Consider the following 60,948-nt stretch of genomic DNA (forward strand, 5'->3'; position numbering starts at 1 on the left):
GTGCGGCAAATGAAATTTAATGCAACAAATGATTCCCCTCTGCCGGGGGACGGTGCAGTCTGCTTACTCTTGGTCCCTAGGTCGATCGCCTCAGGAGCCTCGAGGGGGTCCGTGAGGCGGGGGGCGTCAACTTCCTAAGGGGTGCTCGACGCGTGGGCTGAGAGTTGGGCCCGGGTTGAGGCAGAGCAGGGCGTTTCTTCGCCACAGGAGGATGCCCTCGGCGAGCAGACGGGCAGCAGTGAGATAGCCTCCGTCTGTTTCCTCGCCATGGAGAACTGCTGGGTGAAGTCCTCGACGGTGTCACCGAAGAGGCTGAACTGGGAGACAGGGTCGTTGAGGAAGTGCACTTTGTCGGCCTCACGCATCTCCACCAAGTTCAGCCACAGATGACGTTCCTGGACCACGAGTGTGGACATCGCCTGCCCGAGTGACTATGCTGTGACCTTCGTGGCTCTGAGGGCAAGGTCCGTCGCTGAGCGCAGATCCTGCAGCATGTCGGGATCAGGGCTACCCCCGTGCAGATCTTTGAGTGCCTTGGCCTGGTGGACTTGCAGGAGGGCCATGGCATGCAGTACGGAAGCGGCGTGTCCGGCGGCGCTGTAGGCTTTGGCCATCAGTGACGATTTTATCCTACAGGCCTTGGAGGGAGTACAGGGTGACCCTGCCAGGTGGTAGGGTTTTCGGGGCATAGGTGGAGCGCAACCGCCCTATCCACCTGAGGAATCGCGTGTACCCATGGGCCACTCCGCCGTCGAGGGTAGCGAGAGCGGATGAGCGAATGGCTTTGTGACGTGTGGAGAGGGGTGCTCTCCATGCAGGTCATCATGCACCTCTGGCTGTGAGCGGCACGGAGCCCCCAGGAACCATTCATCCAACTGCGATGGCTGTGGGGAGGACGGAGGGTTCCAGCCCAGCCCCACGCTGGCAGCGGCCCAGGCAAGCATATCGGACATCTGAGCGTCGGCATCACGCTGGGCATGCAGGCGCGAAGACGGCAGCCCAGGGGACTCCTCAGCGCCAGACGCCGCGCTCTCCGATGCAGCGGCGAGCTCATCCACCTCGAGCTCTAGAGGATAGGTAGGCTGGCCGTGAGGTGAGCCGCTGTTGCCTCGAGCACGGACGGGAGTCAACGAGCATGCCGGGAGACGGGTGATCCGAGGGGGCGTACCCGGCGGAGCTGCACAGTGAGAACATGAACCATCCACAAACGCTGCCTCGGTGTGATCGCAACCCAGACACACAGCGCCTGTGGCCGTCTGAAGCGGAGAGCACTCTACCGCATCCAGGAACTACGCAGGGGCGGAAGGGCATCTTTATAAAGACGCATTCTTTATAAAGACGTGTCCTATATATTCGGAACATAAATTTGCGACAGGTCTGCAATTCTTCAATAATGTGAGATCACCTTTCTTGGGCAGTAATGTTAAAATTGCCCTTAGGAAGAAACCCTACAAGAAACACTTCCTCTAGAACTAGAAGAGAGAGAGAGAGGATGTTAGTGGAGCAGAGTTGTTATTCCACAGTCACTGTTTTTCTTCCTTGTACAGATATGGGGAAAAAGCATTTATTTTCAATACAAATAAGATCACAAATGGGTGTGAATTTTGACGTCAGTTAGGATCAAATTCCAGCCAGGCCACAGTGTTGGCATGTTTTCTAGCTTCTTTGTTTCTCCCAGTGTCCACCAGTGGAACAAGGTAATTAGTCATATGTAGTGAATTCTCTTTTTAGTAATATACCCAACACTGCTACTAAGTAGGCTACCTTAAAATCAACCATGTCTCCAATTTCAATCAAATGATATTATAAGGCATAAATTATTTACAGTATACATATAAAAATAGGCAGAGGCTATTTGCACTAAATGCAAAAAGCAACAAAAACCTTCTCTGCACTAAAATATTATTTGCACTCATTAAATATCAGTGTGTTTATTTAGAGTCCCATAAACACCCTACACCCACCCCTATCCCTAAACCTAACCTTACCTTACAAAAATTAACAATGGATTTATTTCAGTAACCATAGTATCACCATGGAATTTTTTTTGTAAAATCGTAGTTACCACAAAATGAAAACATGGTTACTATATTAACACATTACTGTAGTAACACTATGGTTAATTGCATTAAAACTATGGCTTCCGGCAATATAACTACAGTAAAACCATGGTGAATTTTACCCAGATCAAATCTTTCTCTCAACTCCCGGACCGTCACCATGACCAAACTACTGCAAGGCAATCAAACTTTATATGCATTTTTATTTATTATTATAAGTAGTATTAAAGGAAATATTGAAAGTGGAGACAGGAAACAGGATGGGGGAAACTGGGACAAAAGGAGAAAACTAAACTGGGTCTGGCCACATGGGGGAAAAATACAAAACCAATGTCTTTAATTTCACTGTTGCTCCCAGACCATTTGAGTGCAAATAGCTGCACTGTGTGGGCAGGTGCTATTTACACCTAGTGCAAATAGTCACTCCATATAAGAAAACAAAGTAAGAAATTCAATACTTCAAAACTGCGTTTCAATGCTAATACTATGTGACTAGTTCAGCTAAATTATCAGCACATTGTATGCCATTATGTTGCACCTTGTCCTCAGTGTTCTTCCTGCTACTTGAGGCCTAACTTTAGCAATTACTATCTATACTTTCTTAGCTACCCATAGCCTCTTACAGGATATGCACACATTATTGTAATTTACTTGGCTTCTGCCACGTCATGAATGTAAATGTAAATCCAACTGTTTTGTGAGTGGAGATGGAGACAGAGTGAAATTGCAAATGGAGCTGATTCACCAGACTTTAGAATGTCAAGGATGAGACTGAGGGAAAGGAACAGGATAGAAAGAGAAAACAGATGTTTTCAATTTAAGCATGATAGAGAAATAAATGTTTAGAGATGAAAAACAGTGAGAGGGATACAGAAGTGTAGAATCAAAAACACATTGTGACTATCCCTGCAGAAAGAAAAAAGGCCCACAGCTCAGACCAGTTTGGACCAGCTTAAAGATAAAAAAGCCACTTTTAAAAGACACAATGTCAAGTTGTAACTCTAAAAAGGATACCCCCATTATGTTTCATTCAGCTGCACTGTTTTGAAGGCATTTTGAACTGTTTTGTGCTATGTTCTGTGCTATATTAATTTGTTGATATTTTATGAGCAGGGACTAGATGGACGTCTTTGATTGTTTTGATACATTTCAGGCGATGTGCGCCGCGTTTTAAGAGCGGTACAAGCGCAATTTGTAACAACATGTCTCATCCAGCTGCCTCCACTGTCTAGAAGAAACACAAGCCATTGTGTGTGTAAACAAACATGGAATATGTGATATATCGCTCCTGTGAAGACCAGTGTCTCTGCTTTGGCATGTTGAAGCACCCAACATCAGAGTTGATTGTATTACATTTGCGAATTCAGAGCATTCCAGTGTGGATTGTATGTGTGGCAACACTATGTCTCTAACAGACCCAGACTACGCCACTCCCTTTGTATTTGGGTTAGGAGCAGGGCTGGACTGGACTGGTAATCTGGCATACCGGACATTTTCCCGGTGGGCTGACGCTCTTTGGGGACGATTGGGGGTGGACTGGCCATCGGGAGAACTGAGGAGTCTGGTGGGTCCGCGATAAGCTAAATCGAGCCGCCGCGTTATGCAGAATGGACCAAAATACGGCGCTGCGATATGCAGAAAAGGATAGCGACCAAATACAGATGCAAAATACTACTAAAAAATACTATGAGGAAAACAGTGGTTACACCATACATTGCAGCCAGACTTGGCTGTATGCCACTGCTTGGATTCACCTAAAACACATGTAAATCAGCAGAGTAAAAACACAAGCATGTGTGAGAAACACAGAGCATTGTAGGTGAACAGAGTAAACACAAACGTAACAGAAGAACACAAGCAACAGCGGTAAATTACATTCACATTGAAAATCACCAAATACCTCTCTCAATGTTCTCAACTTATGTCACAGTCAAACATCCAGCCTGCGTGTCCCCTCTCTGTTTAAAACAAAAAGATGGTCAATCAAAATTGCACTACCTCGATAAAGGAATGCTGCTCATCTTTATAGGGGCCTAAGCCAATGGATGCTGCCAAATATGCAGGTGAATAAATCGGAAGTTTTTTATTTTTTATTTAAAATCTTGCGAGCTTTCAGTATACAGGCTACAGTACAAGTCAAACAGGAGCTCCACTCGCGAAATTACTACACTCCTATAATTCTGTATTTTCTTAGTGTCGCTGCCCCTATTGGCTCACATCAGAGTGGATTGCTATTTTGTCACAATATGATTCAAGCTATGCAAAGGAAATGAAAATGTGACATTCACATGAAATGTGTTGAGTGTGCGTTTTTTGTTAACCCTGAAATGTAGTTATGAATGATAATGTGAAGCTTGTTAGTTTTCTTTTGATTCAGTTTCAAATATGGCTGAATTTGAGGGACTGCACAAAGTTAGCCAATCAGAACAGTGGGCATTTACACTGAAGTCTTAAAGGGCCAGCTAGCTTAAAACTGAGTGTTTCAGACAGAAGGCCAGAGACAGGGTGGAAAATGATCATATATCATTCAATTATTTGTTGACTTGCTTTGTTGCAAAACTTCAGGGAAGATTCTAAAAAAAGAATATGTCATGACCCCTTTAAGGTGAACAACATCTGCCATATTTCTGGAATCTGAATTCTTGACTATAAACAAAACCTTAGAGAAACATGTCATTCTACCAAACAAATTATTTCATTTGACAAGAAACTGTACAATAAGCAAAACATTATAAAGTGACAAAGTTATTAATTTTAGACGAAGTCCATGTGAATTTGTCAGCCACAGCTCCTTTTGCATCAGCTAAATGTCTGTATATTATCTATCTGAAAGCCCCCAAATAATCCATCTAATTTGCATAAAACAGTGCTGTTGCTTGCTATTGCAGTCTGCAGTGTGAGGCATGCATAAACACATGAGAGACTTATCTGAACAACAATTTTACAATTTCTATATGAATAACCACCATACAACAACAATCTTAAGACTTGATTCATCTACTCCAGTGCCTCTCCCACATATTGCCTTCTTTCCTGTCTCTATTCTTCTCTCTCTCTCTCACTCTCTCATGGCCGTTGAGAGTTTGTATAAAGATCAAAGCTGTGTTCTGCCATTTCCTGCTGCATTTGGCTGATCTCCAAAAAAAGAGAGAAAGAACAGTAGACATGCAAACATGTGTCCATTATTACACAAGAAACCGAAACTTGTGACCTCAACAAGTTGTGTTTGAATATGTTAAGAGGTAGAAGTGGTGATACACTGAATAATTACATATAATTATGAATTAATCATTATTATTCAAAAACTAAATTAAAAAGTTGTCAGATGTAAATATAAAATCTTGTTACAGTGGTCAAACACAAAGAAGGAAGGTATTGTATATGCAAAGTCCCTTTTAAGGCAAGAAAGTCCATTTTGCAGTCATTTTTGATTACCCCGGGCAGCTATTCAGTCATGGCATCAATTTGTAGGCAAAATGTATAAAGATTTTTTTTGACATTAGGTCTGTGGGTAACACTATTTAAAGAAACGTTTTGTTCTACAACATATAGTAGAGGGCATTAGATTGCACCCCTATTGTATCATAAGTTTACAAACCACTTGCAGAATTTATACAAAGTAATACATGTGAGAAGATACAACAGACATTTACATTTATTTCAAAATACATAATTATGACAGTTTACACAAATCATCCTGCTCCAAAATGTACATTCCTTTGATTCTTAATATGGTCTATTGCAAGGAGGAGGGCGGGCCGGGGCATCATGATGCACACCCTGCCCATAATCAGGCTAATCAAGCCCACCAGAGGGATAAAAGCGGCTGGAGGCGGCAGTTCGCGAGCCACATCTGGCCGCCTTTATCCCTCTCGTAGGCTTGATTAGCCTGATTAGGGGCAGAACGTGCATCATCACGGCCCGGCCCGGCCCGGCCCACCCACGCTGTCACCGTGTGTTCCCATTTTGAGCATCGTGGTTGTGTATGCTGAATTGAACATTTCCAATACTGTACATTCATTAGATGCTTCCATGCTGTAAATTTTTTTTTTTGATGTTACATGTGAGAAAATGATTCAGCTAAAGCTTAATTCATCTTTTTCAAGATAAATGTGCATTTGTGTGAGTGTATCTAGATTGTAAGTTCTTTTCCGTTTAAAACAATGTCACGCTGAGACTCAGGGGACCTTGAAAGAAAAGTCAGAAAGAAAACAAACTTTTGACTGCAGATAAAATACACTGATGTGTAAAAATTGGTCTGCATTGAGCTCTGTGCCTAAGTTCTTTATTATCAGATGATCATTGTAGTTCAGGTCTGATTACCAAAATACCCACCTTTGCCTCTGGATTGCAATGGCTATGTCTTTATGCCCACGGACTTGAAGTTGATTATTAACTAGTCATCTAAATATGCTGCAAGACTTTAAAAATATGCATGACAATAGCATTTAAGACCTTGAAGTGTGTGTTGAGAACGTTAGTGAACTATTCAGCATTCTGTACTCCTACAAAAACATCTTATTGTCAGTCATGCATTTGAATAATAGAGCATGAAACTTAAGAATAATCCAGAATCATATGTCACCTCCAGAAAGCTTTCACAATACTACATAAAGATAAATGATGTGTATTCCTATTGTGTGTTTTGTGCAAGCCTGAAACAGAACTGAATGTTTGTACCTCTCTGCTATTTTGCAAAAATGCAAAGTGATTTGAAACTTTGAGGTAATAGAGGTAAATTCTTAGTATTACATTTGCATAAATATTTGTCCGGAAATAATACATTTCACAAAGGTATATGAAAAGAAAATTTCACCATACACACCTGACAACATCAGGCAAATGTGCTGTGTATCCTATGAATGTATGTTTGTAGTATTTACAACTTTTAAATAAATACCATTTTAAATAAATAAAAACATTTAAATAAATACAAAGATGTAATAATTGTTTGAATTCTAAAACCTGTGGATTTTGTCAGTCCTCGCTTGACCTTCAAGACTGTAATCTAAGACCTGTTCTTGTTGCAAATAATTTGCTTGTTCTCGCTGCATGTTTTTAAAAGATACATAGCAGAAATTGGTATTTCATAACTGACATTTTTTAATGCATGTTAATAATGGCATATATTTGAACTTTTCTGCAGTATAGATTATATTCTATGTCCATTAATTACAAGGCTAAAAGTATGTGGACACCCCCTTCCAATAATCTGGTTTGGCTATTCCAATAATTCCAGTGAAGACAAATCTTAATGATATAGCATTTTTACATTGTAGAAAATTGTGGACATCCAACTTTGTGGTAACAGTTTTGTGAAGGCCCATTTCTGTTCCAGTATGAAAATGTTCATGTGCACAAAGCTAGGTTGTAAAGAAATGAATTGAGTGTGGAAGAACCTGACTGACCCATAGAGTGCCCAAACCTAAACCACCTTGAACACCTTTAGGATGAATTGGATGTCTAATGCCCATGGTTCTACAATCAAATATTCAACAAGCACATGTGGGTGTGGTGTTCAGGTGTCCACACACATTTGGCTATCTCGTGTATCTATTCTAGAGCATAACATTTAACAAATAGTAGTACAAATATATTGCTGTAAACTAAGTAAGGACTAGCCACAAAAACATCTATGGACATCTATTTAAAGGTGCTGCATGTGTAGTGGAGGGGGGAAAAAAGTGTTAAAATGAGTTCTACACCAGCTTAAGAATAATAATTTTCACGGTCCTGTTGTTCGCACTTAGGATCTTCTCAAAAAGAAAATAAGGCCTTTCTCAACCAATATTGGTAGAAAAATTTACTCGCCAACATAACTATTGGAGAACATGTGTAAGAAAAAATTGCTTTATTTCTGAAAAGATTACAGCTAATACAAAAGTTGCAGTAAAATAATAAAGTAGAAAAGATTTTGTTTATATGGCAATATAAATTCTATTCAATAAAGATGTTTTTTTTTACATTCGTTAATTTGACCAAAAAAAATGTTTATATATATATATATATATATATATATATATATATATATATATATATATATATATATATATATATATATATATATATATCGCATTACATGCATGCCTGTATTGTGTCCATATTTATCTCTAAAACAGAATGAAAAGAGAGACGTTACAATAATGTGTGTATTGGGTATACAAAATAAGGGTTAACAAAAGAGAGAATAACAGCTAAAACTTGAAATTTGAAAATAAAACAAGCATAAAAAATAAAAAGACTTCCTGTTTAGAGCTCACCCTTTCTCACTTTCTTTTTTGATCATTACCCAAACTGTTGGAACTCATAGCAAAGCTGATCTCTAACTTTGCATAATTTGTTGGGTGATCACAGTGCCAGAACGAGCACGAATCTTGATTTCTCGAGACATCTGACACCAGGCACATGGATAACAGCAGAAGATAGTGCAAAAGTCATCGCAGCATGAACCCTGAGGGTGAAACAAAGTGAGAGCAACAAAAAGTTGCATTAACAGCACTGAATTTACATTTGTTTTCTTCTTCTACTTAATTACAAAAAGAATATAATGTGTATAAATATTCATTTTTAGGTGATTATCGCACACAATTAAAACAACGGAGGAAAAAAAACAACAACTTGAAGACGTAAGGGCAGTACTGTACATGCAAATGAGGCACGTTATTGTTTTCCTATATCCTGTGTATTTTCAGTACAATCACTCAAGGATCACTACGCCATTATTTATTTATTTAAAAAAAATTGTCATTCACCGTTATTATGGTATAATCTATCTCCAATAAATACAAATGAAATCAATTCCATCTGTACTCTTGATGAACACTTCCTCTCGAGTACAGATGGAATACTACTAGGCAATACTTTCAAATGTATACAGATTAGTTGGATTTGTAAGGGAGTATCAGCCAAAAACAGACAAAATCTGAAATGGCATCAGTTAAGGCAAAAATGTAAGTAGAGTGTAAGACATGCTGTATGAGAGTGCATTCATTCGGTTAAATGAAGAAAATAGCTCTCCACACCCAAAGTAAACATTCATTGTGAAATAAGTCAAAGATCAGATGGATGAGGTTACAGTTGGATGGAGATAACGATCCAAAGGCCAATACTTTTATAGAGCACTTCTGTCATTAAAAAGGTTTTAAAATCTGGAGAGTTTATTATAAATCCTATATATACATAAATGTGACTATGACTAGCATCACATGACATCAATGAATGAGCTTTTAAAGGGAGAGTTCACACAAAGTTTTTTATTCTTTCATCATTTATTCACCCTCTTGCCATCCTAGATGTGTATGACTTCCTTTCTTCAGCAGAACAAAAATTGAGATTTTTGGAAGAATATCTCAAATCTGTACGTCCATAAAATGCAAGTGAATGGCGATCAGAACTTTGATCCAGTCCTAGGTGTGGGTTAGACTTAGATAAATAATGAAGTCCTTTTTTTTATTAAATCTCCACCTTTGATCAGCGCTGACCAGTAGGTGGCGATATGCACAAACAATATGAATTGCCAAAACACAAAGCTGAATGTGAAAGTGAAAGTGGAGATTTATGGTAAAAAGTACTTTAAAAAATGTATCTGTTTCTCACACTTATCATATTGCTTCTGAAGATTTGGATTTAATCACCGGAGTCATGTGGATTATTTTTATACTGCCTTTTTGTGATTTTTTGACATTTAAACATATGGTCACCATTCACTTGCATTGTTTGGACCTACAGATCTGAAATATTCTTCTAAAAATGTAATTGTGTTCAGCAAAAGAAAGAAAGTCATACACATATGGGATGGCATGAGGGCGAGTAAATGATGAGAGAATTGTCTTTTTTGGGTGAACTATTCCTTTTAAGGGTTAAGGGTTTAATGTCTGCTATGTCTATTTCTTTATGAATATCTGTTTTCACTTTCACACTGACTTTTTTATAGAACTGGAAGTGATGAATTTCATCACAAAAAAGAGAAATGAAAACCTTGTTGTGGCTGGCATGTCTAAGTAATTTACAGAAACAAAATGACAAATGCAATCGATTAGCTTGATTCACTATGGTAAGCCTATAATAATGATTTATATTTTAGAGCTTTCGGGATGAATTTAGCAGGAAATTGCAAACCTCTGTCAGCCATCCGTGCGCTTACATCATGTGCGTAAATAAAGAAAATAAGGTCTGGACCAGAGCTACTACTGCGCGTGTATATGTGTGGTGATAGGGGTGTGTGTGTGGGGTAGTATAGTTTGAAGCTGAAAGCTTGTTGCCACAACACATGAGCAGCACTGATCTTTTTGAATTATAAAAGTCAACCCTCTGGGGAATCACCCATTTTTGAAATGAAAGAAACCTTGAAACGAGTCTGCAATGAGGGAAAGTGACAGAGCCCGTAATAATAAAACAGGAAAAAACATCAGCCATGAGATCTGAAAGGATTTCAGAAGAAGTTCAAGGCAAGATATTTTATTGGACTGATAGTTAGCGAGATAGCTCTCTTAGCACGGTACTTCGTTAGATAGCGTTAGCATCTCTAATGGGGCATTTTATTCTGGATTGTGGTACAGGAGTGCTTTCAATGTCATTTTTGAGGAAGGACAATGGAAAAATGTTGGTAACAATGCCAGTCTCTAAACCAGTTTCCACCATTTGACCTTATCTGATATGACTAGCAATCCTTATGTAATGTCATTGTTGCCTAACTTTTTGTAACATAATTTATTTTAAAACAATTGTTTTCAATAAGTCAAAACGATAGTGGAAGATGTGCTACTTGCCTCGTATTATGACATATTTTTCAGATATCTGTCTTTTTCTTCCAATCATTGTTTTTTATTTTTTATTTTATTTTTTTATTTTTTTAGCCATTTCATCTTTTGAAACTTTTTTGTCAGCAAAAACTAGGCAACCCTTACAAAACATCTAGAGGTCTGGCAAACTAGCCGCAAACTTGCCACTCGTTATTTTCACATGCAAATGTTTTCCAGAAGTTTGCGGCTCTTCACAGGTATTGGTGAACCTGCAACAAACCTTTGGCAACAATGGACAATTTGCAAATTAGCAATAATCTTCTTCTTTTTGCAAGGGAAATAGATTTTACTGGGAAGAGGAAAACTCAGTTAATATTGAAAGTGTGCAGAAAACTAAGCTTACATATTAGCCAGTTATAACAGAGATCCCAATAAAAGGAGAAATAATCGGGATTGGTATCGGCCGATCAGGTGACAAAAGTTCGGTATCGGCTGTAAAAATCCTGATCGGAGCATCCCTAATATGAATGGAGGTTTACATGGAGAACAGAAACTTGTGTTATGTAAACACTGTCAATTATGAATAAAACCCAATATTCTGTTCAGGGTTTCCATTTTATTTAATAATTAAATAATTGAATCAGCTTATATAGGCACACATCATATAGGCCTAATGAAAAATATTAAGCCTATTCAGTTAAAAAATTAGCTAGGAATGTAGGCCTTTGAAACTAGAGGTTTAGCTACATTATTACCTGATGCTCCTTGGTGGCTAATGTAAAAATCGTATGAGGCAGGGCGGAGGGCGGGACCGGGTCGTGATTCTTATCAGGCTAATCAAGCCTCCTATCTTTTGTTTAAGTTTCTCATTAAACTATTATTTATATTGTCAAGCCGGTTCTCGCCTCCTCCTCACCCATCTAAATCCCTTTACACTGTAATTGCACAATGCATGATTTGGCAGTTTTGAGGGGTGGAGAAACAGCCATTGTTCCTGATAAAATGTGAGGAACTTCTGGGTGATAGGCTCGCTTCTTTTTAGGTCTGCTTCTCTCTCTCTCTCCCTGCCAGTTCCTCCTAATCCGATGTCATGTTTATTTTAACTGCAAGGCACACACACACTTCCCAGTACATTTCTAGTTAACATTATTTATGCGGCATGTGCACTTGATTTTTTTTCATCCTGCCATGATCTGCTCTTCTCATTACGCTGATGGGTTAAGCCTGCAAAAATAATTATGAATACGGTACTATGAAAAGTCACGTTTAACAATCTGCGACACATCGACCATTACTTTGCCAACTTAAATGCCTGGTGAACAAGCAAGCTAGCTTGCAAATGACATAAAGTTAGGCTAACGTTACTAACATTAAATATTTTCCCAAGGTTGGCAGGTATATGTTAACTCACAGTTTCAACTTTCCTCATCCACCCAAGCCCATATACCTTTGTAAAGGAGTTAAAAGTGCCATCCTCTCTTGAGGAACCAGCCAGACGGCGTGAGGAGGGGGAACGAGAGGGATAAAAACCTATTTTATGTTGCTGTCGATTTGCAGTCTCTTGAAATGATTGACATTATGCATTCGTCAATCATCCCCGCTTGATATTTGGGGGAATGAACCCAGGGTATGATTGGTCAAACTCTTCTTCTTCTTTTGCTTTTTGGCAGACTAGACACAGCTGCCTTTTGCTGTAAGACTTGAGTACTGCACGAGCACAATTGAACACAAAGGCGTCACCAGATTTTGCGTAGTTTAGAGTGACAAATCGTGTGCTTTGATGTCTAAATGTGTACCTGCTACACAAAATGCGTATAGGTTGGCAAGTCTGTATATGTCATTATAAGTTAGTTTTGTTGACTGCTCAGCCAGTTCCCGCCTCCTTCTTGCCCATCCTTACACGTTACATTGGTGCCGAAACCCAGGAAGGAGGAGGGATGCGCTGTCGGAGAGCCCTCGGCGCTTTTAGAGGGTCGTGACGTGAGGAAGTATGGTACGGTGGTACTGGAGCGGTTCGCCAGGAGGCAGAGAAGACACTGCCATCCGCCAGGGGGCAGAGGAGCTCGCTACCAGCCGCCTGGAGGCGGAGGATCCTACTGCCGTCCTCCAGGAGGCGATGCCCTGTGCCATCGCCCGCCGTTGTGGAGGACCGCTGTCCAGGTGACAGTGAGTCCGGGGACCGGCCAAAGAACGAAAGTACCTTTAAGTACAGCTCCTATGTATGTAAATCTCCTAAACTGTCAACATTTTTATAATATGACTATTTTATAAAATGACTATATTTATATTTTATAATGACTATAATATGATTATTAGGAACACCATACTAATACTGTGTTTGACCCCCTTTCGCCTTCAGAACTGCCTTAATTCTACGTGGCATTGATTCAACAAGGTGCTGAAAGCATTCTTTAGAAATGTTGGCCCATATTGATAGGATAGCATCTTGCAGTTGATGGAGATTTGTGGGATGCACATCCAGGGCACGAAGCTCCCGTTCCACCACATCCCAAAGATGCTCTATTGGGTTGAGATCTGGTGACTGTGGGGGCCATTTTAGTACAGTGAACTCATTGTCATGTTCAAGAAACCAATTTGAAATGATTCAAGCTTTGTGACATGGTGCATTATCCTGCTGGATGTAGCCATCAGAGGATGGGTACATGGTGGCCATAAAGGGATGGACACATAGTCAGAAACAATGCTCAGGTAGGCCGTGGCATTTAAACAATGCCCAATTGGCACTAAGGGGCCTAAATTGTGCCAAGAAAACATCCCCAACACCATTACACCACCACCACCAGCCTGCACAGTGGTAACAAGGCATGATGGATCCATGTTCTCATTCTGTTTACGCCAAATTCTGACTCTACCATCTGAATGTCTCAACAGAAATCGAGACTCATTAGACCAGGCAACATTTTTCCAGTCTTCAACTGTCCAATTTTGGTGAGCTCTTGCAAATTGTAGCCTCTTTTTCCTATTTGTAGTGGAGATGAGTGGTACCGGTGGGGTCTTCTGCTGTTGTAGCCCATCCGCCTCAAGGTTGTGCGTGTTGTGGCTTCACAAATGCTTTGCTGCATACCTCGGTTGTAGCGAGTGGTTATTTCAGGCAAAGTTGCTCTTCTATCAGCTTGAATCAGTCGGCCCATTCTCCTCTGACCTCTAGCATCAACAAGGCATTTTCAGCCCACAGGACTGCCACATACTGGATGTTTTTCCCTTTTCACACCATTCTTTGTAAACCCTAGAAATGGTTGTGCGTGAAAATCCCAGTAACTGAGCAGATTGTGAAATACTCAGACCGGCCCGTCTGGCACCAACAACCATGCCACGCTCAAAATTGCTTAAATCACCTTTCTTTCCCATTCTGACATTCAGTTTGGAGTTCAGGAGATTGTCTTGACCAGGACCACACCCCTAAATGCATTGAAGCAACTGCCATGTGATTGGTTGATTAGATAATTGCATTAATGAGAAATTGAACAGGTGTTCCTAATAATTCTTTAGGTGAGTGTATATGCCATATCAGCAATAAAATCTGACAAGAATTGGTATCTTTAACTGTTACTTCTTTAGCACAAATCATTAAAAAAAAATTTAAAAATCAGGTTGGTCCAGCTAATGTGCATGTGGGTTGTGGGATTTTTCAGCCAAGTGAACTGAGCCAATCATCAAACAAGCTCATCTAATGTTTCCTCTCTCTCTCTCTCTCTCTCTCTCTCTCTCTCTCTCTCTCATATGAAGCATTCTCTCTTTCGTTCAGTTCATTTAGTGTATCGATTCGCTGAGAGATTCCATGTAATTAGATCTAAAATCTATCCTATTATGTTTAGTTGGGAGGAAATGCAGCATGCAGCTTATTGTGTGAACTCAACTCACATGGATGTTATATTGCTCTCTCATCTTCTGGCGAAGACAGCAGGATACTACCATACAGCAGTCTAGCAATGGCATACAGAAACACCAGCCAAACTGAGAGACTGTCTGACACTGCAAGCAAGGGAAACACCATAAGGCACAGCAACCTGAAACACACACATACAGTAATGAGATGAAGGAGTGAATGAGCGCGTTTGCATGCATGATAATCTTACACATATTATGCTTAATAATACAACAACATGTGTGGGCATGTAAACGCATTAAACAACATTCTTTTCTCAGTGCAAGTAAAAAAATGGCATTAGAATAACCCAAAGTGATCTCATGAAAAGTCGATCCATAATTTATGAGTTGGCTATTTCATATGGTCTCGCAAGATGCTGTTCGCATAAACTCATACGACTTCATCACATGCAAATTCCCGGATGTCTAATGTGGAAGCGTGAGTTCTGTGCACAAGGTGTTAAGGACATACTTATTAATATTATATCCTAACCCAAACCCCTTTCTAAACTTAACCAACCAGTAGAGTGTGTAAACATGATAGGAAGCTGTTGTTTGTGACAGAAGCAAGTAATTGTTGAGTATTCGATGGAAACGATGTCCAGCAACGTCATTGGCTGTAGTGAAAGTCGTAGGAATTCAAACGAGTGCAGTCACACAATATCATACGAATTAGCCAAATTTTGAAAAATCCTGATCGGAGCATCCCTAATATGAATGGAGGTTTACATGGAGATAAGAAACACTGCATCATCACACTCTTGGTAATGTAAGAAGCAGATTTTATTATTTTCTCTTCAATACAACACAAAGCAACAAGTGAATGATCTACTTACTCTATTACTATCCAACATTAGGATATTTTTCTGCTGTCCATCCTGCGGTTGTGTGATTGTTTATAAGCCCATTTCACAAAAATCTGGTATTATTATCCTTCTATTCATTTACATTGTGGTCAATGACAGCAGAACTTTACTATACTTGACTGAAATGCAACCACTTGCTTACTGTACTTCTGTGTTGCAAAATAAGGTGGATGGGGCAACATGTCTTTTTATTTTGAAGCATGTTCCAGTTATCTTGTTTCCTGTTTTCCATGTTAATAATAGAAGTAGTAGTAGTATTTTTTTGAATCCTGACAATTTTAACCGAGAGAATGTGTTGCAACAAACCAGTCAACACAGGCAGATTTTTGCTCATTACCCTGATATGCAATGCATGTAAACACCTTTACCGGTGTTATTACCGGCTTGTCCAATATAAACAAGTGTTGTGCGCATGCCTCTTCACAGTTTGTACTTCAAATTTAATTTAAGCGCGGTTTTCTAGATGAAAACTAGAAGCTGATGAATGTGGCTTGTTGTAGAGTAGGTATTGCTCCCAATTGGATTTCCAAATCCCTTTTACCATGCAATGGAGTGTATAAAGTATTAAAAGTGTTGTTAGGGATTTCAAATGTTTTTAAAGCCTAATGTTAGACTTCAACCACATGCCCTCTCTCAAAAACCCCACTGTCCAAAGACGTTTCAGCAAAGTGTCTCTGATTGACTAGCTTTCTGATTGCCTTAAGAAGCATGGGGCACTCCCCTGATTCTTTTTGTTCAGGTACACTAAAATATATATATATTAGGGCTGTCGATTTAACGTGTTAATTCGGTGCGATTAATTTGACAAAAAAATTACGCAATTAATCGCACTGCCCCCAGAACATAATAAGGAAGTTTCTGAGAAATGCAAGCTTGTAGTACCACCTGTTTACTCCAGAAGTGACATTTCAGCTGTGTGAGCAACGCACAGTTTATACAGTGAAGAAAACACTTCAGTAGGCAGAATAACACAAACTTGAGTTGCATTCTTGTGTTCAAAACATTTGAAGAAGCGCAAATGCGAACTAAGAGATCTCAAGATGTGTTTAAAGATTGAGTATTAAACTATATTTAACTCGACACAGTGACCTAAACATTTTATTTTTATGACGCGACACACCCGAGATGCTACACAAGCATGTCTGACTCAGGTGTAAATTGACGGCCCTTAAACAAGCCCTCATAATAAATCTCGAACTGATTGACAAATTCACTTGTGAAATGGATTGCTGTGAACTGTATGCCAATGATTGACTTATGTTCAATAATATGGTAGTAAACAATACATTGTATTCTAAAGCCGCTCTTTGTATTGGCTTAATAATTAACTCTTCATCCACAAGAATGTAATGCATTTTATTTATCTGAATATTTTTTTTATTATATATATATATATCATTTTTTTATATTTAAAGATAACTGTGTATAATTATATATTGATATAAATATGTATAATCTTTATATTGAGTTATTGTTATATGAGGGGCTTTCCCAGCAAATATTTGTAAATATTTGCGATTAATTAATCGGGACACCATGTAATTAATTCGATTAAAAATGTTAATTGATTGACAGCCCTAATATATATATATATATATATATGAGATGTGGGTTAGTGCTGTTTGGTGGCATGAGGGCAGGTTGTTTTAATGTTGTGACTGATTGGTGAATACCAATATATATATATATATATATATATATATTGGTATTCACCAATCAGTCACAACATTAAAACAACCTGCCCTCATGCCACCAAAACAGCACCAACCCGCATCTCAGGTGATATTCCTCTCACCAAAATTATACAGAGCGGTTATCCGAGTTAACATAGACCATTCTCTGTTGACCTCTCTCATCAACAAGACATTTCTATCCACAGGACTGCAACTGGATGCATGTGTGGACTTGTAATATGGAATTCCAGCATTGTCCCAGTGGGCCGACGCAATTTGGGGCTGATCAATGAATCGGTCAATTAATCTATAATCTCACACTGGACTGTCAACATATTCTCCTCAATACAACTACTTTATATATATATATATATATCATATACTCTTTACTTTACTGTATTGTATATAGTGTATTCTATATTGTGTGTATTGTTTACTGTACATTGTATATCATTATTGTGTTGTGTAAGTATGTGTAAATTTGATATGTAAATTGTGTTGTGTAAGGATGTTGTTTACTGTAATTGGTATATGTCTCATGACTGCTATGTTGCTCGGAACTGCACACAAGACTTTCACCTACTGTTGCACTTGTGTACATGGTAGTGTGACAATAAAGTGATTTGATTTGATTTGATCAGGTGCGGACTGGCCATCGGGAGAACCGAGTGGGCCGGTGGATCGGACGCAAAATGTGCCGAATGGGCCACGATAAGCTAAAATGAGCCGCCACATTATGCATAACAGACAACAAAACGGCGCCGCAATATGCAGAAAAGGACATGAAGTTTTGGGCCAGTTGCCATGTAAAATCCCGGGCCGATTTATCTTCCCTGTCCAGCCCTGAATGGATGTTTTTTTTTGTTTTTGGCATCATTCAGAGTCAATTCTAGAGACTGTTGTGTGTGTAAATCCCAGGAGATCAGCAGTTACAGAAATATTCAAAACAGCCCGTCTGACACCAACAATCATGCCACGGTCAAAATCATTGAGATCACTGAGTAGTGGCTTTGTCTCAATGACTGGTAAACATCAAATATTACAAGTTTAGGAGGAGAATTGATGACACATTAAAACAAGCTGGATTAAGCAAAGGAAACCAAAAGTTGCTCTGGCCATAAATGTAAAGTGAGAGTTTAAACTGGCTTTGACCGGTGTCAGTTGTTGACTTACAAGTACTCATATCGGAACAGCAGTCACAGATCCCTGTGGTCCAGGTACCCGAGGAAACCTGCTGGGTTGTCACAATGGTTGTAGTTTGTTGATTTACTGCCATAGCTACAAAAGTAAATCTGTGTGTGTGTGAGATTGAGAGAGAGAGAGAGAGAGAGAGAGAGAGAGAGAGAGAGAGAGAGAGAGAGAGATGAGATTCAATATTTCTATATTAGATATAGAAAACAATTGCAACTTTTATAATAATTTAATAAATTAATCCTAATTTCGAACAACAACAAAAACATTTTTGTGTTCCCCATATCTACCCACCGTATTTTCTGTTTAAGTTTTTACTTTGAATTTTGTGCCAGGTGTAAACTTTCTTACAACAAAAGTAGACATTTTGTCCGAAGAGGTCAATTATATAATTTTATCAAAATGTAGTCAGGCTACTCTCTCGGCACAACGTGATCAGATTGCAGTTTCGGGTTTTGCCGTGATTTGCTAGAAAACGTTAATTAAAGTTTGCCTTTGCTTGTATATGGTGGCAAAGAAAATTCTCATACACAAATAAATTCTCGTTTTGCATTTTTGCACTTCATCATGTAAAAAACATACTATTAACTGATAGCCTGCTCTTTTGCAGATAAACACATTTGATTAATCACTAAGAGTTGAGCCATCTATATACTTATAGATTTTGATACTTATGTATTATCTACCTTGCTTTTTAGTCTGGAGGATTGTGGCGTAGCTTTCCTGAGGTGGTCTTCTTCCGTGAAATGAAACTTACGGGAATGCGCGCTCTCTCTCTCTCTCTCTCTCTCTCTCACTCTCACTCACTCACTCACTCACTCACTCTCTCTCTCTCTCTCTCTCTCTCTCTCTCTCTCTCTCTCTCTCTCACTCACTTTCTCTCTCTCTCTCTCTCTCTCACTTTCTCTCTCCCTTTCTCTCTCTCTCTCTTTTTCTCACTCTCTGTCGCACACACTCACAAAGTGATTCATCATACAACACTGATGAACTTCAGAAAAGAATAACGTCAAGTCGTTTCATCATACTGGTTCGAGGTCTATGCAAATCTCAAAGGACTCACTCGCTTGCGTCACATATGCAGAAAGCAATCCTCGCCTGCCTCGTTGTTTTAATCAAATAACTTACATTAAGATATCCACTATCACAAGTTTCAGATCATCACAGCGAACGGTGGGCTTGTCATTAAAAGCAAGCTGGAGTCATAGTCCCACAGGGTCACATTTCACACAATATGGCCGTGTCGCAGTAGGCTACTCGAGATTGAAGGTCTCGTCTCAGAATCTACCACATTTTCACTCGGTCTTGTCTCGGCATCAGACAAAGAGGACTCGGGATTTTATTTCAAGACTTGTCAAGACCACAACTGTGGGAATATCACTTAATGCAAGTTATAATTTGACTAATTTATAATTTGACATTTTTGTGCTGTTATCACAACCCCCTTCACACGCCTAATCGCATGCTTGAGAAACTGATCTGCTATAGGCTATATGCGTTGAGTTAATATGCGTTATTAATAACTTGAAAAAAACTCTATGCTGAAATGAGAACTTTCCTGACCCATGACTTATAAAAAAAATGCATCATTTATGTTCATCGTGTCCCTTATGAGACGTCTGACATGGAAGAGCATTTTCTGCAACTTCATTATCCCAGCCAGACTTATCCCCGGGTTTTCAATGTAATCTCTGTCTCCCTCCCTCGTTTCGCAGGAGTTCCACAGACCAGCTTCTACTGGCACCCTCCGAGATATACCGGAATTCACAATGAAGATGCTCGGCCGCCGGTCTCCCCAATCGTACCCGAAATGGTCAACCTAACCCAAATCCTCAAACAAGCTCAACTCTCCATCAGCCAGAAGTTCTCATGCATATCTGGCGGTGGTTGGTGGCTCTCTCCCAGCACATCCGATTCAATTCAAGCATGCCCACTGTTTGCAAGGATTGTGCATAACCATGTCTACCCCCCTTGCCAGGGTTAATATAATCTCAAGCATGGTTCTTTGCATGGTATTGCACAAGCCAGCCGCCCTCGCTGAAAAGCTGGCACCATAATGGGATATCCTTCAACAGGGTATTGCACGACAACATTGCCATTTTAAAATAAATAAATAAAATTAAAAAAATTCCACTTCCCTCATCGGAGGGTTTTCATAGTCAAACGTTTTCTTTCAGCAAAGGGATTGCATGCAACGTCGCCATTATCGTATGGGGTTGGGCTTTACGCACGTCGCCCACCTTCGGCTAAGATACCCAAACAATTCTTCCCTCGCGGAAGGTTTCCACAATCAAATGTCATCTTTCAACGAAGGGACTGCACGCAACGTGCCATTATCGTATGGCTTTACACACGTTGTCTACCTTCGGCAAAGAAACCTCAAACAACTCTTCCCTCGTCGGAGGTTTTTCATAATCAAATGGTGTTTATCTTTCAACAAAATACTGCACAGCAACATAACGTAGGGACACATATCACACTGCTCATCTTAAGCAAAGATTCTGCATAATCAGGGGCCTCGACGGAGAGCCCAAAATCACACTCTTTAAAAAAAAAATTAATAAAGAAAATGCTTTCCTATTGCAAAGGCTTCACACAACCATGCAGGATATGACGGTTCCGAGTACAACTCCCTTGGACCGCCGGACAGGGCCTACGCCAAAGAGAGACATTACTTTTCTGTTTTACATTCATCAAATAAATGTCATCTTAAACCTCAAGCCTGCGTGTCTTCCCGATAGAAATGGAAGCGCAGCGTAGTTGTAGCGGGAAGACTAGCAGCTGTACATCATCATATCATTAGCTGGGTAACTCCTAGCCAATCGCATGTAAGCCATTGCTTTATAAGTCTGCTCACAATCTATCACATTGCTGTTTCAGTGTTAACCGGCAGAGAGTGGAGACTAATGTGCCTCCATTTATATAAAAAAATTACATTTTAAATTGGCTGCTTTGCTTATGTTTGGCATTCTTTGTTCTATTTTGTAGATTTAGCTATGTGGTTAGCAAATTGCACACATTTATACAAGGTTTGTTGTTGGTTCACAAACGACAACAAAAATTATTTTATTGTTTAAGAAAAGACAGAGAAAAGTGAAGGCTTAAGTATTGAATAATTGTTTGATATATTCTGTACTTAATGATGGTTTCTAGGGGAAGAGTTATCCAGAAAACCTGAATGATGCTAGCACGACATTTTTATTTTTTAGGTGGATGGTTAAGCTTGAAAAAGTTATATTGAATAAAGATGGTAAGCTGATTTAAGCTCCTTAGCAGGCACGTGCACACATAGACATCAAAAGGGGCTTGAGCACCTGCCCTTTTTATTCCTGGAGAGAAATTGCCCTTTTTTCTGGGGTGCTTTTTTTTTTTTTTTTTTTTTAAATAATATATATTCCTGTTTGCACAGAATGCGCACAGCTTCCCTGTCAAGCAAATATATTTATTGAATAGTGTATATACAGGTGAAACTCGAAAAATTAGAATATCGTGCAAAAGTTCATTAATTTCAGTAATTCAACTTAAAAGGTGAAACTAATATATTATATAGACTCATTACAAGCAAAGTAAGATATTTCAAGCCTTTATTTGATATAATTTTGATGATTATGGCTTACAGCTTATGAAAACCCCAAATTCAGAATCTCAGAAAATTAGAATATTGTGAAAAGGTTCAGTATTGTAGGCTCAAAGTGTCACACTCTAATCAGCTAAACACCTGCAAAGGGTTCCTGAGCCTATAAATGGTCTCTCAGTCTGGTTCAGTTGAATTCACAATCATGGGGAAGACTGCTGACCTGACAGTTGTGCAGAAAACCATCATTGACACCCTCCACAAGGAGGGAAAGCCTCAAAAGGTAATTGCAAAAGAAGTTGGATGTTCTCAAAGTGCTGTATCAAAGCACATTAATAGAAAGTTAAGTGGAAGGGAAAAGTGTGGAAGAAAAAGATGCACAAGCAGCAGGGATGACCGTAGCCTGGAGAGGATTGTCAGGAAAAGGCCATTCAAATGTGTGGGGAGCTTCACAAGGAGTGGACTGAGGCTGGAGTTACTGCATCAAGAGCCACCACACACAGACGGGTCCTGGACATGGGCTTCAAATGTCAAACGCCTTACCTGGGCTAAAGAAAAAAAGAACTGGTCTGTTGCTCAGTGGTCCAAAGTCCTCTTTTCTGATGAGAGCAAATTTTGCATCTAATTTGGAAACCAAGGTCCCAGAGTCTGGAGGAAGAATGGAGAGGCACACAATCCAAGATGCTTGAAGTCCAGTGTGAAGTTTCCACAGTCTGTGTTGGTTTGGGGAGCCATGTCATCGGCTGGTGTTGGTCCACTGTGCTTTATTAAGTCCAGAGTCAACGCAGCCGTCTACCGGGACATTTAAGAGCACTTCATGCTTCCTTCAGCAGACAAGCTTTATGGAGATGCTGACTTCATTTTCCAGCAGGACTTGGCACCTGCCCACACTGCCAAAAGTACCAAAACCTGGTTCAATGACCATGGTATTACTGTGCTTGATTGGCCAGCAAACTCGCCTGAGAATCTATGGGACATTGCCAAGAGAAAGATGAGAGACATGAGACCAAACAATGCAGAAGAGCTGAAGGCCGCTTTTGAAGCATCTTGGTCTTCCATAACACCTCAGCAGTGCCACAGGCTGATAGCATCCATGCCACGCCGCATTGAGGCAGTAATTAATGCAAAAGGGGCCCAAACCAAGTACTGAGTACATATGCATGATTATACTTTTCAGAGGGCCGACATTTCTGTTTTTAAAATCCTTTTTTTTTATTGATTTCATGTAATATTCTAATTTTCTGAGATTCTGAATTTGGGGTTTTCATAAGCTGTAAGCCATAATCATCAAAATTATATCAAATAAAGGCTTGAAATATCTTACTTTGCTTGTAATGAGTCTATATAATATATTAGTTTCACCTTTTAAGTTGAATTACTGAAATTAATGAACTTTTGCACGATATTCTAATTTTTCGAGTTTCACCTGTAAATATCGGGTCAGGAGTATTTTTGTATAATATATTATGTACATATTATATATTTGATTAAAACATTCAGGCAATTCAGTATTCTGATGCTTGGTTTCAAATTATTAGTAAAACACGCCCGTCTGCTTGATGCAGTTATTTAGGTTATTCTAAATATATACTTGAAACTAGTAGCATAGAAAACATGCACATTGTGGGCATGGTTTCCTTTGCTGCTCTATACACCTAGTGAATACTAAGGAGACCATGGTTTCTGTGTGAACTGATTATTTTGTAGACATCTTTTGAAAATGAAACAATTGCGTGAGTTTGAGGAAGATAACATTAACTTTTTTAATACATTTTTTAAAAAGGAAGTCAGAGTTGTGTTAATATATATACTTTTTTGTTTAAAAAAAGTTAAAAAAAAATACGTAACCATGAGAAGTGCCCTTTTATTCACTTGAGCCCCTGCCCCTCAACGTGTCTGTGCATGTGCATGTCCCTGCTCCTTAGTGTTTGTTTGTATTTGCTTGCTCATTGAAAACAAAGGAAAATTCACCTCTGCAATGCCTTTTGATTAATTTATCAAGACATTTGTCATAGTACACTGATACACACACACACACACAAACATATATATATATATATATATATATATATATATATATATATATATATATATATATATATAGTAACAGAATACGTGTAACTGGATTATTTAAAATACAAAATATTAGTAACTGTTTTTCACTAGAGTTTCAATTTAAATCATTAATATTTAGAACACAGTTACATCATTAATATTTAGAACACAGTTACATCATTAATATTTAGAACAGTTACATCATTAATATTTAGAATACAGTTACATCATTAATATTTAGAACACAGTGACATCATTAATATTTAGAATACAGTTACATCATTAATATTTAGAATACAGTTACATTCAAAAAGTATTTTGTCATTTGTTTCATTTAATATTCAGATGGAAAACATTTATACATATAAATGTAAATAATGTGATCCAAAGTGCATTTGAACAGTGGTGAAACACTTTCTCATGATGTGTTACATTCATACAAGGAGACAGAGAAGTAAATTTGAAGTTTGGAGCAGAAGAAATAGAAGTAAATTGTCAGCTTTACGCTAAGCTAAAATGCTATTTCTAGACATTTTACATGCACGTGACCAGGCACGATCGTATTTTTTATCAAGCAAATTCACGTTGGATCATAATGTCTTTTTTCTAGTAAGACCTTTGTTATGAGGGCAAAATTCATATTCTTGATAATTTTTGTATTGTTTTCCAGTAAATATATCAAAAACTCCTTAAAACAAGATACATTTGATTTATCTTGTTTTTGAAAAACCTAAAGATCTTATGCAGTGTTGTTTCTGAGAATTTATTTTTTAAATGTGTATTTTGTCTTACTGTACTGTAAGAGTTTTTATAGACAGAAAAAGTGAAAAAAATCGACCAGTGCTGAAGAAGTAATCCAAAGTATTTAGAATACGTTGCAATCTTTGAGTAATCTAACAAAATATGTTACAAATTACATTTTACAGTGTGTATTCTGTAATCTGTAGTGGATTACATTTCAAAAGTAACCCTCCCAACCCTGTGTGTGTGTATATGTGTGTATATATATATATATATATGGCAATAAAAGAGTTGAATGAAGAGGAATGTTCATTTGTTTTATGTGGGTGTTTTTTAAAGGAATGTGGCACTTTCAGATAAATTTGAGGAGTGCCTATGGTTTACATGTTCCACATTTTATCATAAGTATGTCATGCAGTGTGGGACTTGCACTGGTCTGGTTTTGGTCTTGACTCAGTCTCGCCCTGCCTTAGTCTTGGTCTTGACCTGGTCTGAACCCCTCAAAGTCTTGTCTCGGTCTCCATGCACTCTGGTCTTGGTCTTGTCTTGGTCTCGGTTTAGGTGGTCTTGACTATAACACTGCCATAGGGCCTATCTTCAGGAACACATCATTCAATATTTTTTTTCTTCTTAATAGAAAGAAATTGGTATTTTTGAAAAATAAATAACAAAGAAATAAATGCAGGGCCTAAGCCTAAACTGACGCTTTCACTCGCGAAATAAATGTATAATGGCTGACTGCGAATATGTTATTGACAATGATAAATAGCTAAAACTGAATAATTTCGGATTTGCTTGATGCTGCATCTATGCAACTTTAATGTCAGCGAAAATATTAGGCTGCAAGCAGATATTACTGAGTGCACCTGCAACATGAATAATACACTTAATACCCTGGTCTTATTGTGCATCATTTATCAGTGCACAATATTTTAAAGAGAGACAAAACAATGTTCTTTCTCATAATGTAATAGCTTGCTCTTCCAGTAAAACAACTTTTCATTTTGGCTGACATAACTTTGGAAGAACATGAAGGTGATACAATGGTTGGCTAACAGAATTTTCATTTTTGTGTGACCTTCGACCAATAGCCAAATAGATATTTACACATTGTTTTAGGTTTCTGGCAAAGGAAGGCCTAATGCTGCCTTTCAAAAATCTTGCTAACAGTAGTAACACAGTTAAAAGGCTAATGCCTCCGGTTAATGTTAATGTAAGAATGGTTAGGCAATAGTAACAGATAATCATTGTTTTCAAGTGTAAACATGCCCTTCTGCCACCACGTCTCAGAAAAAAAAAACGTTCTTAAAAGGTGCGATAGTGTGGTGATGGTTCATTTGTGGAAATTCTTGGTCGGCTTGAAAGTAAAATCAGTATGAGTAGAGTTTTATACTAGAGTGTCAGCTGCTCACAAAATAATTACATATCTAAAAAATATTTTCTTCGTTATTATTAGATGCTACTAACTCATGCAATGAAACAAATTCACAAATTTGTGTGATTAGCATGCATGATTCATTTTTTATTAGTATTTTATTTCATAAATCTGCTAGTTTTAAATGATACATTCAGTAGTTACAGGAAATGTGATGTAATTCTGTAATTGTTGTAATCTTGCAACATTGGTGAATTTATATCGTCAAGCCGGTTCTCGCCTCCTCCTTTCCATTGATCACTTTACAGTGAAAAAAAAACATTGTCATATACCAGAATAATATCTGTTTATAATGGGTGGAGTCATTTTCAGCACCTGTCTAGCTTCCTACTCCCTCATTCTTCAGGCTGGATGCTCAGATAGTCATAAAAAATAGGTGAATTAACACTTTTGACATAAATAGCCTAATTATTCAGGGGGTAATCACTGGGTGGGATCATTTTAACACACCTGCCTGGATTATACCTCCCTCATTCTTCTGTCTGGATGATCAGATAGTCATAAATATATGGTTGGAAAATTAACTCAAGCAACAATTCATGTCCCATTCTGCATTTAATTCTTTTGACAAAGAAAGTCTTATAATTCAGGGGGAAAATAACTGGGCGGAGTAATTTTTTTTTTTCTGGATGCTCAGATAAACATATATTTGGTGTATTCATAAATGCTACACTGTATGTCCTATAGAGAATTTGACTCTTTTGACATACACTGCATGCCCAATTATTAGGCATATTGTATTCCTCAGGATTCATTTTATTGTTGAATAAACACAATGCTCTCAGTCAATCCAAAATGTTATTGAACCACAAATCTGAATGTTTAACAAAGAAAACGTGAGTTTTGTCTTTCTCAGGGGAATATATATCTATATATATATAAGTGTGCACAATTACTAGGCAACTAAATTACAAAAATAATTTCTCAATTGTTTATTCTCAATTTTTAGAGTAGAAGCAACAAATAAGTAATACAAAATTACAATTAAATAACATTTTTGGCCTTTCAAAAATATTCAGTGACCAATATAGCACCCTTCTTTTCAATAACTGCCATGAGCCTTCCATCCATGAAGTCTGTCAGTTTCTTGATCTGTTCACGGTCAACTTTCACTGAAGCAGCAACCCCAGCCTCCCAAATTCTGTTCAAATAGGTGTATTGTCTTCCCTCACTGAAAATCTCACATTAAGAAGGGCCCACAATTCCTCAGTAGGATTTAAGTCAGGTGAGAAAGGGGCCAAATCGTTATTTGGGCACCTTTGAGGCCCTTGCTAGCTAGCCATGCAGCGGAGTACTTGGATGCATGTGATGGAGCATTGTCCTGCATAAAGATCATAACCTTCTTGAATGCTGAGGACTTCTTCCTGTACCACTGCTTGAAGAAATTACTTTCCAGAAACTGGCAGTAGGTTTGAGAGTTCAGTTTTAGTCCATCTTCAACTCGAAAAGGTCCAACTACCTCATCCTTAATGATAGCAGCCCATACCAGAACCCCTGTCTCAAAGTGGTGCCCTGTGTCCATTAGTGATCCAGCCAAGGGCCCACCATCTGGTCCATCAAGAGTCACTCATTTCATCTGTCCATAAATCCTTTGAAAAATCTGTTTTCATGTATTTGTTTGACCAATCTTGATGCTTCAACTTGTGAATATATTCAGTGGTGGTCGTGTTTCAGCTCTCTTGATCTTGGCCATGTCTCTGAGCACTTGACACCTTGTACTTCAGGACACTCCAGGTAGGTTGCAGTTCTGGAATATGGTTGCATTGGAGGATAATGGGTTTCTGGTAGTTTCACATTTAATAATTCTCAAGTCTTTTGCAGTTAAGTTGACTATTCGCAACAAAACGTTTGATTGTCCGGTGGTCACGTCTCAATAGTTTAGCTATTTCAAGAGCGTTGCATCCATCTGAAAGGCATTTAGCCAATATTTGAATTTTCTGTGTCAGTTAAAACTCTTTTTTTGACCCATTTTACCTGAGGTAATGAAGCTGCCTAATAATTATGCACACCTTGATATAAGGTGTTACTCACTTTCGCCATACCCTCCCTCATTACACAAATACATATCACCTGAAAATGATTGAATTCAATAAGCATTCAAGTTTATATGGTTTGGAGTTGGAAAGCGTGCATAGAAATTATGATAAGACTAGAATACTCTCTTGTCTAATAATTGGGGACGCAGTGTAGAGAGCAGAGTTTGTGAGCGGAGTGAAGTGGGAGCGGAGTGGGAGCAGAGCGAGGAGTGGAGCAGCATGATTTTGCCTGTTTTCTCTCGCTCCAAGAGCACTCCACAAATGCTCTATCATGAGCAAAACATCTGTTAAGGGACCTTAATGTAATAATTCACCACATGTTAAGCAGTGTTAAACACTATTGGCATGAAGGAAAGATGGCCTTTCTGATATAACCAGAAAGAAAATAATAATAATAAAAATGTATTTTTGTTTTTTGCATGGAGACCGAGACAAGACTTTGAGGGGTTCAGACCAAGTCAAGACCAAGACTAAGGCAGGGCGAGACTGAGTCAAGATCAAAACCAGACCAGTGCAAGTCCCACACTGCATGACATACTTATGATAAAATGTGGAACATGCAAACCATAGGCACTCCTCAAATTTATCTGAAAGTCCCACATTCCTTTGAAAAAGACCCACATAAAACAAAAAATTTAAAATCTAGCAGTAATGTTCGGGGATACAAATTTTTACCCACCTGCCTGGATTCTACCTCCCTCATTCTTATGGCTGTTGGCTCAAATAGTCATAGAATTAGGTTTGGGTGATTAAAACATGCAACGCTGTATATCCCATAAAGCATTTTACTCCTTTGACATTGTCTTATTATTCTGTCTTATTGTCTTATTATTCTTATTTTCCCCTCCTGCCTGGATTCTACCTCCCTCATTCAGGACTCGACATTAAGCTTTGTCATGTGCTTGTCCTGCGGACAAGTAAATTGGTCATTTCTCTTATCTGAGGTACACTTTTTAAAATATCACTTAAGAAAAATAATATTTTTGTCTGATGTTGACAGTCACTATTCACTGCATCGTAGAGTCACGTGTATCAGCGAAGGCCACATGTCTGAGGGTGATACAAGTTCCATGGCCACACATTCCCACAGTGAAGTTTCTCTCACAGAGATAATGACATCTGTTGAATTGTTTCTGTCCCATTGAACTACTATTCATTTTAAGCAGGTTTCGGTTCCTTAGCATTTATGTTCGGTTTCAGATGGTTTATTGAGGCTAAAGCTCCAGCCAAAGAGTGATTTCTCTCTTTTTCTTATAAATATTATTGCTTGATTCCCTTCAACTAATTGTGTGTATTTGTGATGTAACCTCTGGTTAATGAAATTAGTAAATTCTGTGTTTTTCCTTTTGTTCAGAGTAAAATTAGCACCCACAAACCTCCCAAATGTGAATATTTCAGTGGTGGGTTATGTCTGTGGTGGATGAGGAAGTGAAATTTGACAAGAAATGCTTTCAGATACAAAAACGTGCGTTTAAAGAAACACACTTGATTATATTGAGAAAAACAGACATAAGAATAAAGCAGTTCTCATGGAACACACGTATGCAGAGTGTTCACTGTTTCTGCTGTTTCAATCATCTGAAAACAGTTTGCAACTGTAATAACAGTTTCGTCCTTAAGAATGTTGCAAATGATTTCAGACCATCTCAGGAGGTGTTCTAAGTTGAGTTTGATTGATTTCCATGGAGTAGTTCACGTAATGAATTGTAATGTGTGTCGTCATAATTCACTACTGCTTTAGAAGTGGTGTTTTATATACCTTTATGAATAACTAAAGGAGTTGTTAAAAAAAAAATCAAAGTGGCTGATGCAATTGGGCATTCACAGCCATTGTGGCTGGTGGGCCAATTTTTTTTTTATCCTTTTACACCTGTTAGCTATTAAAACAGCATCTTTCTATTTTCCTGCTCCAATTTTCCTTTGCTCCACTGCTGATCTACCAGCATCACTAAAGAAATTATATTTAACTAAGTTAGGAGATTGCAGTCTGAATTGAACGTGGTGACGTAAAAAAGCGTGCACCGTGAAATAACACCAAGACAGCACGCCTTTCTATTGCGTTGTGTCCGCTGGCTGTACTCAACAAACACGTGACTGGTTTAGTCCATTTCATGACTAAATTATTTCTATGAGCCGGTACTTTTAAAACAGTGATTCACCAGCTCACAACTTATCGTTTTGAATCAGTTTGACGAATCCTGATTTACTCGGAGGTGCTGAATGAATATGGGATTTTCTGCAAGTTGTCAATGTTTTGTGTACAAAGCAGATAAAAAAATTATAATATATTATCACATTTTGTTAAAGATAATTCAGATAACATACACACACACAGTATATATAATTTACAAATATAAACTTGGCCCCCAAGCAATGTCGCTTGGTCCAATCAGGGCCACGACCCGAAATAAGTTTGACACACCTAATATAGATCATTAAGCCATTTTGAATGTGTCCTTCATGTCTGCATAATTGTAACAGGCAGGACAAAGAAAATGCACTTTTGATGTCCCTGAACACAAGATTGTTGGTAACACCGATTGCAGCTGTCATTTGCGTAGGTGTGGCGCGGCCAGGCTGTATAGCCTCAGTCTGCTTCTTCACCACAGAGAACTGCTGGGCAAAGTCCTCAACGGTGTCGCCAAATAGGCCGGTCTGGAAGATGAGTGCATTGAGAAAGCTAACTTTGTCAGCGTCCCTCATCTCGACCAGATTCAGCCACAGGTGGCGCTCCTGGACCACCAAGGTGGACATCGCCTGCCCGAGTGCTCGCGCCATGACCTTCATCGCCCAGAGGGAGAGGTCGGTCGCCGATCGCAGCTCCTGCAGCACATCGGGATCAGGACTACCTATGTGCAGCTCTTACAGTGCCTTGGCCTTGTGTACTTGCAGGAGGGCCATGGCATGCAGGGTGGAGGCAGCCTGTCCAGCAGCACTGTTGGCTTTGGTCTACAGAGACGATATAGTCCTACAGGCCCTAGAGGGTAGTGCTAGATGATCCCGCCAGGTGCATCCTGGGCATCCCGCAGGCATAGGTGCAAAGCGACCACCTTATCCACCTGAGTGGACCTCTGTGTACCTTTGGGCTGCCCCGCCGTCAAGGGTAGTGAGAGCAAGAGAGAGATTTCGGGCTGCAAAAGATGCCCTCCACGACTTCGTCAGTTCGTCGTGCACTTCCGGGAAGAAAGGGACCGGGATGGGGGTGCATGGCCATGAGCGGGAACCAATCATCTAGCCAAGAGGGCTCAGGGGAGGACAGGTGTTCCAGTCCAACCCAATACTCACAGCGACCCGGGCAAGCATAGCGGTCAGCTTTGTGTCGGCCTCAGACTGGGTGGGCAGATCCGAAGGTGGCAGCCCAGTCGAGTCCTCTGTATCTGACATCGCCAGTGCGCTCTCCGATGCAGTGATCGAGAACTCATCCTGCTCACAAGCCCCGAAAGAGACATTAAGCTGGCCATGAGGCGAGCTGGTCTCATCTCAGAACTCAACGGGGGCAAATGAGCGTGCTGGGGAACGGGAGGTCCGCGGGGATTACCCGGCAAGACCGTGCCCATTCAACTCCGCAAATCACCTCCAGCGTCAGCTAGGCCGGCCTTGTACCCGTAGGTAGAAGGCGCCAGCATTGGGGGCAGCTGGAGTGGCTTTCCCCGTAAGAAGGTAGGAAAGCCCCGACCGCAACGTTGCCATGTTCATGTTCTCGCAATGAGAACATGAACCATCCACAAAGGCTGCCTCAGTGTGATTGCTGCCCAGACATGTGAAGCAGCACCCGTGGCAGTCGGAGATGGAGAGATAACGACTGCATCCAGGAATCACACAAAGACAGAAAGGTATCTTTATAAAGACGTGTCTTTAAAAATACGTTCACGTTAATTTGTTTGCTCTTAGATATGCTCTTAATATAGGAAATATACTCTTTTAGCAGAAATATACTCTATTAGTAGGGCTGTCGAAGCACCCAGGGGCGTAATCTGCACTAAGCGTGCAAAAGGAGAGAACGCCACTGGAATGCGCTGTATTTCCAACAGCATACGCCTCTTCGATGCATCCCCACCTCCCTTGTGAAGACCTGTTTACCTGCCTTAGCACCACTGATAACCTCCATTATCAAATCATCTTTGTCAACTGCCATAGTCCCTGCATCACTAAAAGCTGCGATAGTTAGACCCACATTGAAAAAACCAGGACTGGACTGTAATAATCTTAATAATTATCGTCCTATATCAAACCTGCCCTTCATCTCCAAAATAGAGAGAGAGCGGTTGCAATCCAACTCCAGACTTACCTTCATGAGAATAATCTTCTGGAACAGTTTCAATCTGGGTTTCGTTCACGTCACAGTACCGAGACAGCCCTTGTCAAGATCACTAATGATCTTCTCCGTGCAGCTGATGCTGGCCTACTATCCATTCTTATTCTCCTAGACCTCAGTGCCGCCTTCGACACAATATCCCACCAACTGTTGCTTGAGCGGCTTGAAAGTATAGGAGTTTGTGGTACTGCCCTTAAGTGGTTTTGCGACTACCTGACAGCCCGGACATATTGTGTCAAAATTGAAGATCATCAGTCAGAGAGCTCAGTACTCCAACATGGAGTTCCACAGGGGTCAGTATTGGGGCCACTTTTGTTTATCATCTATCTTCTTCCATTAGGAAATATTTTCAGACATCATGGCATTCACTTTCACTCATATGCAGATGACACACAGCTTTATGTATCTACTGAGCCCACTGCCACACTTTCTCTAAACACCCTCAATACCTGTATCCACGATATCCAGGCATGGATGACTACAAATTATCTACAACTTAATAATAAAAAAACTGAGCTATTGCTCATTGGCACTCCAACCACACTCTTAAAATCCAACCTCTCATTAGTTTCCATCGGGGAGGATGTCATACCAGTTTCAAAACAGGTAAAGAGCCTTGGAGTTATTTTGGACAGTACCCTTTCATTTTCCAACCACATCAATAATGTCTGTCGGACGGCTTATTTTCATCTCAGAAACATCTCCAGACTGCGTCCCTCACTTTCGCAACACTCCACTGAAGTTCTTGTCAATACCTTGGTGACCTCTCGGATCGACTATTGCAATGCGATCCTGCAAGGAATCCCCAATAAATTACTTCACCGGCTCCAACTTCTCCAAAACTCAGCTGCACGCATTATTACCCGTACCAAATCTATTGATCATGTCACACCCCTGTTGATTCAACTGCACTGGCTCCCCATATCACAACGAATCAACTTTAAAGTCTTGTTAATGACATTCAAGGCTCTGCACAACCTCGCCCCCTCATATATCACAGAACCACTTCAGATTTACATACCCACGCGCCCACTCCGTTCATCATCAGCAGGATTATTGGTAACCCCAGACATCAGACTGTCCACAATGGTAAGGATGGCTGGCGCGAAACAGACGTTCCAAAGCTTTGCGAGATCCCGAAGCAAAGATGATTCGAAACACTGATCCGAAGCGTGATTCAAAACACCCACGTCACGTGACAACGGCTAAATGAAGCATCTAAGTGTTTCATCAGGTGGAGTGCTCCACTGAATCAGGGTTTCATTGATTGGTCGGTTCGGGAACAAATCACACAATCACACAGTATAAAAGTTTTGTCAACGCATTTTCATATCGTGGGTTTTTGTGAGAGGAGTTTGGTTTTGAGATAGTGGATTTTTGGTGATATAGTGACATTTATAGTGCGATTTGTTTAGTTATATTTAGGATTTAATTTACATTTACACATTGACTTAGAGACACACAGAGTACATATAGTGACACATGAATAGATGCATTGATAGAAATATATATATATATATATATATATATAGATTAATAGATAGATACATATATTACAGATACATATAGATTATTAGATAGATAGGCTACATATAAGATAGATAGATAGATAGATAGATAGATAGATAGATAGATAGATAGATAGATAGATAGATAGATAGATAGATAGATAGATAGAAAGAAAGAAAGAAAGAAAGAAAGAAAGAAAGAAAGAAAGAAATGGAGGCTCCACAGAAGAGATGCCGTACATCTGTGGTGTGGGAGCATTTCCATTTGGAAACCCCAAATAAAGTGAGATGTGTGTATTGTGATCGGCAGCTCGCCTACTGCAACAATACATCATCCATGATGCACCATTTGAGGAGCATTCATCCTGCCATTCTGCAGGGTGCAGAGGATGGTAGTGTTCCCCCTGTACCAAGGCCTGCTACTGACACTGCTGGGCCATCTAAGCAAGGTATGCATTGTTTGAAATATAGGCTAATTATAAGTGAAATATAATAACTAAGTGTTGGGCCATTGTTTAGAAAGGCCATGGACTAAGACATGCCTAACATCCCAATCACAACTGCCAATCACTTTAAAAACAAATGTTGTCAATATAATATTATACTTTGTGAATATACATTTTATATGTCTACATATGAGTACCCAATCTACAGCCAAGACATCATTTTGTTTTTTTGTAATTGTTGTATTTCTATAATGCACTTTATCTTTCTCTGCACACTGAGCATAAATATTCATAACATAACTTTGTTTAGGAAGGTTTCCAAATGAACCAGTAGACTACTTTCACGGTAGGCTACTATTTTTCCAATATATTTGTCTGAAAGTATGTTTTATCTTCTCTTTTAAAAGGCAGACAGAGGGAATTGGATGAGGCTCTTCTGAACATGGTGGTGAAGGATCTGCAGCCCTTCACCATTGTGGAGGATGAGGGTTTCAGGGCCTTTGTGAACAAGCTTGATCCAAGCTATGTCCTCCCATCCCGAAGGTGCTTAAAACAATGGTCAGCTGAAAGGTACAACACAACCAAGGAGAAGACAATGGAGGACCTACAAAAGGCGGAATTTGTTAGCCTTACGGCTGACATGTGGTCTTCCATTAATATGGATGGATATCTTGGTGTAACATGCCATTACATAACACCAGAGGCAACAATGGCAACTGTTTTACTGGGTGTAAGGAGGTTTTACCAAACCCACACAGCCCAGCATCTCATGGAGGCTAAAGCCTTGCTAATGGCTGAGTGGGGAATAACCTCCAAAGTTCACTGCATGGTGACTGACAATGCATCCAACATGATCCTAAGTGCCCAGCTACTCAACCTTCGCCATGTCCCATGTTTTGCTCATAATTTGAATTTGATAGTGAAAAAGGCCCTGGATCAAACCCCAGTCATCAATGAAATTCGCCAGAAAGCCAGAAAGATAGTGGGGTTGTTCAGATCCAGCTGCAAAGCAAAGGACAAGCTTGTGGAGATGCAGAGCTTGATGGGCAGACCAAGTCTGAAAATGATACAGGAGGTTGAAACGAGATGGAACAGCACATTCGACATGCTACAACGCTTGTATGAGCAACGTGAGCCAGTGGCTGCTGCACTTGCCAATTTAAACAGTGATACTGCTCCCTGACAAGTCTTGAGTATGACATTATTCAACAGTCATTGACACTTCTTCAACCATTCAAACTAGCAACAACAGAGATGTCAGAGGAACAGAGAGTGTCTGCTTCAAAGCTCATACCATTGTACAGGATGTTGCAGCACAAGCTTGCACAGAAAAAAGGAAATGCAACGCAGGAATCAACTGTACAATTAGGTAGGACACTATGACCATACGTGTAATTGGCCATAACTCTCATATTGTTGTCATTATTTTAATTAATATGGTTTTCTCTTGTGTTGGCTCATAGGCTCACATCTACAAGAAGGTCTGCACTCCAGATGTGGAGGGTACGAGACTTTTAGAGCCTTGGCACTGGCTACACTGCTGGACCCAAGGTTTAAAAATGTGGCTTTTGGAAATCCTGCCAAAGCCCTGGATGCTGAAAAGCACATCACACTGGAGTGTGCTTCACTGATGCGTTCAAACACAACTCCTGGTGAGTTTCAGTCTATGTTATCTTATGTAATGTGATTCATGAAATTTATACTTCATATGTGTTGTCAGTTTATGATTTGTTACTAATTGCCGTTTTCTTTTAATTCAGAACCACAAATGTCAACATCAGGCCCATCATCAACACCAGTTGAAACACAAGACAGTTTATGGGAACATTTTGACAATCGTATCCGTGAGACCCAGATGATACACAATCCTACAGCTGATGCCACAGTGGAAGTGAAAAAATACCTCAGCGATGCGTTTTTGCCCAGAACTCATGATCCTCTAACTTACTGGAAAGAGAGAGCAGTAATCTTTCCTCATTTGTATGTCCTAGCTAAAAAATATCTTTGTATGCCAGCAACAAGTGTCCCTTGTGAGAGAATTTTTCAAAGGCTGGAGAAATTATCTGTAAAAAAGAAGTAGGCTGAGTCCTTCAACAGCAGAGAAATTAATATTTTTGAATAAAAATCTATAAGAAAGGGAGACATTGTGGCTTGATTTATTTTTATTAATATTCATTTTTCATGACCAAAATCACATTATGCAATGTGAAGAGACTACAGGTTACAAGCTTCATATATTACAAAAATACAATAAAAAAAAAAAACCAACACATTTTTTTATTAGCTCTTTGTAAAGGTTGTTTCAGATCAACACCTGCAAGTGACCACTAGGTGTCACCGTGGAGACGGGTTTCGGATTGATTCGAAGCCTCGAAACAAAATGGCACATTTGCTTCGACTGTTTCATTGCTTCACGAAGCCTCGATCTGCCCATCTCTACACAATGGGAGCAAGGGCCTTCTCCCATGCGGCACCAAAACTCTGGAATTCTCTTCCCCATCATATCCGTGCCATAGACTCCATTTCGCAGTTCAAAACCACTCTCAAAACTCATCTTTTCAAGTCAACCTATAAACTTTAAGAACCTCCACTTTTCCTCCATCAGCATTAGCCTCTTGGATGTTTTCTTTTTTAATTTATTTTATTATAATTTTCGTTCTTTTAATAGCTAATATTATTTTTTTTATTTACATTTTTTGTTGTAAGGTGACCTTGGGTGGTTTGAAAGGCACCTAAAATTAAATGTAGTATTATTATTATTATTATTATTATTATTCGAGGTGAATGGAACAGCAGTAGTATTCAGCTCGCTGATACACAACCGCTTGGCTCCAAAGAAAAAATCTGAATGAGAGTGGGCTTTCCTTCTCCTTTTATACCCCTATGTCCAGAGGAGTGGCATGCAAATTCCACTCGTCAATTCCATTGGCCTTTTCTCAAAGATTGAGGTGTTTTGGGGATCTCAAGAGCGACACCTAGTGTCACTACATCGACACAAAATTTGAAAGCCATTGAGTTTTATTTCTGAGACTATGGTGCCATCTACAGGTAAAAAAAATCTTTATTTGCCCACTCAACTGAAATGGGTGAGTTTTTACTGCCATCTAGAGGAAACACAGCGTTACTGCAAAGGGGATAGGCTCCGGTCAGGGAGTCTGAATTAGGCACACCTGTCTAGAATCTGGTTCTATTCAGGTACAGTATGGAATGCCCACACTTCACAATTCCCGATGTGTAAAATCACGTCCCTCCCAAAAAAAAAAAAATTCTTCTCATTTTCTCTCAGAGAAATAGGCCTGTCACTTTTCAGGAGCAACATGGGTTGAATTTGGACCTTACATCTTATTTTTCTTTTGAAGGGGACCAGGTGTGGACAACTGCACATACAAATATAAATAAATAAATATCAAGGGTTAATAGTGTTTAATTGGATTGAGCAAGCTGGGTACACTCAATGTTTTGTTTTCAAAGCAGTGTTTTAAATTAATAGTTCACCAAAAAATTCATCCAAATTCTCATCATTTACAATTTTTCCATATGTACAGATTATTTAACATATATTCAGATACGACTAAGAAGCATGTCACAGTATTCTAATCAGTGTCATGTGCCAAAGGCTGTGTAGACCAGTCCAGGCAAAAGTTTAAAAAAATAAAAAACACACAAGTCTCAAATAACAAGATTCTAGAGAAAAATGGATCAGAATAAAGTGAAACATCAGTAAGAGTTTACAATGTGAAAATAAAATGAAGAACTATATGAACGCACTGATTGAAGATTGGTAGACGCAAGCGTCAATAAATCATAACCGTGGTGATGATGGCCTCTGGTGGTGATCTGGAAAGATTGCAGGTGTGAGTTTGAGATTCGTTTCCACTTGCATGGGCCATACACCTTTTCGGATCTGAGAAACACATCTCTCTCATACCTAGCATTATGTTATGCATGTTTAATGGAGTAATAATATCTTTCTGCATTGTGCTGTGTGAAGAAACAAGTCAATCTGTAATTTACTAACTATACTTGGCAAGAGAGATTGTTCCTGATCATGAGCTGTCACAGGTTTGGGCATACTGCAGTTGTCTACATTTGAGAAGCACTGCTTGTGTTATGTATGAGCATAATTCTAGGAAGTGTGCAGAAGGGACTGGGGCCAAATGCTTTAACTATGGTGGTCAGGGGCACATTAATGCAAGGGCTTATACAGGCTGAAGCCAAGGGGCCTACAACTAGCCTCCCAAAACACTTGAAAGTGAAAGTTAAAGTGGAGATTTTGAGTAAAAAAGGACTTAAATAATGATCTGTTGCTCATCCACAATTATTGCTTCTGAAGATATGGTTTACTTTTATGTTTCCTTTTATATCACCATTTACTTGCATTGTATGAACATACAAAGAGATATAAGCCACATTTGCTTATATAATATGCAGCTCTATGCTGTTTACTAGGGTTGTTAGAATATACAAATTTCGATATTTGCTACCATTGGACATTTTTTTACCACTGCGGTGATTAAGGACTAATTACCACCGGGAACAGTGTTGTATGGTGGTTGGAGGGTGGGGGAGATGGTGAGAGCAAATTATGCATTTAACTTGGATCAAACTTTAAAAAGTGTGTAATTGAACACGAAATAAATTAACGCGGGTCAAGGACACATTCTTTGATCAGCCAATGAGAAGAATCTGATGTGCTTTCTGCCTGCCAATCAGGGGCAATTCTAGGGTCAGAGCTTTAGGGGTGCTGAGCACCCAATGAGCCCCACTGCCACCACCCACCCTCTTTTCACACAAAAACAAAAAATATGTCTATTGAAAAATAACTTTATCATTTTAACATTGGTTCAACTAACTCCAAAAAAAAAAATTTGAGACCTTTTCAGAGCACCAGCTTAATTGTGAGCGTTCACACAGACAGCCCCCTGTAACAAACACAAAACCTTCTTCACTCAGCTGCTTTTCCTGACCGTTAACTCCATATGCCTCCTTTTGTCAACGTCATTGAACAAAGTAACAGGTACTTGGACAACAAAATGTAATTCATCTTCAGTAAATTATTTACAAAAAATGGTTCTTGAAGGCTCTTTTTTTGTGTGCCAAACTGAGTATGAGGGTATTGAGACAGTTTTAAAGGGTAACTAAACCCTAAACCAACTTTTTTTAGTTAATGATCTGTAAGCATGGGGCTTTATTAGTACTGGTCATTGATTCAAGTAATTTTTTTGACATTTGGGTATAAAGTGTTTTAATTCTACAATATATGGTGTAAAAACTTATCCCCTAAGTCTGAACAGCTCTCTTCTGTCTCTGCTTTGGCTTGGTGGTCTCTATGTTGCACTCCCTCTGTCTCTTCATTTCTTTCACTAGTCCCTTATGGACTCTCCCTGTTGTTTTCCTCCTCCTTTATTATGAACAAATGTGGTGTAAAATAATGTTACAAAAAGTAAATGTAATATAGGCTACTTAATGCCAATAAGTTAGTATAGGAGTATGAGTAGTTACTGTTTTGCTTGCCACTATTCACTATATGTCAATTTATAGTTGTTGTTTCCTCACCTGGTTCTTCCTGCATGCTCTCCCTTTCCCTTTCTCCTTCTCCATCTCCCTCTCTTTCCCTTTCTCCTTCTCCATCTCCCTTTCTCCTCCATCTCCCTCTCTTTCCCTTTCTCCTCCATCTCCCTCTCTTTCCCTTTCTCCTTCTCCATCTCCCTCTCTTTTCCTTGGCGATGACACTCATACACAAATATATTGTAGGCAGGAGAGTTGAGGTCAGTTTGTCATGTCACAAAAATGTTATGGAGACCATTTACAGATTCTAATGATATGATCAAAAGGCACACAGAGGCGTGCCATTTTAAATGTCTTTATTATTATTATTATTATTATTATTATTATTATTGGGCTTAGAAACTTTTTTAAATCACAAATTCCTTTCACAAGAGAAGCTGTATTCTCCATTGAGGGTTTGAAATAAATAAAATAAATAAAAACAGGGGACCATTGCCTAGATAAGTAATTTGATACAACAACAGATAGCTGGTTTGCATTATCTCTTACTTTAGCTTAACACTTTTCAGAAGAACAAAAAAACAAAAAAAAACAAAACAGAGGTCATTATGGACTGTCTCTAGTCTCTCACCTGAATCTGTCTTTTTTCTTTTAAAGAACTGTCCTCTGTCCATTGCTCACTGGCAGGCCACACACACACACAGAGAGAGAGAGAGAGAGAGAGAGAGAGAGAGAGAGAGAGAGAGAGAGAGAGAGAGAGAGAGAGAGAGAGAGAGAGAGAGAGAGAGAGAGAGAAATGTTAGGAGTTCAGGAGTTAAGCCTGGTTCAGGTTAAATCCTCTGTGTGTGAGGACTGAATAAATACAGCAAAAGAAAAACATTAAACTTTCTTTTATTGTCTAATTTGATAGTCAGCCACAACTGAAAAATAACAGATATAAATCTAGGAATGAATAACAATTCATTTAAAAAGCCACAGTGAGTGTTTTCACACATACTGGAGGTATACAGTGATATGTTTGTTTTACTCTGGTCCAAACGCCAGGACTTCATGTTTCCATGACGACTGACCAGAAAAGACGTGATGTCATGTTTACATGACTCCCGATTGTTAAAATGAGTATCAAATTAACGATAAACTTTAACAACAGAGACACACGTACGCACTACACAAGTACGCAGTTTGTTTGTCGCGCTGCTCTTTTTGTTTCACGCTCTAGCAGTTAATAAACAGAACTGCATCCGTCTTGCGGAAGAACATTGTAACCGGCGCTACTTCTCTCCGTTTATGACTGTGGACGAGTCACCCAGGTCCTGTGCTACTCCACAGCGGCGGCGACCCGCTGGACTAAAATAGTCTGAAAATAAACACTTATTATAGGTGTACCATGGTGATTCAGGATACTGACTCCAGTACTCACCGATATGGTTTCGAAATCGGAACAACTCTAGGTAAAAGGAAAGTGTGAGACACAGCTTTGGAGCAACTTAGTTGATTCACAACGCTACATAACGGGTTCTCCCTCTGCGTGTGTTTCGCACTGGATGACGGTCGTGCTGAGCACTGCAGGTACAGAGGAGAAGTAGAAGAAGAGAAGAGGATGACACCATTTGCAAAGCGGGAGTGTTTTCATTTTCATCCTTAACACATACATTTTAAACCACAAACTACGGAGTATGTTTTGGACATTATTTAACCTTGTCAAAGACGAACAAAAATTTTAGAATAACAACATTTCTTACTCCAAGTTTTAGGGGTGTTGAGCTCCTTTTTAGGGGTGCTGAAGCACCCCTAAAAAGGGGCTAGCCTCGCCCTTGACTGCCAATCATTTTGCACATGAAGCTGATCATGTCGGTTTAAAGGCAGCTACAAAATAAAAATGTACCTTATTTTATTAATGCATGTTACTGGTCTTATTGTGAACGAATCATCCATGCATATTTGCTATTTTATCAAAACATTGGCCTCGTAATCGAATCAAAATGTCATAACTAGGGCTGGGTATGGTTCAAAACTTTTCGATACTGATACCAATATCTTGACTTCGATACCGGTTCCTAAACGATACTTTTTTCGATACTTTGATATTTTTCTAACAGACATCTTTGTGTTCTGCTGAATAAAGAAAGTCATACACATCTGGCATAGGATGAAGGTGAGTAAATAATGAGAGAATGTTCATTTTTTTATGAACCATCCCTTTAACACCAAAAAATAAAATGGTCCCAGATAGCACATGTACGTCTATTAGATGTTTGTTTTAGATGTTTTTATCTGGAAAGCATCGCAATCTAACATCTGCAAAACATCTTAAAAAGATCAGTTTAACACATTTTCGAATTCATCAATTTCTGCGTAATGTCTCATTGACATACGTATCGACATATGTCTTACAGATGTAGGCTATTGCAGATTAGCAATCAACGAAAAAAAAAAATGTGTAAACACACACATCAACGTCTGGGTGGTGCACGACACTTGTGCTATCAGTGTGTGATCGAGTCTTCAAACGCTGGGTTGCGCTATATTGCAACTTTTGCCGTTACTTTTTTATATTTTCTTATGATAATAAAATGTCCACTCATATAATAACAATAACAAGCAGGTGCTTTCATTAAGAAACTATAATTCACAAGTAAAAATAATGGGGCTCTACAATCAATAAAACGTCTAAATAAGAAACTTACTTTTATATATATATAAGATTGATTAATATAGATTAACTATAACCAGAAGTTCCAAAAATGTAGAGAGGCGCCCAACTACTATTTTGCAAAATACCCTCAGTAACTATTATAGGATATTCTTCTCCCAAAGTTTAATGGAGTAAACGTAAAGGGTAATTCCCTTGCAAATGTGCTGCACAAACGGCGCGGATAAAAAAAACAGTCAACACCGCCCCCTCTGTCTTTCAGGTTTTCGGTTTGCTCATCTAGAGAGAGGGAAGTAAACGTGATGTTGACTGTTTCCATCACTAGTCTTGGTTTAACGCGTGAACAGTCATTGGCGAGGAACACAGGTGCTCTTGTCCAAAACTGGGCTTCGCGTGAAAAATCGGACTTCGGAGAAAAGAATTGTAGACGCCTTGCCAAATGAACCATCGCCTTTTGGAAGTGTTTTATCTTTACGGGACTTTTTGGTTCTACAGTATGTGTAAGGCTTGAGGAAGCGGTATGAGGTCGAATGGTACACATGAGCTCTACTTGAATACCCGTGTTTGGGCATCGGCAGTTTCTTTCATCATTTTGGCTTTTTTCAACCTGGTTATAAACTGGACCATAGTGCGCGAGGAGCGCCTCCGGAGCCACGCGCGCTTCGTCCTCGTGTTCCATTTGTTATTCTCCGCGCTGGTGTACTTTGCAGTATGTTTTACCTTCTACTTACAGATCTACGTGGTTGCCGCAACACCTTTACCAATCTGCATGGTACTAATAGGACTCCTAATGACAAGCGGTTCCAATATCATCCTCACCATCACGGCTATGGCCCTGGACCGTTATTTCGCCATCTGCCACCCACTTCATTACAGCACAGTTTGTTTCAAACCATGGCCGTGGTTAATTGGGATCTTAACTTGGGGATTTGCGTCGATCATTCCTCTTAGCCTTACTCCCAAGATGACAAATAACTCAGTACCACAGTGTGGAAGGGAAGCACTGCGAGGCGGAGAGATGCACAAGATTATTTTAATATCCGTTTGCACTTTTCTTATTGTGTGCAGCTATGTGCGGATCTTATATGAGGGCCGACGTTTGGGTGTGCTGAATCGGCGCAACCGAGCTGCGTGTAGGACCATTGCTCTGCACGGCACGCAGCTCACAGTCTATATCCTCCCGAATTTCATACTCTATTTGCTTCATATCCTTACAATCAAAGGAATAATCGAGGGCGGCACAAAGGAGCTTTTTGCTGTCATAAGTTTTGCCTTCTTCAGCTTGGCGCAGTGCGTCGCCCCGATAGTGTATGGACTGCGTAAAGAGGAACTTTTAGAACATGTGTGTCATCGGTTCCCGTGTTTGTCCGGCCGCTTGAAAAGTATTTTGGAGTGGACTGTCAACATGACCCATCCCAAACGGTTTCGCCAGCAAAGGTAAGGGAACCCATTAATGTGATCTGACTCTTGCACCCATTCAAGGCGCATTACGCATTGCAACAGGTGCTCTTGGGAACGCGCGCTTGCTTGCCCATAAGTTAAAAGCAATTGTTCTCACAATCACTTGTTAATGAGTCTATCTGAAGAGTTTATTGTTGTAAGTTTGTTGTTGGATGTTCATTGAACACTGGGTTTATACTCCTAAACAATTAAACCCGTCTGCATTACTCTTTTATTCCATGCCTGTTTACCCAACTATTGCCACACAATTGTATTGTGAACAGAAAGCAACTAGCTTTTAGGGACAGTAAATGGTCAGTTTCAGCATTAATGCGTCATCCTGAGACGCAGCGTTTATGTTCACAATATTGGGCAGAGGCCATTTTTAGATCCCCCACAAACCACTGTTTGAAGTTCTGGTGTATCTTAAAGTGGGCTTCTCTGTTAAATGTTTGGAGGCGTGGCTCCGTAAATATATTAATATAGTATTATAAATAAATAATGAGGTAATAATGTTAATGCAATTCTTTTATGATTTGAAAAGACAAACATACTGTATAATGTAAAAATACAATATAACAGTTAAATATTAAAATATGTTTCTTATACATTAAACATCTCAATGATGTTTTTAACACCTTAATACCAGTTTTATTTATTTATTGCTGGGTCTCAGGATGCATGATGTGGTCCATGAGTATTTTGATGAAGTTCTGAGTCGAAGCTCAAACACACACAAAAAAAAAAACAGGTAGTGGATCGTCTGTATTTTCTGTAAAGCTGCTTTGAAACACAGTGTTGTGAAAGGCACAAATCAAAGTCCAAATCTATTAATTTATTAAAAAATTCATGCAATGCAAATCACACAAAACAATTACATACTTAAGTACACCTCTTCTATGTTGAACATTGCTGAGTTCAAAGTCATTTTGATATTTTTCTTGGGCTTGTCTAAAGTCATGTGGTGTAATCGTCTGCAGACATAAGAAAAAGTCACATTTTTGCAAGTTCTTGACAAAATACACCTTGGCATGATTATTTCTTAATAAAACAAGTGAAAAAATTGTGTTTTAAAATTAAAAAAAAAAAATGTGTTCACCAAATCAAAGTCATGTGGTGTATTTATTCTGTAGTCATGTGACAAAAAACAAATATAAAGTAGAGAAGACCCATTTAGACCCTTGAGACTATGTATGAAGTTGAAAGATGATTGTTTTGTTATATCATTAAATAATCAATATTCTGACAATTTTATGAAAGGGAATATTTTGTTCAGGTCATGTGGAGTAACCCTAAGAGGACTTCAAAAAAACCTTGATGTTTGTACCCATGTATTTAAACTAAATTTTTAAAGATTTCTTATTTATATTAATGCTCCACAGGCCAACCAACTATTTTCTTGGGGAAAATTTAGAAAAGCCAACTGCTAGCGTCTACTCTGAATGCAAAACCAGAACGCTTGAATAAGTGTAATTTTGGCAATATTATCACAGTCACATTTACAACTTAGACCACAGACTTGTCAGACTCAAGTGTTTACAAACCTGAGGAGTTATTGCCTAATTACTAGAATTTAAGCTTCTATAAATAAGTAAAAACGTTGCACTATATGGCAGCCAAACTGTGCTTGAGCTACAATCTATGTTGAAATGAATTAACCTAAATGTTGTGTTTGTTTCAGGGAGAGGAGAATGACTTCAGAGACTTTGCTATCGAGGGAGATCTCTCAGACGACTGTGTGACCATCTTTGGATAAACAAAACAGACCTGATGTTAATTTCTCCAAATGGACTGGAAAATGAGACAATAACATTAAATCCAATCTTTTCTTTTCTTTTCTTTATCCATTGGGTGTCTTAGATGTCTGAAATTCAGGTATCACATTGTCAACTAAGAAAACAAACTTAAAGGCTATCAGAAAAGTGTGATAGCCAAACTACTCTTAAAACAATTATTTAATCAACTCAAGGTGACAGTTAAGCAGTTTCTGCATCAGCAGCAGAACTATAGAAGTGTTCTTGAATCACTCTCGTAGAGTTGTCAGCTGTGATATCTGTATTAACAGAAACGGTCAATAGCAGGCCTAAAAAGAAAGTCATATTATTATAATGTACACAAGATAGCAATTATAATAATAAAAAAAACAACACTGGGAAATGCGTGTATTAAGTGAGTTATCTTACCATACTGTGAAAATACCAGGGATGAAGAATAGGAGATGTTTATCTATAATATAGCTTTAATAATTATGCGGCAATATAGTAGCAATTATCTGGTAGACCTGAATAATGGTTTCTGAAAAAGCAGAACAAATCTCCTCTCTAGGATATTTGTTTTATAATTCATTAACTGAATTATTTATGTAATGTTAGGATAAAGTTCAAGTTTAGTCAAACTGGCTGTTCATAAATATAAGCTAAAGGCCAAGGCAAACAAATATAAAACTGTGACTGTGAAACATAATTAAATAATAACTAATGTAATAAGTCAATGTAAATAATGTTTATATAATTTTGAGAGTTTTAAAGCTTCTTTTTTGTGGCTAAAATGTGCAATTATGCAGGATATGTCGATATTTTATACATTATTTCTTTAACCACAGCATCCTGAGCAAGACAAACTGTACAATGTTTTTTATAAGGCCACCGACATTCATTTACAGTTTCCTGTAAAAGGTAGCCTAACATGAATTGACAAATTGCATGCAGAAACTAAGAAACAAAAAAGTATGAGTGTATGTGGGAGATCTGAGATATTGATAAGCACCGCAACAGTACACTTACAAAGTCACAGTTTTGTGTGTGTTTGCTATGCAAGTTCTTACAAGCTTTCTGGGAGATGACAGACAAAAATGGAAATACATATACAGTATATTTAAGATAAATTGTTTTACAAAGTGTCCAATGGCAGGACCAAATGTAACATCTGCTTGTGTAGTCATACATTAATCTAATTTCTAAATCAGGGGGAAAGGGTGCAGTACTTTTGACAAGCAATTAATGTGGTATTTGTATGGACCTATTTTGTAGGTTACGTCTTTTAAAATAAATAAAAACACTTTGTGTTAATGTTCAGAACATTTAGAATGTTATTTTATGTCAGTTATTTCAGTAATGAGAACAAAGTTCTGGGTAACTCTGGATACTGCATGACATTTCATATAAAACAAATGTTAAGACATGGGAACAGTTAAAGTTAATGTTAAATATGTAAAAGCATGTGACAAGGAGGAGGGCGAGGCCCTGAAGACACAAGGCTGGCCATGAATGGGTTAATCAGCTGGGAGGGGGATAAAGACGAGCTGGTAGTGATGGGAAGAGCGGATCATTCTACTGACTTGAATCTTTGAGTCTCGTTCAGCAAAATGAACAAATCTTTATTCGAGTAATTTCGTTCATTTGAGCATAATTAAATTAAAATGTTACATTTCAATAGCCAAATCCCCCCCAAACACATCTACTTATGCAAACTTTGATTTTAGTCCTAATTAAGAAAACATTATAATGAAGCTGAGGACAAATCATGAGAAACAGAAATGATTAGTTCACCTTTGGAATCTTCTTGTCCGAGTCATTCCTTCTTTTGTCACGTGACAGCTGTATGTGCATAGTGTATATGACTGTCATGTGACAAAAGAACAAACGACTCAGAACAGAAGACTCGAGAGGTGAACTAATCATTTCTGCTTCCTGTGTGAGAAATGCATAGCGTGTACACAGAGGTGGACAGTCACAAAATACATTTGCTTGAGTACTGTACTTACCGGTAAGTACACTTTTTGAATATCTGTACTTCACTTGAGTATTCATTTTTCTGGAAACATGTGACTTTAACTTCACTACATTTCTATGAAGGTCCTCGAGTATAAAATACTATGTAGCAGCTTTGAAAAATCATCAGTGGATGATTTTGTTTTCTTCTCTAAAACGTGATTGTATTTTTGCAGGTGACAGACAGCCCATCAATAATCACCACTCTTGTAGGGTCACGTGTCGTGAAGTTAAATGATTTCCCAGCATTTTTTGAACACTGATCAGTTGGCAAAATGAAAGATGGCGGTTCCTCGGCACAGTGCACGCACCCATGACCATACATAGAAAATATGTTCCAGTTTTCAAAAAGATTTATTTCGTTTTACATGTTTGCTTTGTTTGCCTATAACGAACCATATCACAGCCTTCAAAAACTCGCCATCACACCTGCGGAAGCATAGTGAGGTATGCAAATGTGGTAGGGTGGAGGGCGGGGCCGGGTCGTGATCCTACACACCCGGTCCCGTATTAGGCTAATCAAGCCTTCGAGAGGGATGAAGGTCGACTGCAGAGGATCGTGCAGGAGAGAGAGATCGTTTACGGATATTTTGGGGGGCACTACACTGTTACAGGAAGTACCCACCCAGTTTAATTATTTCTGTTTCCCTCCCCTTGTCCCCTCCCTCGTCCAGGTAGACAGGGATGACCTGCCAGCAGAAGGGGCTTAGGGCACACCCTCCCCCAGGGAAAGAGGGGGGGGTGTACGTCATGCTGGGGGCTCCCCAGCCTGAGAGAACGAGGGAGGAATGTGGCAGGGCGGGGCCGGGTCGTGATCCTACACACCCGGTCCCGTATTAGGCTAATCAATACTTCGAGAGGGATAAAGGTCGACTGCAGAGGATCATGCGGGAGAGAGAGATAGTTTATGGACATGTCCGTCATGTGTGTGTTTGCCCAGTTTATTATTAAAACTATTATTTCTATTGTCAAGTCAGTTCTCACCGCCTCCTTTCCATTGATCGCTTTACAGTAAACTTTACATTTCTTGTGAAAGCTTGAAATTATCTGTGTTTTATTGCTAAAGTTTCAGTATGAAGTATGGTCGGTCAAATAATTTGTTTTATATATTTGCCCTCCAAGTTGCCATAGCCTTGTGGATACACCGCTAACGCATAGGTACGGTTCGACAATGACGTCAGTTAGCATTCAAAAGTGTGAATTCAAACGTAAATGAGCTTAAGAGTTAAATAAGTTAATATCTTTTAACTTCTAAAGTTTTGCATCATCACTATAGTTATGTGTAGAGCTGCACGATTAAATCATAAAATGATTGCGATCTTGATTCAAACACCCACATGATCTATTTCCTAAATGATAATGATTCTCCTGTCTATTAAACCTTTGACAAAAATCATCCGGAACATTAAAATCTGCTTCATAAACAGTTTTCTCTAGACCTGGACGTGTTCATGTCTGTATTTACAGCAATTTCACTGTCACTGTGGATGAATGTATACACATAGATGTGTGCGCACTGCCAGAGCTGTGTGAGAACACTACATGCTGCTTTTGTGGGGGTGGGTAGGAGTGTTAAATAAAAAATTAATTTGATTCATTTCTATAGGTTTTGTAACATTCTAAAAGCTCTTTATTCCACAAACACTACAAGCTAGTCAGTGTATTCAGTAGGTTGCGTCAGAGGAATTACAAACAACAATGCAACAATAATAAAACATTGACATAAAAAAGGAAATTTACTTTTGATTAATAAGTACTTTTAAAACCAAGTACTTCTGTACTTTTACTTAAGTAAAAATCTGTCTTTACAACTTTTACTCGTAATGGAGTAATATTTGACCTGTAGTATCTGTACTTTCACTTAAGAAATGGAGTTGTGTACTTTGTCCACCTCTGTGTATACGGCTGTCATGTGACAAAAGAACGAAGGACTCGGACCAGAAGACTCGAGAGGTGAACTAATAATTTCTGTTTCCTGTACTGAGCATATGCAGTTTTCACGTAACAAACGAATGGAGGTCGCGCAATGCGCATGCAAGACAAACTGAATGAATCACTCTCTGAGACAACTCGTTCTTATGAGTCACATAAAAGTTTAATTCAAAATGAATGAGTCATTCATGAACAAACCATCACTACAAGCTGGAGATGCCAGTTCGAGAGAGATGCACGCGGCCGCATTGCCGGTGTTTGTTTATGTTTGTTTGTTTTAAGTTACTTTATATCATTAAAGTATATGTTGATTTTTCAGCCAGTTCCCGCCGCCTCCTTGCCCATCCTGAACCTGTTACAACCTGTTATTCGCTGCCGCAGAGTCCTCGCCGCTTCCATCCGTCGAAGTAGGAGCAAGCTGGCGTCCGCCAGAGGGTGGAGGAATGATTGAGGACCGGGCGACTGCGCGTCTGGGAGCCGGCAAACAAGTTTTTCTCTCTCTCTGTCACTCCGCCTCACTCTTTCCCTCTCACCTTTCCCTCCCCTCATCTCTCCCAGGGCTCCAGAAAGGCAGGGAAGACCTGCCAGCAGGCACAGCTGGAGAGGCAGATGCCATTGGATTTAGAAAAACTTAACAATTACCATTTTTTAAAGAGAGGCTTTTTTTAGCCTCCATTTCATTTGTGCACTGATACAATTAAATTTATTTGCATTCTTAAATGTACACATATTAATTTACATAATTTAATATTACATATTAAACTGAACAGTTTTAGGTACATAAATATTGACATGTGTGACTGATTAATCATTGTCAATGAATGGAAATAAATGAGAGGAGACAGATCTTCAAAAGCTTACATCATGAGGAGGGACCACCCCTCGGTTTTCAACCACAACAGTGGAAATGTCACTGTCGTGTAGGTTCTTAAAGACCTGCTTGGATGTCCCTGATCTGAGAAACTTGATTTCCTGCAGTACTCTCTCATGGGCCTAAAGGAAAGAAAACGTGGATGACGGAGTAGGAGAGATTGATAAACATTGACCTCAGTACACCAGGTTTCACACAGCATCTTCTCATGTTGGGTAGAAAAGTGACATTGGCTAAGTGACCTGGGTGCACTGAGAGAAGACACAAACACAAAGCATCAGATCATAAAAATATAATCCCTAACCCTAAGTAAGTACCTTTTATTACACTTATGTAACTTACCTGGACAAAACTACAACCATGGAGTACATACAGATCAATGGAACAGTCTGCAACTCGCTTCATAACAAACTGTCCATCTTGAAAGACATGCATACAGGAAACTCAGTCAGTATGAGTAAAGTTCAAGCCACAAGGTCAAATGGCTAACCTACATTTTGCTCTGGTTGCTGTTAATCAAAACACTGAGCTGAGTGGACACTTGCAATAAGGACAAAAGTAAGTTGACAATATTAAACAGCACAGCGGAAACCAGGAAGACTTTCAAAATTGCCACTGTCTACTTGAAATAGGATCTCAATTAATCGCTCATTTTAGAGCAAGCAAAGGGCACATCTACACATGCAGACACTTAAGTTGTGTTGCATCATAAATCATTTTTAGGACATTGTGTCAAGTTTGAAACTTAGAAAAGGTCTTAAGACTGTGTTAAATCAACAACTCTGATTGTAAATATCGTACATTTTAGTATTGTTCATCACTTTTTGACTTTAGTCTTACCAGTTCTCCACTGGGGTTAAGCTCTGGATGAACTGTTCCTTGCAGAGTCAGTCCTGTCCACATGTCTGCCTTCCTGCAAGAGAAAGAGAGATAAACAAAGAGAGATAAGGGCCAGGGTTTAGCAAGCTGATGCAAAATAAATGAGACTGCAAAACAAAGAACTGTCTTGCAAGATTGTTATTTATGGATATAACAATATGAAGGTCTAACCTCTTGGCATGTTTAGTTATTTACCCCATCAGCATCACAGCATCTCCAAAAGGGTTCTTTAGAGCTTTCTGCAAGCTCTTCAGCAGGTTGCCTGCATGCTATAAAACGTGACACATTTAGAGATACAATTCAAATGCATCAAGTGTGTTGGCACAAAACCATTTTCCTCTCTTATCCTTCTTCTTCACCCGTTTTGAATTGACAAACACCAAGACCGATTTGTGGCAGTGCCAAATGTCAACAGCCACTTGTGCAATGAGGTTTAGGTGGTTTTGCATTACAGGAAGCTGTAAAACAGGCGGTTGTGTTCTCAGCACTGTGTGCTCTCCCTATTTACCTGGAATCCGTTCAGCGCTACGAAGTGTCACAGAATGTCATTGGTACCCTCCAAAAAGATGGTGAAGATTCTCAAGTCCCTCATTATACTTTCCATACCAGCATCCAGCATCAACAGCATGTAAATAACAGAGTAAACCTGTCATATATAATAAACTACTAGACACTGAAAAACAAGACAAAAAGACTTTCAAATAACTAATAATACATACACGGATTAGCCACGATATTAAAACCGCCTGCCTAATATAGAGTAGGTCCCCCTTGTGCCACCAAAACAGCGCCAACCCACATCTCAGAATACCATTCTGAGATGATATTCTTTTTACCACTATTGTACAGAGTGGTTATCTGAGTTACTGTAGACTTTGTCAGTTCAAACCAGTCTGGCCATTCTCTGTTGACCTCTCTCATCAACAAGGCATTTCTAGCCACAGAACTGCCCTTCACTGGATGTTTTTTGTTTTTGCCACCATTCGGAGTAAATTCTAAAGACTGTTGTGTGTGAAAATCCCAGGAGATCAGCAGTTACAGAAATACTCAAACCAGCCCATCTGGCACCAACAATGTAAAGAGCCAAATCTGTAAATTATTCCAAACTTTTGGGCCACCAGTGTGTGTGTGTGTGTGTGTGTGTGTGTGTGTGTGTGTGTGTGTATACACACTATACACAGTATATACTGTATATATATTTAAATATGGATCATTGTAACAGAGACAAGTCTTCATCATTAAAAAAATAAGGAAAGAATACATCTGTCGAACTCAAACTGGTAAACAGCCAACACAATGATAACTGTACCGTATATCAGTCTGAGAAACAGAGCTGGGTTTTGGGGAGATGTGGTTCTGATCTGACTGAACAATCACCTACAAAAGAGATACAATGGAAAAGGAACTTCTGAAACTCTTCTCTGGAAATCAGCTCAACAGCTCATCTTAATCAGCAGCTAGTGGATAACGTCTGCATCTGCACATTCTGCATGCTTCTAAGAACCTCAGGTTCGAGAAAAGCAGATCTTTTTGATGAACACTTTACTTTATGCCAATTTCATAGTGGCACGTTTTTAGCATCCTAACTGACACGAGATAAACAAAACATAGCCACATTGTCAATGTTCAGACCATGACCTACATTTAACAAACGCCAACTTAAGCTGCGTATGGTTTTGTGGCCCCAAATAGTGTAAAGGGTTAGCACAGTCATGTGTTCCCTCACTAACCAAGCATGTTGCTGCAGAGGTCTTTCTTTGCAAGACACCTCCAATTTTTCCACCACCCCTGTGACAGAACATTTAAGTTTTGAGAGGGCCAATTGCCCACAAAGTAGGTTTTTCTGAATGTTCACACTTTGAGTCACAACGCAGACACTGTTTAAAAACTATAGGGCAAAGAGTCTGCCACACAATGTTTTGGCAACACAACAGCAAGTTTAAATTTCCATCTTGGCATAATGTAGTTTGGTTTCTATCATACTCAGCTAATGCAAAATGCTCACAACAACATGACAGAAAACAATTTTAAAGCCAGCCACAGTATGATTAATATTGAAAACACACACTGACTTTCATGAAGCCCATTCCTCCCATTATCTGAATACATTCCTCTGTCACCATCCAAGCTGCTTCCTAGAGGAGAATCCAGCAAAATGGTGAATTTATGCAAAGTATTTGAATTGATCTATTACGTGTTTTGTCCTTGGGATCTTTTATACCAGAATATGAATGAGGGTTGAAATAAACACCATTTATTTTGCTGATAAAAAGTAAAGTTCTGGTATGGACACACTGATATTAGAAGAAGCAAATGTTTTACTGATGGCCACCTCAATCTAGAACTCTGTGGCTCTGCTGTCCACGTTCCCACTTACCATGTAAGCCATGGACTGAGTGCCATGGGAAAATAAAAGGGGGGATACCACATTATGAAACTGTAAACCACTAAACCGTTTAATGCAATGGAAAACAGACACGAACAAGACAACAGACAAGAAAAGCTAAATAAGCCTGTGTATTTTTAGACTCCTTGCCCACATGTGACCCATTCAGATCACTTAGAAATTGAGGGGAGTTTCCACTTCCTCTAAGACAGAAGACATTCATGATCTCAGCCCTGTAAGTGTGCAGAACTCAAACACTGATATCTGCAAAGACCTAGCATCAATATTAAAAAACCTACTTTGATGCAAGTGTAACCCGTGTTTGTAGGTAAGTGTAACTGATAACTAATCTGATTAGCTATGAAGTAAAACTGGGCCAATATCAGAAACTCTAGGTACGACTACGGAGCCTGAAGTAGTAAACGGTCAGCAGAGAACAGACAACACAAAGTTTGAGAAATATATTGTACAAAATTATAAAACAATTATTTACATTCCCTGCCTACCTAAGATGGCTTTCTGAGTGCACAGGCGCACAATAAAGGGACCCAAAATAAATAACTCAAAACAAAAGTGTCTCTTTGTGAGATTTTGCCAAACTTAAATTAAAGTTGCTTCCTTCTGAGTCCATGAAAGTTCTTGGTGTGTGTGTGTTTCTTTAAGTATGTTCTTCTCACTACCCGGGTAGGTTTACGTGTGATCTTATCTGTTTCTCAAATGATGGAACAGGATAATGAGGGCTCCAAAGATGCCACGGCTGGCCACATCAGGCTCTTGGTCCGTTCACTGTCGACTTCTGGGTTTGGCTCGCCACTGACCGCGAGGGTCAGGTTCAGATGATCTCTCTCTCTCTCTCTAAAAAAACCAATCTATGCATACAGTACAGGATGCATTAGTTAGTATTTTATCATTTCTGTTTAAATCCGATCAACTTATCTCCATTCAAATGTCAAATCACATATAACCAATTGTAAAGGATATAAATACTCTAATCATTATGTAAATGAATAGGCACCACATAAGATAAGTCAGTTCCAGGGAACAAACAATCAATCAATCAATCAATCATGTACTTCAATCTCACAGCATAGAAATTAAATCATGAGATTCTGAAACCAGATATTTATGTTTTTAACCTTTTAAATCTATTTAAGCATCTTAATAACATTTTACACATCACATTTTAACCAAACATTTAATATACTCATTCTTTTAACAGTTAAGATTAACTTCTGTTTCTCATATCCGTATCAACGTGTATATTGACAATTAAATGAACTAAATCACCCTTATCTTACATATGATAAACAAGAGGATAAAAACTCCCTCAATCAAATGACTTCTAAGTCAACAAAACAAAGTATAAAGGCACCTTTAGTGATGTGAATACTATCAAAAATTAAGCTAGCAGCAGAGCTAAAATCAAAACCGATTCACATTTAGATGCTAGCGATTAGCTCGCGGCTAGCGCGATCTATTATAAGCATCTTCAACAACATAAAACAATCTGAATCTGTGTCTATATGGTATCCAACAGCAAGAATTTGGGTCACAACTCCGATTGGTTTTTAAAAGAACATCCTTACCGGAGGTATCTTGAGCTCACAGAGTCATGCGGCTCAATTCACTCTCTCACAGCTTTCAACCAGTTCTTGAGGTTTTCTCGCAACGTCTCCACCGGAAGAAAGGAAAAGCGAGTGTTGCTAGAAAATTTGCGTCACCCTCTGGCAGAGTAGAGAATTGCACTGCAGTAACCTTGTGTGGGTTACACAAGCTACTTGGATTTAAGTCATTTCTTATTTGTATTTTAATCAACTTTTCTGAAGTTGTATTTCCTTTAGCATTGACATGAGTTGAGCAATTTTGGCATGAGTTTGTGAAAAAAAGAGTGAGTCATGAAAACGGATCAGCAGGAGAATGGAAAGGTTCACAATGATAGTTACATTAACAGTATCACTTTTACAAGAGGTGAAGTTAAATAATTAAGCCTCAGACACAACATTAGGTAAGCTCACCTCTGTCACATACTGAAGCATGGCCATGCTGGCCACCTTTTCCTGAATGGCATATAGTTATGGAACTTGTTCCCAAATTGTGCCTGGTTAGCCGCATGGTCGACCTGTGTAAGAGAAAGGAGGGGATGCAGAGAGACTGTATTTAGCTAATTGGAGAAATCATCCAAAAAACTTATGGGGGTCATGTCATGAGTAATACAATTTTCCAAGATATTTTGACATTTAAGACATCTTTTTACTATGAAAACATATTTTAACTTTCAGAACTCAAAACATAATCTCTAATGCATTAAAATCATTTATTGAAACCAAGCTGCAAAAACGGCTCGTTTTCTACTTCTGGAACTTCTGTAAAGTGGGGGCCAATTTTTGGAGGGTGTAAAAATAGAAATGTGAAGATGTTAATTTTATAAAAGCACTTACATTAATTCTGTTAAAACTTATGTATTATTTGAGCTGTAAATGTGTTCAAACAGTGGTTTTATGATTTTAGGTTTTGTTGACATTACATTGTCATGGCAGTGAAGATGTAAAATTGACTATAACTTTATACAGAAAAGGTTAGTAAGTGATATTATCACACTTAAATCATGTTTACATGCATATTCGTAATGTTTTGAGGCTAAACTTTTGAAACAGTGAGTATTTTAACAAAAAAAATTGGATCCCATTCACTTCCATTGTTAGTGCCTCACTGTCACCTAGATTTGTGTTTTTATTTTTTTTTAAAGGATGGATGAGTCGAAATGAATTTTTGTGGTAATCAATATTATGCTACAAATTCTGTAGCATAACATTCCTTTATGTTCATGTCTGCCTCAAAAACTATTTTAAATAATTTTTGTATATAAACAAACACAGATGTCTTTGACTGTTGTCATGCATCTCATGCCGCTTTTAAAAGATGCAATGTCAAGTTACAACTCTGAAACGGAGACATTATTTTCTTTCATTCAGCTGCTCTGCCTCACTGTTTTGAGCACAAATGATTCCTGGATGCCTTCTTGCACCATCTGCGCTATATTTAAATTGTTTGTGTAAATAAATATGCACTAGATGGACATTTTTGACCATTTGAATGTGTTTCCAATGATCTGCGCTTCATTGCAGCATGATGCTGAATGTGTGTATGTCTAGTAGGGCTGGGCATTATGTAAAAATATTTAGTATAATCTCCTTAAAAATATTGCAATATCAGACTAAATTGTCAACTCCCCTTCCGAGGGTCGTGAATATTTTTACATTATTGATTGTATTTAAATATTGTATTCATTTATTGAAACACAAAAAACTTAAATACATTTCTAAATTCAAAATGCAATTTAAACACTTAAAATAACAAAGTGGTCAATAAATCTTATTTAACCTCCTAACAGTTTTCAGACAAATGAAAAAGAGAAAAAAGAGTGATAACTCTTTACATGCGGCTGTTCCATGAGACAGGCTCGCGCTGCATGCCTCTGAACAAACAACAAATCAAACACGGACATCTGAATATTTGTAAGATATCGTTGATATACTATTACATATCTGAATATTTGTAAGATATTGTCGATATACTATTACATATCTGAATATTTGTAAGATATGATCTATATACTATTACATCATCCTATCGCCCAGCCCCGACGTCTAGTTCATCGTTGCTTTGGACTATGTATGTGTGTTTTATGGGGTCTCATATGAGCACTTGAGATGAACAGACTTAATATATTCGTTTTAATTTAGTTTTATAATGTTGTGGAGCTTGTTCATTCTCATTTATATATACAGTATATTATATAAAATCAAAGAAGATCAAGGTAAGGTTTCCAGTACATGCATTTCTAAAACCTTACTTAGACCTAAATGCTTCCTATTTTATGACTTGACACTTTCCTAGCCGATGCACCTGCTACACTTGTTGGATCAGGCCTGAAAACAAACTCAATAAACAAACGCAGTAACTGAAGACTCATAGGGCGAATGTAACAATAAATAAGGACTATATATGGTTTCTGCTTTATAAATGTCCTTATCTGAGACGGATACACACTTAGAAACGCATAGATGATTGTGGTAAGTGAGAGCACCAAGGATGTTGAGAAATCTCCTCCCTCAGCGAGAACTGCTGTAGCCCACAATCACTCAGCATCAGCATAAAAATCCCATTTCACAACATGACAGTATATGTCTAAATGCAGCAGCACTGCTTACAGTTTAATGTATATTACTAACAGGGATCAAAGTGTTACATCTTGGGCAGAATTGCATTTTCTTTTAGAAGTGAGTAGTTTTACCTATCAGACTCTAAAAAGATGTATACAAACTGTGATAAACTGCTTATTCTTCTTCAAAAAGAAAAAAATGGTGGCACAAATTCACAGAGGTGCAGAGTGTTCCAGTGCTAGCTGAGATGCAGCAAAGCATGGAGAAAGTGCAAAGCTTGCTGAGGAATTTCCCTGCATATTAAGCAGAGGAAGTGAGGATGATACGGGTCGAAGAGGGGGGAGGATGTGGCCTTACTTTGGCGCTCATATAACAGCATGCTAGACAAACAAGGGTAGAGAAGAGGAAACGAAATAGAGAGAAATATTCTGTTCAGCATTAAATGCTGACAAACATCTCCCAAACAGAAGGCACACCTGCTCACATGCACTCTAGCGCACATACAGTACACACCATTTTGGCAATAACGTGCACTCCACCTCCCACATCTCCAAGCACACAGTCCACAGGGACATGCACATTCTCGAACTAAACCTCTGCTGTGTTGGATGTTTTAATGCCCATTTTTTTCTCAGGAGGACCACTGAGAGAGATTGAAACAAAGAGATGTAGAAAAAAGAAGCCAAAAGTCAGTGATAATGTCAGATCAAACATTACTGATCAGATGCATGATTAGAAGCACTAACTGTGTGATTCCTCCAAAGCTCTTCTCCACAGTGACTCCAGAGATTTTGTCCTTTATCTCTCTGGTTTTCTCGTCCTTCTCAGGAGTCTTTGCAAACACAGTGAAGTTCCCCTTCTGTCACTTACTCGACGTTGTGTCAATTGTAGTGGCACTAAGGGTCTCTCTTGAGAGCCTCGGTTGCCTCTGAACTTGAGAAAAGAACAATGAAAAATTGGTGAAAAGAATGTGCATGCCCCTCCCCCAGACATAAACGTATAAAGGAGGGCACAATACAGCTGTTCATTCAGATTTTTTCTTCTGAGCCGAGCGGTTGTGTGTTCGGCAAGCTGACGTTTCACTACTGTTCCACTCACCCGGGTAAATCCCCACAAACCACCCGCCCACCCCCCGGCACGCTCATTTGCTTCCGTCCAGGCCCGATGTGAGACCGGCTCGCCCCACGGCCAGTCTGATGATGGATGATGACTTCGCTGCTGCATCGGAGAGTGTCGCAGCGTCTGACATGGAGGACTTGACCTGGCTGCAACCTTCAGGTCTACCTGCCCAGTCTGAGGCTGACGCGCACAGGTTCGATATGCTTGCCCGGGCCGCCATGAGCATGGGGCTAGACGATTGGTTCCTTGGGTCAGGGTGCCACTCACAGCAATGCACAAAACCGCAACCCGGGACACCGACAAAGCCCGCTTTCTCAATGCCCCCGTCTCCCAGATCAGCCTATTCGGCGACACCGTCGAGGACTTTGCCCAGCAGTTTTCAGCGGTGAAGAAGCAGACGGAGGCGATTCAGCACATCATGCCTCGGCGCCGCTACAACTCAAGCCCTGCCCCGTCTGCTCACCGAGGACACCCCCTGTGGCTGCAAGACAACAGGCAGCCCCGCCTCAACCTGGGCCCAGTTAACACCCTACAGGCAGAAATCGCAATCCGATTACACAAGGATGCAATAGAGCCTGTCGCTCCAGCTGAGATGAAGAAGGGTTTCTACAGCCCTTACTTCCTCGTACCCAAAAAAGGTGGTGGGTTGCGGCAAATCTTGGACCTGCGAGTTCTCAACCGGGCCTTACACAAACTCCCATTCAAGATGCACATGCAGAGACATAATCTAACATGCATTCAACATCAAGATTGGTTCGCAGCAGTAGACCTGAATGACGCGTACGTCCATGTCTCGATCCTTCGTAAGGTTCGCGTTCGAGGGTCGGGCGTATCAGTACAAGGTCCTCCCCTCTGGCTTGTCCCTGTCCCCTCGCGTCTTCACCAAAGTTGCAGAGTCAGCCTTTGCCCTGCTAAGGGGACTGGGCATCCGCATACTCAATTACCTCAATGACTGGCTGATTGTAGCTCACTCTCGAGAGTTACTGTGTGCCCACAGGGACCAGGTGCTCAGGCACCTCAGCCATTTAGGGCTTCAGGTCAACTCGGAAAAGAGCAAGCTCTCCCCGGTTCAGAGCATTCTCGGCATGGAGAAAGACTAAGTCTCAATGACAGCGCGCCTCACAAACGAGTGCCTCACCTCATTCAAACAAGGCACCTTGATCCCTCTAAAGCAATTAGAGGCTCCTGGGGCATATGGCATCCTCAGCAGCGGCCGCTGGGTTGATGCATATGAGACCGCTTCAGCACTGGCTTCAGATTCGACTACCGAGATGTTGAATCCTCCCAGGCCATGCCAGTTCCCCTCAGGGGTTCTCTCCATGCTCCTTGTGGGTCCTTGGGGAACCCCCTTCGAGCCGCTAGAGTCAGTTGAGCTAAGAACCCTCACCCTGAAGACGGTCCTCCTGATTGTGCTCGCTTCCATCAAGAGGGATTGGGACCTGCAAGCGTCCCCTGTCAGCGACACTTTCCTGGAGTTCGATCCAGCAGATGCTACGTGCCCAAGGTTCCTATGGCCCCCCTTCAGAGACCAGGTAGTGAACCTGCAAGCGACTGCTCCAGGAGGAGGCAGACCCAGCCTTATCGTTGCTGTGTCCGGTGCCTGCTTTGCGCACCTATTTGGACCCGGAGCTCTAGATGATTCCGAGCAGCTCTTTGTTTGCTTTGGCGGACAGCGGAAAGGGACGCTGTCTCCCAACAGAG

The 60,948-nt window shown here is 39.5% G+C and overlaps 2 protein-coding genes and 1 pseudogene across 2 annotated transcripts; 1 reads left to right on the forward strand and 2 right to left on the reverse strand.

The window, feature by feature from the left end:
* Nucleotides 1-8,111: 8,111 nt before the first annotated feature.
* Nucleotides 8,112-19,405, reverse strand: LOC127644004 (cornifelin-like). Its single transcript, XM_052126995.1, has 4 exons — nucleotides 19,106-19,405; nucleotides 18,402-18,520; nucleotides 14,684-14,829; nucleotides 8,112-8,511 (listed from the first exon to the last, which is right to left on the reverse strand). The coding sequence occupies exons 2-4, from the start codon at nucleotides 18,502-18,504 to the stop codon at nucleotides 8,383-8,385; spliced, it is 378 nt and encodes a 125-aa protein (XP_051982955.1). The 5' UTR covers nucleotides 18,505-18,520; nucleotides 19,106-19,405; the 3' UTR covers nucleotides 8,112-8,382.
* A 23,596-nt stretch (nucleotides 19,406-43,001) lies between these two features.
* On the forward strand, nucleotides 43,002-49,518 carry LOC127643912 (odorant receptor 131-2-like). Its single transcript, XM_052126857.1, has 2 exons — nucleotides 43,002-44,124; nucleotides 45,809-49,518. Exons 1-2 carry the CDS (start codon nucleotides 43,208-43,210, stop codon nucleotides 45,867-45,869), a joined length of 978 nt encoding a protein of 325 aa, XP_051982817.1. The 5' UTR covers nucleotides 43,002-43,207; the 3' UTR covers nucleotides 45,870-49,518.
* Nucleotides 49,519-49,550: 32 nt separating this feature from the next.
* Nucleotides 49,551-60,568, reverse strand: LOC127645079 (very long-chain specific acyl-CoA dehydrogenase, mitochondrial-like; annotated as a pseudogene).
* Nucleotides 60,569-60,948: the final 380 nt, after the last annotated feature.

Source organism: Xyrauchen texanus, chromosome 1 (genome assembly GCF_025860055.1).
Source record: "Xyrauchen texanus isolate HMW12.3.18 chromosome 1, RBS_HiC_50CHRs, whole genome shotgun sequence".
Classification (NCBI taxonomy): domain Eukaryota; kingdom Metazoa; phylum Chordata; class Actinopteri; order Cypriniformes; family Catostomidae; genus Xyrauchen; species Xyrauchen texanus.

What these genes read in the sequence shown, in the direction of transcription:
- LOC127644004 (XM_052126995.1), bottom strand. Translation starts at nt 18,504, where the DNA reads ATGGCAGTAAATCAACAAACTACAACCATTGTGACAACCCAGCAGGTT. An exon ending in CTGTTCCGATATGAGTACTT is followed by an intron (nt 14,830 to 18,401) that starts GTAAGTCAACAA and finishes TGTGTGTTTCAG; the next exon opens with GTTGCTGTGCCTTATGGTGT. An exon ending in GAGAGCAATATAACATCCAT is followed by an intron (nt 8,512 to 14,683) that starts GTGAGTTGAGTT and finishes TTTCACCCTCAG; the next exon opens with GGTTCATGCTGCGATGACTT.
- LOC127643912 (XM_052126857.1), top strand. Translation starts at nt 43,208, where the DNA reads ATGAGGTCGAATGGTACACATGAGCTCTACTTGAATACCCGTGTTTGG. An exon ending in AAACGGTTTCGCCAGCAAAG is followed by an intron (nt 44,125 to 45,808) that starts GTAAGGGAACCC and finishes TGTTTGTTTCAG; the next exon opens with GGAGAGGAGAATGACTTCAG.